The sequence below is a fragment of the Nicotiana tabacum genome, chromosome 1, assembly GCF_000715075.1.
Source record: "Nicotiana tabacum cultivar K326 chromosome 1, ASM71507v2, whole genome shotgun sequence".
Taxonomy (NCBI): domain Eukaryota; kingdom Viridiplantae; phylum Streptophyta; class Magnoliopsida; order Solanales; family Solanaceae; genus Nicotiana; species Nicotiana tabacum.
The window spans coordinates 175,204,251-175,276,339 of NC_134080.1; the positions used below are offsets into that span (position 1 = coordinate 175,204,251).

Sequence of the window (72,089 nt, forward strand, 5' to 3'; positions counted from 1 at the left end):
TGTACTGAAAATAGCAGGCGAAGGCTTGGGCCAAGTCGTCCCATGTGTACCACCTGTTGTGATCTTGTCTGGTGTACTATTCCAAGGCCTATCCACTTAAACTTTGGCTGAAATATGCCATCAGCAATTCATCTCTTCCACCTGCTCCTCTCATTTTGCTACAAAATCCTCTTAAGTGTGCCACTGGGTCACCATGCCCATCGTATAGATCAAACTTGGGCATTTTGAACCCTGCTGGCAACTGAACATCTGAGAACAGACATAAATCCTTATAGGCCACACTCACTTGACCTCCCAACCCCCTCATATCTCGGAACGATTGCTCTAAGCTTTTGAACTTTCTGATCATTTCTTCATGCTCGGGATTTTTGGGCGGTTTCTCGGTCTCTGCAAGGATATCAAGATGAGGGGTGTAAGGATATGGTTCTGAAACTTTGAAGGTGGGTTCAGGGGGATAGTACTGGTTGTCGTGAGTTTGGAACAGGGGTTCACTGGAATATCGGTGTAATGTAGCAGGTGGAGGTGCCACAAAAACAGGTGTAATTGGTGGGGGAGGGTATGGGACTTGTTTGGGTGGTGGAGCTTGAGAAGTATGGGAAGTGGCGCCATGACATTGTTGGTAGAGGGGAAAGGCTGGAGATGAGTTCACAGTGGGAGGCTCCGGAGGTTGGGCTGATGGTGGGATATAAGCAGGGTTGGCGGGATAAGCTGGTGGTGGATGCCCTTTCGCCCAGGCTTGGTACATTTCAGCCATCTGCTGCTTCAGCTTATACATTTCTTCCCTCAACGCATTAACGTCTATTTCTTCCGCCTCTTTCGATGGGTCGACAATGCTTGTTTCTAGTTCCTGGTTGGCCATATTCAGCCTGTCTTTCGATCGGGTGTTGTAGGAGTGAGTTTCCAGAATGCCGATCAACTAACCACCTGCCTGGACTCAATACATCAAACAACAATATTGTTAGCGGTTAAGCTTAACAGATTAGAAACCGCACATTGGGCATGAATGCACCTAAGCAGCTAATCGTCTCCATTATGTATTTGATCGGTTGCATGCGTCATCCCGGCCTTTTCTTTCTTTCGATTGCAAACTTCCCCTTTTCTTTCTTTTCTTTTCTTTCCTTTCACTTCATTTTTTCCTCTGTTCTCTCTTTGTTTTTATTCTCTCTTGATTTCTTATTTTCTCTCTTTTCTCTTTCGCTTTTCCCGCTCTTTCCTTTTCTTTACTCTTTTGTTTTTCCTCTTATTTTCTCCCTCTTCTCTCTTTTTTTTATTTGTTTATTTTGTTACGGTCGAATCCTATGGAGATTGCCTACGTATCATGACCCCGCATGAATCAGACCAAGCGTAGTTCTTGTAGATAAGTGCGAAATAAAACATTTTTGGGATTTTCAGTTTTCATAAAATTAAATAAAAAACAACAAATGCTTCCATTACAAACTCAAAATTAATAAATTCCAAAAGACTAACAGATTTCGATGCAAAGATGAAATACAGACTCCGAAAATAGACATCATACTCCAACAGAAGAAAATACAGACTCGAAAACAACTTGCCAGACTCTAGCAGAAAGAAGATACAAACTCAACATGACTGACAGACGCTAACAAAGGGGAAATGCAAACTCAAGCGAAAAAATCATGAATAAATCAATGCTCCTGGTGCCCGCGGGACATCATTCAGTCTCACCGCGGGCCTATATGCAAGCTCCCTTTGAAGTCGATCCAAGTCGCTCATTATCTGTTTAACAAATGTCATTACTGCTACGAAGAAGGTAGTGCGGGTCATATCCTCACAGATCTGGCACTTCATAACGATGTAGTCAGCAATGTTTCTAATTCTCTCTCTTATGACGCCTTTTTCTTGTAACAAATGCCCAATCTGTTGGGCCCTGACTTCCAAAGTTTGCTCAGCCGTATGATTTTGCTCCCGAAGTTATTGCAAATTTATTTCTAATTGCGCCAATGCTATATAATAATGTTCCCTTTCAACTTTGAAGTCTTTTGCCTGTTTGATCATTTTGTTTTCCGTGGCGATGACCCTTTTCTTTAACCCTACGACCTCATCGTCGTATCGTTCTCTCAATTGCTTAACCAGGCGTACTCGTTCCTCTGCGTTTTTAGCCAATTGCTTTCGAACCTTGGCTAGTTCACTTTTTGCTTTGTTCAAATCAAAACTATAGTCATTTACTTTCTGCCTCAGGTTAGCTATGAGTTTTTCGTCTCTGTTGCTTCGGGCTGGATTTTCTACCGCTACTTTCATTTTTTGAATTTGAGCTCGAAAGACCTCATTTTCTTTGGCTAGCTTTTTCTTTTCTCCTTCATCCGCCGCGACTTGCAAGCTATTCTCGAATTGAAGTTCTCTGACTTGCTTTTCCAATTTGCTTATGGTAGCCCTGTACTCGTTTTCTTTGGTCAGCCAGTCCCATTGCACTTGTGCTCCGTCAGTGAATTGTTGGACATGGGGTCTCTTTGCGGGCCTGTTAGGTTCATGTTGAACTCGGGATCTTTTACCATACCAGGCAGTATAACTAGGCTCCACCTTGCCTTTGGATAGGTCTCATACTTGAGTATTAGGACCTAAGAATCTGCACTGATGCCAAATCCGCGCACTTTCTCTTCTGGGAAGGCAACTTTTGGATCTAACTCAATGACTTGCCGACTCAAATCTTCATTGTGTGGGATGGTCTGGTATTGGCCTAACTGATGTAAGACTCTGTGTGGAGCATAAGGCTGGATACTCCGAAGACCCATCAACAGTAAGAAACACACCTCAGCTGACATATAGATTGCTTCGTTGACCGAGAGCCACCCGAATGTCCATTCGATCTTATTTGCGGTCAAAGATCTCAAATGGGCATTCCATGCTTTCGTACCATCCGGAAACTCATAACCCTCTACTCATTTTTCATGTTTTTTAATGCACTCAATGCCGGTCATACCGCAATTCAAGTAGCTAGGATGGTGGCAAAGGTGTTCCTCCATCCATATTTGTAATAGCATATTGCACCCTTCAAAGAATTTCGCTCCTTCTCGACGGAGAGTGAGAGCTCGGTAAATTTCTGCCAAGATCAGCGGCACTATAGTCCCATTTGCCTTTTTCATCATAAAGTTGGCTATCCCTACTAGCCCCATCTCTATGTTCCCGTCTTTTCTCGGGCAAACCAAGATACCCAAGAACGCCACTATGAAAGCTAATCCTCTCCGAGCTTCCCACTTGTCTTGATTTCCAGCGTGAGTAAGATCGGTATCTGGCATTTCGAAGCCACGAGTATTCCCGTAATCTCGATACAGAAAGTAGAAGGTACAAAATTCTTTGGCCAGATTTCCGTCTTGGATGTCCCGACTAATGCTTAACAAGTCCAAAATTTTGTGGGGGGTCACCGTCCTTGGTGCTACCGGGTATTGACTTCTGAGATTCCCTTCGAAACCGGCATAGCCTGCTATCTCTTCTAGCGTAGGAGTTAATTCGAATCCGCAAAGTGGAACACATTGTGTGCTGGGTCCCAAAACGGTATCAAGGCCTCAATCACGTCTTTTCTGGGCTTGACCTTCAAAAGCCCAATAAGACCGCCCAATGCTTTTGTCACAACTTTCCTATTGTCACCCTCCAAATCATGCCACCACATATGTAGCTCCAAAGGGATCTCTTCACGGACTGAGAAAGGTTCATTTTGATTTGTGCTCATCCTGCACATTTATTAAGGTGATTTTAATTAAAAGAAAACCATGCCACGTTTTGACTTAAGAGAAATGACCATTTTTCAAAATTTCCACAAAACATCCGGCCTTGCCAACACGGCCTTTCAGTACTTCAAAAACGAAGATTTTAAGGCTGTGTCAGCTAACCAGCCAAAACTTTGAAAAGTGACAAAAGTGGCTGTTCTTGCAAAAATAGCATTTCGCCGCCCTTTTAGGGACATTCGACTATTTCTGACAAGAATGGCATCACCCTAATTATTTTCAAATTAAAGTAAATTTTTTGTTCTTTTGGCTACTTTCGCAAAAAGGAAGTTGGACCCGATGGGGGTTGCCTACATATCTCACACCCTGTGAGAATCAAACTAGCGTAGTTCGGACAAATAAAACAAACTATTTGAACACAAGACAGTTTTTTTTCATTTCATTGGCAAATAAAACTAATTTTGAAAACACCAACCTTTTTTTTCCTTTTTTTTTGTTTTGTTTTCTCAAAAATTCGGTAGGGTTTCGACACTATTTGGACATTGGTTTTTTAGAAGAGGCGATTAACTCTCTTCAACCCTCATACTGCTATTTCTCTTTCCTCAACTTTTCCCCAATATTCATAAGCCGGTCAGCATGCAAGTCCAAAGCAAATAAATGCACAAGTAGCAAGTAGGATGCATCAGGATGGTCTTTTGTTTCGGGTGCACCTGTCCTAGACGGACCCAACCACTGTGTTGAGTCCCCAAAGTCAAATGCACGTGATGCAAGCAAACGTTCCTACTAGGGATCCGGCATGAGGTCTTGTTATACTAGGTTCAAAACCTGGGTTTATTGTTCTAGACCTGGCTTACCCGAGCGGACAGCTCGAGCCGAGGGGGGGCAGTGTACCGGGAATACAGAAGCTTCACCGGCTTTGCAACTTGTCTGAACCTCGTTCTAAATTTGGTATATGACTCTAATAGAAAAGAAGTCACATGAAGTGCACACTTCTTCATGATTTAGAAGACTCAGAGAGAAGAGGGATTTCGCAACAGTTTATATACAGTTCACGGAATATCAAAGCGGTAAAAGCAATCAATTAGTACATTAGGCCCAAATCATGTAACACAAGCAAATAATGGATAAAACCAACTATAACAATTATTCTAAGCTCGAATTCTTGAACCCTGGACCGGAGATTCTGGGTTCGGTCCCCAGCAGAGTCGTGAGAGCTGTCACACCTCCTTTTTTACTACACCCTCGGAAGAGGGTATAAAGGGAGTTTTTCCAATTAAAGGACAATCGAAACGGGATTTATTTATTTAAAGATTCAGAGTCGCCACTTAGGATAATTTATGGTGTCCCAAGTCATCGGTTCAAATCCCGAATCGAGGAAACGATTGACTCTATTTAACAGTCCGCGCACCAGAAATCCGAGTAAGGAATTCTGTTAACCCGGGAGAAGGTGTTAGGCATTCCCGAGTTCCGTGGTTCCAGCACGGTCGCTTAATTGTTATATCTGGCTTAATTATCTGATTTTAGAAACACTTTTTAACCTATGATGCCATTTTAAACCTTTAACCGCTTTTAATCAATTTTAAAAGAAGATTGAACGTCGTTTAAAACACGTCTTCGAATCGCGCCACATGAAATGCACCCGCAATCCTAAACATATTTTATTCAACGTTTTAAGATTTGATTTGGGTCACATGAAATGCACACCCGAGTTTAGGAAGGTAATATTATTAAAATATGCGCCTAAAGCAACTAACACATTTGCAGCTTTGCGAGGGCCATGGAAAATTCGCTAAATGGCGCCCCTCGAATTCTAAGTATTTTAAGGAAAAATAATTAAACGAGGGCCAAGCATTTGAGATTTTTATTTGGATTGGCACGCCTTAATTCTAGATTCGAAAAGAAGGCTGATCTAATTAACTAGAAGACCTAAAGAGGTTCGCATCTTTTATTCTGAAGCTAAGGTTCAATGAGCTTAATACTTAGTGGGTTGATATTAAAAACTTATACCTTGACTATTTGATAAGACTAAGGCCAACAGCAAGCCTTATAGCCTCAAACAGGCCAGGCCCGACTAGATACACAATACGTGAAGGGCCCAGAAATATGCCAAAGAAACGACAATGTAGCATAATAGGCCCATCTCGATGTACTGCCTATTGCATTCCCATGCTAACCCCAAACTGATGACAGGGAAAATATGGCGTCAACCAAAAATATCCAAGACCATCATGATTTAACAGCCTGCTGCAGTTAAACAAAACAATAAACTGAATTTGAAATTCTCAATTAAAGGTACCAAAACCTCATACTAACAGGATACTATGGGAAAGCACAACTAGAACAAACTAACTTATGTAAGTTCAACAATCAATCACAAACTGATTTTAAAAGAACAATTCCGCAGGTGAAAAGACATACTATTACACTATCGATTATGGTATAATTGACAATCTATTACAGTGATCCCATGGCACACGTTGTCCAATTAATCATACATACACAACATTAAATGTGCAAGTGATAGCTTAGATAACATCTAAAACTACATATCTACTACATAAGATTAAAGCAGTAGGAGGAACAGGGGAAGTTAAGTTCAAATGCAGTCTGCGTTCAATCAGTATTCCACCCGATTCACATGTTCAACAATCACTCATTATTCATGGGCTAAGGAGGTACCTGGGAAGCAAAAGAAATAAGAGATTGAGAGATCGGCAACAAGCAATAGCAGTCAGCCCAGAACCAACAACACCAATGAAATAGTAAATCTTCCACAATCAACCAAAAAGCTTTTTCAATGGACCAGTAAAGGAAGTCCAAAATCAACTCTAAACCAAAAGCTCAAGCCATTTTTTAACCAAAAATGCAGCTAGAGCAAATTTTTAAGTATTCTGCAGAAATTTAATGGGCTTTTTAACAATGAAATGCAGGGACTTCAACACCTAAAAGTATTCCGCCCTTTTAGCTTTTCTCAAGGGGTATCTTTCTCTGAAATCTAACTTGAATAGCAAGTCTTGATGCCTTTATAGGCAAGACATTAGGGCAGCCTCAAAGAATTCAAATTTTGCAATTAGACCCTTTTTACATTTGCAATATAGCTTAGATATCCCTAGGCAACTATGAAATTTTCGGTTAAGTCCTAATGACAGCTTCTGGGAAGCTTCCTATTTCAGTTATAGAGAGATTCTTTACCTAGATTTCCCAATTTACCCTTTTAAACCCTGTTAATTACCTTGCTATCCAAACAAACTTGGGCTCAAATTCTGGCCCAAAAGGCCCCAACAATACGAGTAAACAATTTGACTCTGCGCTGACTATTACCTTGACAATTATGAATTAAAAGTAACAAGATCATTAATAACAAGTTTGACACAGCAAAATCAACCCTAAGCGAGTTTGGAATAATTAAACAAAGATACTAACAAAGTCGTGCTTAATGTATCAAAAGCAGTTAAAGAAATCAATTTGGGAAAACAAAACTTAACTGAGAGCACAAGAACACAACCAACTCTCAAATATCACAATTAACAGAGTTTAATTGAATCGACCAGAAAAGGGAGGAGAGGTGGACCAAGAAATGAAGGACGGACTCACCAACTGAAACTCGAACCTGGGGCTTGGGACTCTTACATGACGTCCAGTACTTATTTTTTTATCAAAGAACAACTCTGCATGTACGGGTTTGGGTTTGTCTTTAAAAGATCGGGCTTCAGATTCAACATTCGACGAGTTCCAAACAGATTTGAGGGGAGCTGGTCACAAACTTGGGAAGAGGAGGTCAAGGAGGCACTAGGGTGTTGATTTGGTGGGGAAAGGTGGGGGCGCCGCCAGGTTAAGGCGGTGGGATTAGGGGTGGTGGGTAGGGTTTTTGTGAGAGAGATGAGAGAGGTAAACGGAGAGGGGGGGGCCTATTCGAACTGAACTGTCTCTATAGGTTTTAGGACAATTTTAAACGAAAATGATGAAATGCTCTGGGCCGTTGGATGCAACGAGACGAACGACCATGATTTGTTAAGGTTTAATGAACTCGAAACGACGTAGTTTTACGCCTGTACTACGTCGTTTCTTGAGTCTTAGGGACAGAAGGGCTGTGGGCCGGGTATGGACATGGTTTGGATGGGTTCTTTGTTTGGGCTTGGGGAATTAGATGGGTTTTAGCCCAGAGTTGGATTTCTTTCATTTCTTTCTTCTCATTTTCAATTTCAAAATTCCTTTCTTTCCCAAAATTAAAATAAATCTCAAATTAATTAATAATAATTTTAAAATAAATTAACCTACCAAATTAGATTAATCACTCATCATGGTATTTACAATAACTAATTAAATCCTAAATTTAAAGAAAAATTATACAATTCAAAATTTAAAAGTAAAAATGCAAAATAAATTATTTTTGTGATTTTCATTTGTTATAAAAACAAACTAATTTGCTAATTAATCTAAAAATATAAAATTAAATTCTAAATGCAGATGCAACATATTTTTTGTATTTTTCATGAATTAAATAAAATAAACGTGCACAGACAAATGCAAATGATTAACAGAAAATGCCACGAAATCCAACAAAATTGCAAACACTGAAAGAAATTATTTATTTTGAATTTGTTGGAGTAATACATATAGGGCAAAAATCACGTGCTCACACATACTACAATGCACAAAGCATGTGGATTATCGTCGCGGTCAATAAGTGCAAGTAGCAGGATATCTGGAGGAAGAAGCTCATGGGTCCAGATGAAAACTGAAAGGTTTCCACATGCTTTTAGCATAAGATCCTGAGGAGTGAAAAGAGGAAGACATTAGAAAAAAGCAACGCAAGGAGGATTAATACTCCGTGAAAACTTGATAGGTCCAGAGAGTCAATAAGAAAGGAGTATGACAAAACCTGCAAGGGATGTCCACGCTGTAGTTCCAAGTGAATATGATGAAGCAAAACATCTACCATTGTATAAATATTTGTAGTCACCTCTTCAGGAGAAAACTCCCTCAAGACACGTCCCTGTATCCAATTATTAGCAGGAACGTCGTCACACGAGAGAGATATGTTTTAGTAGGGACATCTCCATATGAGAAAGAAGTCGATGAGATGATCACTACACAAAAGCTTCCAATAACTTCAGGAATAAAAGGTCGAGTCTTACAAGGTTTGTGCAGTTATATTCTCTGGATGTCCATGCATTAGTATCCATGCACCAGCACAAATATACTGGCGGTGTTGAGGAAAACTGTGGTTAATATGAGTCATAACATATGTGGGATCAGCCGATGGAGAAAGAAGTTGTGTGCATTGATTGATAACAGTTGTTTCTGCCTGCAGATAAAACATCTTGAAGTCAATTGTAAGCTCTCCAGAAAAAACAACATGAGCAAACTTATACAGGAAACATCTTGCCAGTGGTTTGCAAAATACCTCAAATTCACGAATATTGTCTCTTATTTTTCCCTGAACCATATACTGTTTAATGACAACAAATAAACCTATAGTCTTAAATCATAATCTTTTCCTTTCTTTATACTTGTTTACTTCCGGAGATCACTCATTAGCAATTTGACTCCTCACAAAGCAGCTGGGAATAAATTCAATCATTAAGATTACAGCATTTAAAACTGGCAACTGCATGAGATGCACAGGTAATTCTGACAGAAATAAATTTTAATAAACTTGAGTAAAATAAGTACTTTCGCCTTTTCCAATCATGTGGTGGCGTTTGACTAGGCACCGAATTTAAGAAAGAAAAAAAAAGACTTTTAAAACTTGTGGTCTTAAACATGACATAGCATATATGTGTCTAAGAAGCATGCCATTAAGGGTAAATTTGGGAAATTTAAAGTTAAATTGTCTCCATTTCATATACCTGCTGCCATGCATGGATTGCCAAGCCCCTTTTATCCATTCGCCCACTCAAAGCATCGCGTAAAATTGAAGGAAAGTAGCGCAAAGTTTTCTCAGACCAGGTATGCTGGCTAGTTGCTAGAATCTGTTCTAGCATTGTCTGAAGATACAGTAACTGATCAAACTCCCCGATTCCACAAGTTTTGATTATGATTGCAAGAGTAACAATTGTTATTCTATTTAAAGTCTCAGTAAACTCAGTTGGACCCTGCATAAAAAAGTTATAATTTGAGTTACAGAGCATTCACAAAAGTTCAGCTGGAGAAATATTCCTACCTTCCTTTCCCTCTTCACAGAGAAAAAATCTCTCAACGACAAAATCAGATTCATACATAAATTCTCAGCCAATCTGAAAATGCGATGATCTCCACGTTTCCCCTACAGCGTAGAAATCATTTTGGTGACATCATACATCAAGGTCTTGCTCTTCCCTTGATACCTAGAAAAGGGAAGAAGTTTATTGACTTTATTTTTTATCAGTTATTTAGAGAATCAAGTTACAGAATCCTAACAATTGAGGAGGTGCAAAAAGAAAGTAATGCTATCTAAATGTAGAAATGTGAATGTACTATTCTTTAGTAAAAGCAACATTGATCATCCGTCACAGACATAAGTAGAGAATAGATAATAGAGAAGAAACTGATGAATTCCCAAGATGAGTAACTTCACTCACCTGTAGAGTGAAAGGAAACGGTAGTTAAGAATTTCAAACACCAAGATTGTGTTTCCAGGCTTGGTCAATGTGGTGGGATTCCTCGATGTCAGATGCTGCAATAGAAGTTTGCATCAAGAGCAAAACGTAATGAACTCCAGTAGAAAAGTGTGCAAGCAAAAACACAAGTTAGACTAACCAAGTTTCCTACCAAGAAAATGAAACTGCCTAGAAAGAAATTCCAGCAACAGTCCATAATGGGAAGCCACAATTCGTCCGAAATAGCAAGAAACTAGAGGAAATTCACTAACATATTACACTGATTTCCCATCAAAAGATGAACAACCCTGATGTTCTAAACGTCAATACCACACAAGGGGGGATGATTTGTGTGATACCCAATTTTTCGATCTAGAAGAATCTGGTTCTTCTAGGTGTTCTAAAAGTACAGAAAATAAAGAACACAGAGATTTTTACGTGGAAAACACCTGGCTCAAAAGGTGAAAAAACTACGACCTACTACTCAGTAGGATTTTCCCAAACATCCACTAAAATCACTGAGTCAAAACAGCATTTACAAAACTCTTTGTAAACCTAAGGATTAACTCTAATCCCTGTGTAGCACACAGCCTCAACTGTTGCGACACCTTCAAGTTAGCCTATAACTTGAACACTCAAAGTACCTATTACAAATGCTTCTATGAAAGCTGAAAAGGTACAACTTTAAACCACCTACTACAATTGAACTAGAATAAGAATAAACACAACGGAACTGGTTCTTCTATCTCGTTCAAGTAGCTTCAGGTGTGCACACTTAAATCTCACATAAATTGCTCGCAAAATTGCCTTGCTCGTTTGCTCTCAATTTAGTTTAACTTCTACGTATGTGCAACACTTGTAAAAGAGAACAATCACTATTATTTAATGAGTTAGTAATCAGAGTTTGATTGAGACTCAATTGTTGATCTTCCATCGAAGTTGAGTCCTTGTACAATACAAACTCCAACCCTATCCTTTATCCGGATTGTGTCCTCTTCCCATAAAGAGACTTTCTCTCCTCATCCAATATGCAACATTTTCGACCAGTTCAGGAGATATTGCTGCTTGATCACTGAGACTTATCTCCTTCACGTGTATCTCACATGTCTAGGTTGATAAATATTGTGCCTCACATGATGGACCTGGTCCATGACTGAGTTCATTTGTCATTCTTCAAAACTTCACCTGAACTTGGGCCAACAAATTCCCCCTTTTTGATGATGACAAACTCTGTGCTTTTACTAATCAAAGAATCTGTAGGAACTCAGCTTGACCATCAACACATTAACTTAGAATTTTAACTTATCATCAAGGACCAGGTTTAGTTAGGTTATAAATATCACATTATTCAGAATAAAGAGTAAAGAACAATATCTCTTCCCCCTTTTGGCATCATCGAAAAGTTGCATACATTGTGAATCCCAGATTTTAGAAATTACTCATGGCCACTAGGGCAACTGCAAGTGAAAACATGGATGAAATCATCAATAATCAACAAATTTACTCAAACTATTCAGATCAGAATCTTCATAGAACAAGAGAAATAGCAGTTGTCATTGATAAGATATGTTTCCACCAACAAACCACAAAAAGAAAGAAAAACTTCCAAAACATGAGCAAAAAAACAGAAAAAGTCCCTAATCTGGGTCATTGGGGGTACTAGACTGGTTCAGAAGACAACAACTGGACATCCTAAGGCTTGGAGGAACTAGAGGGCTGGGTTTGGAGAAGGTTGAGCATATTCTGAAGCATCCCATCACTCTTCTCCTTTTCTTTTGCTAGCTCAGTTCTAAGGCCATCTCTTTCAGTTTCTAGTTCAGCTACACGAGCCTAGAGCCTAGCAATTTCAGCATCCTTAGATCCACACTCTCGAACCAAAGCCTTAACCTTGCTGTTCATAGGTATCTTAAGAGATGAACCAGGTTCAACTGGGGTGGCATTGACAGGATAGTCATAAGCCAAAAGAGTCTTGACGCCAAAGTATCCCTTGCTTGATGCCATCTCCCATTTCTGCAAAGGCACATTCAGCCTGTCCAGAACAGTAGTCAATATGAACCCATATGGGGTGACATGAGCCTTGGAGCCATTTATGACCCTGTCTAGTAATTTGACAATAAAGGCAGGCCAACTAATCTGCATTCCTCTCACAAGGCACTCCATAAGAACCAGGTCCATGTAGTTGGCAGTGTGCCTCCTCTCATGTCTGGGCAGCAGGCACTTGTTAACAAATTCAAACAGGACCTTGTGCTCAGGCCTCATCTCACTTTTCTGTACAAACCTGGCTTCAGGCACATCTTCAGCAGTTGCGGCATCACAAAAATTCCTAGTGATTTGAAGAGCAGTAGGGAGAGAATCTAGACATGGACACCTTTGCCTTGTATAATCATCATACTCCTCACTAGGTATGTCTAGAATCTTACCCAATTTGAGTGCATCAAACTGCACCCTTACTCCTTTCACCAGACTGGTGACTACCCCATTCTTTACTGTGGCATTGGCCATAAACTCAATCAATTCTTTCCTAGCCAGCCTCCTATCCATTTCAAGGACCATGTCCTTCCAACCTTGTGCAGCTAGGGCATCCACCAGTCTTCTCATTCCTGGCTCATCCAGGTCTCTCAGCAGTCTTCCTTTCAAAATATTTCTTCTGTCAAAGATGGCAAACCTATCTTGTTCCTTCTCATATTCCTCTTCTTCTTCTTCTCCACTCCATTCTTCTTCTCCCTCAGTAATTTTTACCTGCTTACCTTTTACTACAGATCTGGTTCTTTTTGGCTAAAGAAGGTTCTAGAAGGATATTTCTAGAACTTGGGGGCCTTTAATATTTCTCAGCTTCATTACTGTAACCATGCGCTTCATAGAACTTTGTAGTTCAAACAACGACACGCAAGGTGATCTCTATAAGAAGGAGTAATGTTCTTTGAATCTTAACTTTGAATAGTAAGATTAATACCAATGTTATTGTAAATCAGATACCCAAATTAGTTACTGTAATTGCAGGTTAATCATTATAGTACTGAATTCATAAATGTTTGGTATTCTTTTAGTGTCGTAAATTCTGCGGTTCACTTCTCACTTTTCATTTAAAAGTCCTAGATATCTCGTCAATTTTTTGTGCTTTTTGCTTTTAAAAACACTGCTAGCCATCACCTTTCATAATGGTAAATACCATCAAGGAATGCTTTGTGCCTATCCAATCATGGTATTTTATGCCTTGATGAATTTAATATATCCAACTAGTTGAAGGCCTAAAATACAAAGAATCATTGTGTTAGGGCCATGCTACTCATCTGAGATTTTGCTTCAGGCTTTCAATGGAGACACAGTGAGAGGAGCAAGCAACAGATTGTTCATAAATACTTGTTCTCAACCTAGAGTGTGATGTCTGAAATCAGAGGACTCTATCCAATTCATAAGTTATATTTGGTGGAGTAACTCAACAATAACATTTGCCTTTTAGACTGTTATGAAGCAAAATAGTATTGAACCATGATAAAAGTAACTTATGCAGATATTATAGCAAATTTGGCACATAACCAAAAGTGACATTCTCAGGAGGTTTCTTTTGCTTACTGGTTTAAAGCAATGAATGTAGTTCCGGAGAAAATGTAGTGACATGCTAGAGAATTAAATACCAAAGAAGGAATATTAGGAGGGAAAAGAGGAGAAGTTACAATTAAGAGTGAGCGAAACAACGAATGGGGAGAAATGAGCATCAACCTACAGTATGTTTCAACCACAGCAATGCTAGGCACAACCTGCAATGAAATGATAGCATGATATTAAGCATTCACAACTGGTACAATGAACCTTCAAAAGAAAAAGGGAACGAGGAAATACTAGCTTGCTCCCAGTCAGAGTGGAGATAGTATGATAATAAAGCTGCAGTAAATGTGAATGGATAATAACCCTTCCAAATGACATGATCAAAGCAAATAAAACCACAAGAAAGAGTGGACAAGGGAGACCTACAAATCCATTCATAAAATCTCATAGTATTACTCATGAGTACTAAACTTTTTATACATATAGAAGGCATGTAGATGAATTGATCAGTGATTTTGAGATTCTCTTGAGAAATTTTTTCTTTTCTTTTTACTTTTGGAAAAGACCAACAGGAGGAAACCATAGTAAGTACTTGTCCAGAAAACATTTATTCTTCCATCTGATAAGCCAGTTTCAAGCACAAATTTGTGGAAAATCCTGATAACAATGATATTGGCAGCGGACTAACTTCACGCATCACCACTAACCTCTCGTTGGACTGCAAATTTGGTCCAGGTAAAAACTCAGTAACCCCAGCAGAGGTTAACCAGTGCATCACAGTTTCACAAGCAGGCTAGGCCATTGTGAAGGATACAACCCAAAACATCCCAACTGATTTATCATCCAAATTCATATAATCCATCATGCGTTCTCCTGATTTTATGGAAATGAAAAAAAGATGATAATCAAAAGCCATCTCAAAGGAGGAGGGTTTGGATAGGCGAAGTAATACTCGATAGCTAGAAACCGAAGAGATGCCCAGTTCCATCCAAACCTAGTATAAACATAAAGACCTCTCTATCTTCACTAGAATTGGCTGCATGAAAGCACAACAGAGAAGAGAGAAGACCCATCTCTGACTCACATAGATGGAAAAAGGTTTGAGCAATATTAAAATTTAAGAACACAAGCTCACCAGCCACACGAATAGACTAGGACCCATTGAGAGAGCTGCATACCCATTCAACCCAAGTAGGTTCTGCTCAGTTTCTCATGAGTTACCAAACTAAAGCCTACCCAGAGCTCGACTAGACATGGAAAGTATCTTTAGATTGGGTTCAGCAGCTTGATTGTTGCTTGCCCTTGAAAAAGAGGTACTCCAACATTGCACGAGAAAAATATTACTCTTGGTCTCCTCTATGTGACGACACTTGACTAGACACTAAGCTTAAGATATTAGTTGGGCTTATATATTGAGTACAAGCGAAGAAAATATCAAATGATGGTTGAAAAGTTAATTTGATTAACATAATAGAAAAGGGCCAACTATACCCCCTGTATTATTGAAAAATGTTTGAATATATCCTTTGTTGCACTATGTGGTTACTTCGCAGCTTACCATTATACTATGGTACACATATACCCTTATTTTGGACTAAGTGTCACATGGCTGTACTAGATTAAAAAGACCTATCCCCATTTTTTAACCCGATTCACTCAAACATTATCCATTACCTGACCCAAAGTCCCCCAAACTTAAGAAAAGCCTCTGAACGAAAAAGAACCTATATATCAATTGATAAGGAATAAGAGCATGATCATGATTGCGCCAACCAGTTTCTTCCGATAAATCAAATGAGACGGGTGACTTGACCATCGGCGTCCTTTTTCCTAAACTGGAATCTTGTGGCATTGTTGTAATAACACATATGGACTACTTCAGCTGCAACATCAGCAGCTTTACTGGTAATTTAGGAAAGTTGATTTAGCCCCATGTCGCTCACCATTGTTCTGTTAAAATTAGAATGTAAAGAGAAGTTAAATCAAATAGTTTTGCCTACTTTCCATGATGTTGATCCTTCTCAAGTACGAAAGCAAACTGGGTGCTTTGGTGAAGCTTTGGCTATACACAAGGAACAATTTGGGGTTTAAAGCATTGAGAAATGGATAGCTACAAGGTAGGTATAACGGTGAAGTAAGAAGGAAGAAAAGGGAGAAGATTTCAAAATCTAAATAAAAAAAGGAATTTGAGATTCCAACAGTAATTTGATATTTTTTTAGGTCTTCATTTTTTTGCGTAATTTGACAAAGGGGGAGAGGTGAAATAAGGGTTCTTTTTCTTTCAGGGGCTTTTTATAAGTGATTTGGGTTCAGGCGGGTTTGGTGGGGGGAGGAGGCATTGGGCCAGGTAATGGATAATGTTTAAGTGAACTAGGTTAAAAAAGTGAGGATGTGTCCTTTTAATCACGTGCAGCCATATGGCAGTCCCTCCAAAATAAGGGTATATTTGTACCATAGTATAACGGTAGGGTCCAAAAATAACCACATAGTAAAACAGATGGTATATTTAAACCATTTTCAATAGTATAAGGTATATGTAGCCAGGTGCCCTAAATTTCCCCTTGTCCCCAAGGTACTGGAAAGGACAGATTAAAATGGTCCTATCGTAAACAGTCTTACCTTACTTTTCTGCAAGGGGTTATTACTACATTTGAACTCATCTCCTAGTCACATAGCGACAACTCTTACCATTACGCTTAGACTCCCTTCTTAGTTTGACTAGCATAAATTAACAAAACGAACATCTTCATCGAAATACAAGTTTAATTAGTCTGAATTTGAATACATGAAACAAGCCAGAATTATAAATAATATTTTTAAAAAAATGGTGTCCAATTTTTTGGATGTTCCATAATAAAAAAGAGTTATAGAAATTGAGGTAGATACTTTAAAAAAACTTCACATTGCATGCAATAACTCCCAAACAATTTTATGTTTATTGCATATCCATGAATAAAACTCATTGTAAGAATATAAGATTCTTAATTTAAGAACAAAGTTGCATATTACCAATTAAAAGCTTGGATTCAATTGCAATAAAGACCGAAGAGGCATGTAAGATTAACAAGGGAAGATTTGATACTAACAAGGAAAAGGAACTCCTAAGAATTTCTTGTACGAATGCGTGCCTTTAAACTAGTATTGCGGCAAAATTCACTTTGTAGAAGTCGAATTTCAATTATTCAAGCATGACTTTTTTTTTAAAATTCAATAACTTTTTTCAGAAAAGAAGAAATTTTTCATAAAGAAGTCATTAATTTTACATATATAACTAAAAGAGCACCAAGAAAGTTCAATGTATGAACAGGGGATAGACTAAGAGAGTACTATAGGGCGTTAATCTACACATTGTTATCAAGTTTTCAAATGTCAAATTTCACACTAAGAGATCATCATTTCATAGTTTGATGATAGATGGCCTCATAATAATTAGGCTAGAATATTATCAACTCAGATCTCCAACACCAGCACTGTGCTTAGCCTCGAGTCGTAGAATCAGCCGCTGATTCTTGGGTCTGGATAGACTGCCTATGTCACACTCCTTGGGTTGCAGCTCTTCCCCCATCCTACGAGAATATGAGATGCTTCGTGCATCGAGCTGCCCTTTTTATTCTTTTTTTTTTTGAGAATTTCCTCTAAGATGGTTTCAATTTGCTCAAGCTTAAAAGAAAAGGGGATGACTATAAGGAACACAGAATTTCTCCAATTAGCCTACTGGAGTGCGTTTGTGATTGAATCGTCTATTTATTTACCGTCTTGATTACCTATGTAATTTTTATTGTCTTATTGATTTAGCCGATAAACCACCTGATAACCACCCGATAACCGTTAATTCGATACAGATTTGCCCAATATCTTATCGGATGGCTAGCGAATTAGTATATTTACAAGCTGATAAACGATAAGTCGGACCATTAAGTATAAATATTTGTTGATCCTCCTGATAAGCAGCCTTAGCTGTTACACAAATGGAGTGAAATGTATAGTGATAAATCATGCAGCCGACCTCAATTAGCTTGGGGTTGAGGTGTAGTTGTATTGTTATTAACCAGTGTTTTTAAAAGTGAAAAACGCAACAATGTCCATGGGGCATGAAATGAAAAGCGAGAAGTGAAACGCACAATTTACCAAAAATTAAAAATTATAAAATATTATGAGCTTAGTATTATAATACTTCTTGTCCCAGTTTTTAGCCTTGTCCCTTCACATTAGATGAACCATCCGTAAATAAGGTCCAAATTCCTAGATTAGATCCGTTGAACACCTGTAATTCTTTTTCTGCTTCTAATTGCATTCCTTGGCTAAAATCAACCACAAAATCTGCTAATACCTGATATTTTATCGCGTTTCTAGGCTGGTATGTGATGCTATATTCACTTAATTCTATAGTCATTTGGCTAACCTACCTAACAACTCATGCTTGTGTAAAATATTACGTAATGGATAAGCAGTTACTACAGCAATAGGGTGACATTGAAAATAAGGCCTTAGTTTTCTAGATGCCATGATTAGTGCAAGTGCAAGCTTTTCTAATTGAGGATATCGCGTCTCCGCATCTAATAATGATTTGCTGACATAATAAATTGGAGATTGTTTACCTTGGCCTTCACGAACTAACACAACACTTACCGCTACTTCGGAGACAGCAAGATAGATGAGTAATCTTTCCCCAACCTTGGGTTTTGCGAGCAATGGCGGATTTGATAGGTATGTCTTCAAATTTTTGAGTGCTTGTTGACATTCCTTAGTCTATTCGAACTGATCATGCTTTTTAAGAGCTGAAAAGAATTTAAAGCACTTTTCTGATGATTTGGAAATAAATCTCCACAAGGCTGCAATTCTTCTTATCAACCTCTACACTTCTTTTTTACTTGTAAGTATGTTAGGAATTTCTTCAATGGCTTTAATCTGTGGGGGATTTACTTCAATACCATGGTTAGAAACAAAAAAATCCAAAAACTTACCTGATGCAACACCAAATGCACATTTCTTAGGATTTAATTTCATATTGAATTTTCGCAAGATCTGAAACGTATCAGACAAGTGTGATATAAGATCCTCTGAATGTTGAGTTTTAACGAGCATATCGTCTATATAGACCTCCATAGTTTTTCCCAAATGTTCTTGATACATTTTGGTCACTAGTCTTTGATATGTTGCACCAGCATTTTTTAGACCAAAATGCATTACTTTATAATAGTAAGTCCCCCTGTCTATTATAAATGAAGTTTTTTCTTCATCTATAGGATCCATTTTGATCTGGTTATATCCTGAATACACATCTAAAAAGCTTAACAACTCATGACCTGCAGTAGTATCAATTAGTTGATCTATATGTGGTAATAGAAAAGAATCTTTAGGACAAGCTTTGTTAAGGTCTGTGTAATCTACACAAACTCGCCATTTACCATTCTTTTTCGGTACCACAACAGTATTGACTAACCAATTAAGATACTTTCCCTCGCGGATAGACCCAATTTTCAGTAATTTTTGGACCTCATCTTGAATCACCTGATTTTTGAAAGTTCCTTGCTTTCTCTTCTGTTGTTTGACAGGTGGATATGATGGGTATTCATTTAATTTGTGAGTCATTACCTCCGGTGGTATTCCTGTCATATCAGAATGGGACCAAGCAAAACAATCCACGTTAGTTTTCAAAAATTCAATCAACTTACCTTTTATGTCTTAGCTTAGATTGACCCCTACGTAGACTTTCCTTTCAGGCCATTGTGTAAATAACTCTACAACCTCCAGTTCTTCAATCGTTGTTTTGATATTTTCATTTTCCTCTGGTTCTTGAATGAAATCGGGCCTTGAGTCCACATCTGTTCGCCCTTGTTCAGTTGAGGCTTGTGTTGTGGTATCCTCAACCGGATTCTGTAACTGCTATTTTTCTTCGTTTTTCGTACTTGAATCTGCTACGGAGTTGATGCTCCTGGATGTTTGTTGATCCCCACGGATTTGACATATTCCCCATGGTGATGGAAATTTAATAACTTGATGTAAGGTAGACGGAACGATATCCATCTTGTGGATCCATGGTCTCCCGAGAATCATATTGAAAGTCATCTCCATCTCTACCACCTGAAACTTTGTATCTTTGACAACTCCTTCTGCGAATGTAGTAAGTATTACCTCTCCTTTCGTCACAACGCTGGAATTGTCGAATCCAGACAAAGTATGCGCCTTTGGTACTAATTTATCTTCAGCTTGCATCTCATGTAGTACTCTTAGCAAAATAATGTTCACGGAACTACCTGGATCAATCAAAACTCGTCTCACATTAGTATCATGTACAAGTAGAGATATTACCATTGCATCGTTATGTAGAGTTAATACGCCATCCGTATCTGCATCATCAAACATAATACTTTTTTCCTCTAAGACATGTCGAACCCGCTTCCCGTTGGTAATTGTGACCTTTGAAACTTTATTGGCTGTTGTGTACGTCACACCATTGATTTCTTCACCTTCGCTTATAACATTAACGGTTCTTTTGGGAGAAGGTGGTTTAAGGGGCTCCTGCCTATTCTTTATGTATGCTTGCTTACCTTTCTCACTGAATAATTTGGTGAGATACCCTTGCTTTAATAGATGATCAACTTCACCTTGTAGCAACCTACAGTCTGTCGTTTTATGACCATGATCATTGTGAAATTCGCACCAGTGATCAGGATTGCGCCTGTTTAGATTCGATCTCATTTCTTTTGGCCACCGCACCTTATCACCCATGATTCTTAAAACAGCTACGAGCTCGAAAGTGCTTACATTAAAATTATAACCGCCAAATATTGCCTTCAAGTTTCTATCATCATCCCGTTACTCTCGCCTGTTTCGATCATTCCCAAATCTTGATGATGAGCCCGACTCTCTATTCCTCGATCTATGATCGTACCTTGAATTATCCTGTGTTGATCTTGAATCTTTTCCCACTGGGCCCATATATGGTTCGTATCTATTTTCGGATCTTTTTTTGGTTTTCGCCCGTCTCGAACTCACCTTTTTCTCTTTTTGAGACCATGAGATAATATATTCTTCTATCCTTAGCTTCGTGTTATACCTGTTGTAAACGTCATTCCACGTTGTTGCTGGGAATTCACGAAGACTTTCCTTGAGTCTCCTCGTGGCTTCTGAGCTTTTTTCATTCAAATTACTAGTGAAGACTATAGCTGCCCAATTGTTTGGTACACACGGTAACGTCATTCTTTCACACTGGAACCTATACACGAACTCTCTAAGCAACTCTGATTCCCCTTGCTTGATTTTGAAAATATCTTCCATTCTTTTTTCGACTTTTTGAGCTCCCGAATGTGCTTTGATAAATGAATCTACAAGCTCAGCAAAATAATTTATGAAATTTTTGGGTAAAGGAGAATACCATGTTAATGCTCCCTTAGTGAGTGTTTCACCGATTCTTTTGACCAATACTGATTCAATTTCTTGTTTGGTCAAGTCGTTGCCTTTTACGCCTGTTGTGAATGCGGTCACGTGGTCTCGTGGATCAGTTGTTCCATCGTATTTTGGAATATCGAGCATTTTGAATTTCTTTGGAATTGGGAGGGGAGCAGCACTTGGCTTCCAAGGTTGTTGTGAATATTTATCCATATCTATCCCTTTGATTACGGGCGGTACTCCAGGTATTTGCTCTATGCGGTCACTTTGCTCCTTGAGCTGTTTCTGTAATGTTAACACTAAATTTTGTAAATCAGAATTGACTAAGTTACCTGGTTCTCCATCTCGTGACTCGCTAGGGATTCCGCCACTACCTGAATTAGCAAGCCCAGAACGAGGGTTCTCCAAAGTGTTGTTATTTGGAATTGGTGTTGGTGGTGCAACAAGTAACTGGCTGACAAAGGCCTCAAGAGCTTTATTGACCTGTTGAGCGATTAGCTTTTGCAAAGCTTCATTGATAGCTTCATCGTTTTCAAATTGAGCATTTGCATTTGAATGAGATCCATCAGGAGTGCCTTCTCGAGACTGTCGAGGGGAGCTTTGTGGAGAAGGGATTGGGGTGCGATTATCTTGTGGATTCCCCTGGAGTTGATGGTTTCCCTGGTTTCCTTGGGTGTTGTCATTAATGTTTGACATGGTTGGTGCAACAAAAAAGGTTAGGCTAAGAAAGAATAGATTATCAGATTCCCGGTAACAGAACCAATTTGTTTAACCAAAAAGTGGAATTTTGGTCAAAGCTTTATTTTAGAAGAACTCGGGTTACTAATAATCAAATAATGAATAAAGGAAATTGATTTTGCTAACATTAAGATGAACAGAAGAAAACAAAGTAAATCAGTATATTTCGATGATATTTCGTGTGTTTACAAATGATCAGTCTTCTCCTTTTTATAGTTATTTCTAAGATATATGTTTTGCCTTTGTCATAATAACAATTAAAGACATTTAATGCTACGTTACAATGGTAATCATTGTAATTCAATACAGATTCTCTAACGTTTTCAGTATTTAATGCTTATTAAATACTGTATCTGTACTCTCTTGTGTTGTTAAATTCATTCTCCTTAAGTTTTGGATTTAAATAGGTACGAGCGTCGAGTCTTTTGAATATCTGCTCGTGCCTCTGCTCGTATCTGTTGCGACTCGTACCTCTTTGCTAATCATCATTCTTTAACCAGCCTTCGTGTCATGACACGTCATCTTTCAATCACTTCAATATATATAAATTCAATTTTTCCCAATACGAGAAAAGGGATCCAAAGTTTGAAGCGTCACTGTAGTTCATCAGAATATTTCAGGCGTAGTAAAGAATTTGGAGTGCATTTTCGAGGATGCGAGAAACAAGCCTTAGAGTTATTCATAAAGACGGATCAGAAGAGGCAAGCAAACAAAGAACCTTCAGACATGCAGATGACAACAACTCCAAAAAGAAAACTTTCTAAAGATGAAGGGGAAGTATTATTATTCATGATCAATGAAGGTGAATATTGTCTCATGGAATGTGAGCTGGCTAAATCGTTGCCGGAAAAGATGGTTGATCAAGAGTTTGATTCTTCCAAGAATTCAAGGTTGAAGGGGATATTAGGGAAATTATTAAAGAACTGCTTTTGGTTTAAGAGCCCGTTTGGATTGGCTTGTTTTAAGTGCTTTTAAGCCAAAATCGCTTTTAAGCCATTTTGTAGTGTTTGGATAAAGTAAAAAAGTGTTTTTAAGCACTTGTTTTTAAGCTAAAATGACAAAAACAAGCCAAAAGCAAAAAGTTAGAATTCCTAGCTTATGACTTAAAAGCTATTTAGGCTTAAAAGTAACTTAAAACAAGCCCATCCAAATGGGCTCTAAAGTTATTTATGCTTAAAAGCCACTTTTTTTAAGCCAATCCAAACATGCTCATAACCCCTTTAGCAAAATGATTCCAGCCACACTAACTCCAAAAGTCTAACACCTTAACTGGTCAAAACGATACCTTGGATACAAGAGAAGTGGCATTATTTTTTTGGATAGTTACATGTGCACAGTCCATTTTCATTGTTTTGGTAGAATTGGTAAGATTAGAAGACAAAACATGAAATTTAAGAGAAGAAATAATGACATTAATTTGTTGAATCTAAAATCTATTGTGAAATGAATGAACATATATTAAACTAGTACAGTCAGATGAAAGGATTATCTTTATTTACCTGTCTCCGCCATTCATCAATTTGCTTTCCCTTTTGTAGCTGCTCATTATTCAAATATTCTCTTGTTGCAATATTTAGTGTCCAAATGCACAAGTTTTGACAACTGCTAAAGAAATCAAGTAGGATACTTTGATGATTACTGGGATCAGAGCTTTTCTCCTCTTTATGGAATGAAAGAATTTTTCTGGTTGTCTCCACCTAACAGCAAATTGTGAGAGTCATCAAAAAGATACTACAATCGGCTCAAAAATCAAAAACTTACTGTAATTACTAAAAATTATATCTTAATTAATAGCGGGAAAAGAAAATCAAAAATAAAAAGATACAAGAAGATTGAGATGCTAATGCTTTTAGACACGAAAAGAGTTGTCACTCATGGATTTCTGGTTCTGCATCCGAAGGAGGAATTTTCTTTTTAAATTATGGTACACCTCAACCCCCAAACCCTCCCCCCCCCCCCCCCACAAAACTTCCCAAGGAGCCAACATCGGCTTTTCCAACTTGCTCCCTTGGTACCACCACCCCATGGTGGAGGGCCATCTCCACTACGCGATCATTCCCTAGGAAATCTTGAAAACCAGAGACAGATAAATATGAAAAAAAAAGCAATCAACTAGCACCAAAAATATCAAGGTCGCTACAAAACGATTGTAATAAAGTATAATCAATTTATATCCTGTTTATCTTAAAAAAAGTATTAGTATATAGTTAAGATGAAAAACCTTTCTTGAGTCTGTATTTAAAGCATTCATCACTAGTTCAACCCGAATAATTTGTGCAAGTAACCACGTAACATGGTTCGTCCTAAGTATTTGTTGATCACCCTCTTGAAGTCGCAATACTAACTTGTCCAAAAACTCCACAAAATCAACGCATCCACTTTTCACGAGAAAAAAGAATATATCTGAGAAGATAAGTCACTCCTGCCAGCAATTGATTGCTGCAGAAGTAAGAAGAACAAATAAAAGCTATCAAACTAAGTCCATTACAAATGGGGAAAGCAACTTACTAGGAAGCAGAGTAAATCATTAAAGTTAACAGTATACTAATTAAACACACATTATCTAAGAGCGGACATATTATGTGACCAAATATGCAAGAGGACCTTTCCTTAGAGGCACACATCCAAGAGAACAGTTCTCACTTCTCACTCATAGCAAACACCAAGCACCACATTTTATTGTCAAAGTTAGTAGATTAGAAGACAAAACATGAAATTTAAGAGAAGAAATAATGACATTAATTTGTTGAATCTAAAATCTATTGTGAAATGAATGAACATGTATTAAACTAGTACAGTCAGATGAAAGGATTACCTTTATTTACCTGTCTCCGCCATTCATCAATTTGCTTTCCCTTTTGTAGCTGCTCATTATTCAAATATTCTCTTGTTGCTGTATTTAGTGTCCAAATGCACAAGTTCTGACAACTGCTAAAGAAATCAAGTAGGATACTTTGATGATTATTGGGATCAGAGCTTTTCTCCTCTTTATAGAACGAAAGAATTTTACTGGTTGTCTCCACCTAACAACAAATTGTGAGAGTCACCAAAAAGATACTACAATCGGCTCAAAAATCAAAAACTTACTTTAATTACTAAAAATTATATCTTAATTAATAGCGGAAAAAGAAAATCAAAAATAAAAAGGTACAAGAAGATTGAGATGCTAATGCTTTTAGACACGAAAAGAGTTGTCACTCACGGATTTCTGGTTCTGCATCCGAAGGAGGAATTTTCTTTTTAAATTATGGTACACCTCAATCCCCAAACCCTTCCCCCCCCCCCCCCACAAAACTTCCCAAGGAGCCAACATCGGCTTTTCCAACTTGCTCCCTTGGTACCCACCACCCCATGGTGGAGGGCCATCTCCACTAAGCGATCATTCCCTAGGAAATCTTGAAAACCAGAGACAGATAAATATGAAAAAAAAAAAGCAATCAACTAGCACCAAAAATATCAAGGTCGCTACAAAACGATTGTATTAAAGTACAATCAGTTTATATCCTCTTTATCTTAAAAAAAGTATCAGTATATAGTTAAGATGGAAAACCTTTCTTGAGTCTGTATTTAAAGCATTCATCACTAGTTCAACCCGAATAATTTGTGCAAGTAACCACGTAACATGGTTCGTCCTAAGTATTTGTTGATCACCCTCTTGAAGTCGCAATACTAACTTGTCCACAAACTCCACAAAATCAATGCATCCACTTTTCACGAGAAAAAAGAATATATCTGAGAAGATAAGCCACTCCTGCCAGCAATTGATTTCTGCAGAAGTAAGAAGAACAAATAAAAGCTATCAAACTATGTCCATTACAAAGGGGGAAAGCAACTTACTAGGAAGCAGAGTAAATCATTAAAATTAACAGTATACTAATTAAACACACATTATCTAAGAGCGGACATATTATGTGACCAAATATGCAAGAGGACCTTTCCTTAGAGGCACACATCCAAGAGAACAGTTCTCACTTCTCACTCACAGCAAACACCAAGCAGCACATTTTATTGTCAAAGTTAGACAAGATAAACCCATATAGCGCAACAATTTTGAAAAACACTTTCAGGTCTTCTTGTACTTTTCTTTCAAGCACTTTGCTTTATGCCATGCCCTTAGATTTAGACCTTTCTGAATCAACTGTCGAAAGCAGTACTTTTTGTTCTCTATCAGAAACATAATTTACTTGCACAAGACAATAAATATTACAACTCTTTTAATCAGGATATAGAAGGTAAGCATCCTGTTGGAGATACTCTAGCCAACTAGTAATACTGATAATAACATCATAAGAAAGAGAAGGGGAAAAACAGTAATGTACAAATTGGCAATTTCTAACACAATCTCAGGCAGAGTTTGAAGTTTGAAATGATGTCTGAATTAGTAACCTTCAATAATTCAACAATTCTTTCAATCGCTGCTTCGCAAACCATTTCTGATGTAAAAACGGCACCCGGAGTTGGAGCCTGGGCATGAAGCCTGTGACAGGGAGCCACGAGAAGCACACGCCTCCACCAGCCTGGTGATGGACTGTTACGAAGAGCATGCTTTAGAATACGCAAAGCTCGCTCCCAATCCAGACTCCCTTTTTGAATGGATGCTGCAAGATCCTATTTTTCCAAATAAATGCAAGTAAGTTTGCACATCACAAAAATTCTTTAACTATACAAGAGAGGCATTATAGATCAGTTTTTGCACAAGTGTCAGAATATCCTCAAGATATAACCACTGGTCGATGTAAGATACATAAAGGTCTGGCGGCATACAGATAAACATTTTTTTTAAAAGGTAACAAATTCCAAAATATTTACACAAACAAATAGAGAAAACTGATACAGGCATTATATGCTATAGTTGTTTCATGCAGATTGAAACTGGCCTTGGAGAGTTACATATTTCATTTCTTGGTCAAACATCATTTCCGATGCAGCACTTGTTGTTCCTCTGTACTTGTAAATAATGATTCTGGAAATTAGAACGTTAGCTTATAAACGTAAATATAAATAAAAAACAGAAATTAATTCGAGCCCACTGATTTCACAGTGTTTCCTTAAGGAATTTAATCCCCTCCTAGTACCCAATTTTATAGATTATTTTCTCCCAGGATAGAACGAATTACACACTGGTGTAGCGGTACTTCAAACCCAGTATTTCAGCGAACACAAAGTTCGGCAGCAAATCACACTTATGGATGCTTTGTTTGTAGTTAAAAACAATGCAGAATAAGGAGGACAACTCAGAAGTCGAATGGAAATTCTGAGAGGAAGGAATGCAAAGTATAGCCAATGTTGAATTCTTACTGAAGAGAATATCAGATTGCAATTCGTTTTTCCAGTGTATACGCAGTGTATACAGAGTGTATATCCAGTATATGCAGAGTGTATATCCAGTGTATACAAAGTGTATATTAAGTGTATACAGAGTGTATATTAAGTGTATACAAAGTGTTTCAAGTGTTATTTCCGATGTGTTCTTCTTTCTCTCCAACTTATGCGCTATTTATAGCAGTTATTTGAGAGAAATCCGCCCCTCCATGGTGCAACAAGCACTAGGCTATCATGGAGGAAGCACTTACATGGTGGAATGTACACTTGCTTTGTGGGAGGTGCACTTGCACCATTGTGGGAGGTGCACTAGGCTGCTTATTGTATTGTGTTGCAACACAATACACGGATTGAAAAACATCCGTTACAAACACGGATTATATCACGTTAATATTCACTATTAACAAATAAATTTGGTCCAAAAAATTAATCAATCGATCGATCATTTGACCAAATCCGAATCCAAATCCCATTTCCCATTCACTCTAATTTTAAGACTATTTCATCTTAAACAAAAATTCAACAATCCCCTACATGAATGGGGAATGGCTATATCACGGAAGAATGCATGAAAAAACTTGTGTGATTTGCAAACAAGGATTAATTGCATCTGGATGAGTAGGTTTCCCTTTGAACTTTCCGTAGTGAACTTATGTCGGATATACTCGGTCAATCGGTAGATTTGATATCTTTGAACCGTCGAACTTTAGTGTATACCTAGACAACCATAAGTCACACAATCAACCCTTAACCGTCTTTGGTTCTCATTGTTGTGTTCGTTTCAGCCATGAACACTGCCTGGTTTCATAAGTGCGTAGAGAATTGGCCTTGCAAAAATTCTCCTTGAAGCGGCTAACACTTCACACTTACATAGGTGATTCCTAAACGTGTCATCCCGTAGATACACTATTTGATATACCCTGTATCAAATTTAGAAATCATTAAAAAGCATTAATGCTTTATCCTTGGTACTGAACATTGTCTCATCACGAGAATGGACTAAAATAAATTTTGTTGACAATGTTGAACCGTCATTAATGACTTTGTTTGATCTCCTTGAACCTAGATCTTGGGATCTCCAGTCTTCTAGGTAGAGTTACCGCCACAATGACTTGTTCTCGGCCATAGTCCCATTCCCTCGATGATTTCTCAACTACCTCTCTAGTTAGGCCTTTTGTAAGTGGATCTGACACATTATCACTTGACTTTACATAGTCAATCGTGATAATTCCTCTAGAGAGAAGTTGTCTAACGGTTTTATGTCTTCGTCGTATATGACGAGATTTACCGTTATACATAACGCTCCCAGCCCTTCCAATTGCCGCTTGGCTATCACAGTGTATGCATATTGGTGCCAACGGTTTGGGCCAAAATGGAATATCTTCCAAGAAATTTCGGAGCCATTTAGCTTCTTCACCGGCTTTATCTAAGGCTAAGAACTCAGCCTCCATTGTAGAGCGGGCAATACATGTTTGTTTGGATGACTTCCAAGATACCACTCCTCCACCAATAGTGAATACATATCCACTTGCGGACTTCGAATCAGTGGAACCGGTGATCCAATTTGCATCACAATATCCTTCAATCACCGCAGGATATTTACTGTAGTGCAAATCAAAGTTTTGGGTATGTTCTAAGTATCCCAAAACTCGTTTCATTGCCATCCAATGAGATTGACCTGGATTGCTCGTGTATCGACTTAGTTTACTTATAGCACAAGCTATATCTGGTCGTGTACAATTCATGATGTACATTAAGCATCCCAACACACGAGCATAATCCAATTGTGATATGCTTTGGCCTTTATTCTTTGCTAGTGCAAGATTCATGTCAATTGGAGTCTTTCCAACTTTAAAGCCCAAGTGCTTGAAGTTTTCAAGTACTGTCTTAATATAATGAGATTGTGACAATGCCAGACCTTGAGGAGTCTTTTGGATCTTAATCCCTAGAATTGAATCCGCAATTCCCAAGTCCTTCATATCAAACTTGCTAGTTAGCATACGCGTAGTAGCATTTATATTGGCAATGTTATTACTCATTATCAGCATATCATCCACATATAGTCAAACAATGACTATGTGATTTGGAACATTTTTAATGTACACACATTTATCACATTCATTTATCTTAAAACCATTTGACAACATTGTTTGGTCAAATTTCGCATGCCATTGTTTGGGTGCTTGTTTTAGTCCGTAAAGGGACTTAACAAGTCTACATACCTTATTTTCTTTACCTGGAACCACAAATCCTTCAGGTTGTTCCATGTAAATTTCTTCCTCCAACTCTCCATTTAAGAAGGCCGTTTTAACATCCATTTGATGAATTTCAAGACCATACACTGCAGCTAATGCTACTAACATTCGTATGGACGTAATCCTTGTAACGGGGGAGTATGTATCAAAGTAGTCAAGACCTTCTCGTTGTCTATACCCTTTGACAACAAGTCTTGCCTTGAATTTATCAATAGTGCCATCATCTTTCATTTTTCTCTTAAAAATCCATTTAGAACCCAAAGGTTTATTTCCAGGAGGAAGATCAACCAATTCCCATGTATGGGTGTTCAATATGGATTCTATTTCATTATTGACTGCCTCTTTCCAGAACAATAATTCCGAAGAAGACATAGCTTCTTTAAATGTTCGAGGCTCATTTTCCAATAAGAAAGTCACAAAATCTGGTCCAAACGAAGTTGACGTTCTTTGACGTTTACTACGTCTTGGATCCCTCTGATTAAATGTACTTTCTTTTGTTTCTTCCCGAGGTCGTTTAGATCCTTCACCAATCGACTCGCATTCCTTTTTATACGGATATATATTTTTAAAGAACTCAGCATTATCTGATTCTATAACCGTATTATTATGAATGTCGGGATTTTCTGATTTATGAACCAGAAATCGATATGTTTTACTATTAGTTGCATATCCTATGAAAACACAATCAACTATTTTCGGTCCTATTTTTACCCTTTTGGGTTTAGGAACTTGCACATTTTCCAAACAACCCCACACTTTAAAATAATTCAAGTTGGGCTTCCTTCCTTTCCATTTTTCTTATGGAATGGATTGTGTTTTACTATGGGGTACTCGATTTAGTATTCGGCTGGCCGTAAGAACGACTTCCCCCACAAGTTCTGTGGCAAACCAGAACTTATCAACAATGCATTCATCATCTCCTTTAATGAACGATTCTTTCTTTCCGCAATCCCATTGGATTGGGGCGTGTAAGGGGCTGTTGTTTGATGAATAATTCCATATTCTAAACATATTTGTTCAAAAGGAGATTCATATTCACCACCCCTATCACTTCTTATCATTTTGATTTTCTTGTTAAGTTGCGTTTCAACTTCATTTTTGTATTGCTTGAATGCGTCTATTGCTTCATCTTTACTATTAAGTAAGTAAACATAGCAATATCGAGTACTATCGTCAATAAAAGTTATGAAATACTTCTTTCCACCGCGAGATGGTATTGACTTCATATCACAAATATCTGTGTGAATTAAGTCTAAAGGATTTGAATTCCTTTCAACCGACTTATAAGGATGTTTAACATACTTAGATTCCACACATATTTGACATTTTGATTTTTCGCATTCAAACTTAGGCAATACTTCCAAGTTTATCATTTTTCGCAAGGTTTTATAATTGACATGACCTAAACGTACATGCCATAAATCATTTGACTCAAGTAAGTAAGAAGAAGCTGAAGTTTTATTATTAGTTTCAACAACTATTACATTCAGCTTGAAAAGGCCCTCAGTAAGGTAACCTTTTCCTACAAACATTTTATTCTTACTAATCACTACCTTGTCAGATACAAAAACGCACTTGAAACCGTGCTTTATAAAAAGTCCAGTAGAGACTAAGTTCTTCCTAATCTCGGGAACATGAAGGACGTTGTTCAAAGTCATGACCTTGCCAGAAGTCATCTTGAGAAATATCTTACCGTATCCTTCAATTTTTGCTGTAGCAGCATTTCCCATAAAGAGCGTCTCTTCGGGTCCAGCAGAAGCATATGTAGAAAATGCTTCCCTCGCAGCACAAACATGGCGAGTGGCTCCAGAATCAATCCACCACTCCTTTGGGTTTCCTACCAGGTTGTATTCAGAAAGCATGGCGCACAAGTCATCAACATCATCATGCTTTTCTACCATGTTTGCTTGAACCCTTTGCTTGTCTTTCTTCCGAGCACGACACTCCGTAGATTTGTGTCCGGTTTTCCCACAGTTGTAGCAGTTTCCACTGAACCGCTTCTTGCTTGGGTTGTATTTCGGACCAGAAGCCTTCTTTCTCTTTTTGTTATCTTCAACAATATTTGCTCCCATTATTGTTGAATTTCCACGGCCTCTTCTCTCAGCAGCTTTATTGTCCTCTTCGATTCTCAATCAAACAATGAGATCTTCAAGGGACATCTCCTTTCGTTTGTGTTTCAAATAATTTTTGAAGTCCTTCCACAATGGAGGCAACTTCTCAATTATTGCTGCTACTTGGAATGCTTCATTGATGACAAGACCTTCAATGAAAATTCCGTTAGTAAAATTACTAAAAAATTTACTTTCAATATCAGTATTTATTTGAAACATACCTTCAGCAAGTAGATCATGAATAATCACTTGCAATTCCTGGACTGGGTAATAACAGACTTGCTATCTACCATTTTGTAGTCCAAAAATTTTGCGGCGACGAATTTCTTCATCCCGGCATCTTCAGTTTTGTACTTCTTTTCAAGTGCATTCCACAATTCTTTTGACGTCTCCACGCCACTGTATACATTATACAGATTATCCTCCAGTCCGCTAAAAATATAATTCCTGCACAAGAAGTCAGAATGCTTCCACGCCCCAATCACGAGAAAGCTATCATTCTCTGGAGTTTCATCTGGAAGATCAGGAACATCTTCCTTGATGAACTTCTGTAGACATAACGTATTCAAGTAGAAGAACATCTTTTGCTGCTAGCGCTTGAAATCCATCCCGGAAAATTTTCCGAGTTTCTCTGTCGGTGCCAACGCCGGAGTTCGACTTGTCGATGCGTTGGCAGTCATCATCGGAACAGCTTGATTTCCGTCATTCGCCATTTTTACTGTAAAAATGACACAATCAAACGTTTAATAAACGTTTAAAACTGGAGTGAAAAATCACGTAGATTTTAATCTCCAACAAAATGCCACGAAGGCTTTAAAACTGGAGTAAAAATCACGTAGATTTTAATCTCCAACAAACCGCCACGAAGGCTTTACTCTCCAAACGGGAGTACACAAAAAACCACAAAGGTTATAGTTTCCAGAATAATAAAAGTAACACAAATACAGAAATTAAATTATTAAATTCCTTAAGATTGTTGTTCCTCTGTACTTGTAAATAATGATTCTGGAAATTAGAACGTTAGCTTATAAACGTAAATATAAATAAAAAACAGAAATTAATTCGAGCCCACTGATTTCACAGTGTTTCCTTAAGGAATTTAATCCCCTCCTAGTACCCAATTTTATAGATTATTTTCTCCCAGGATAGAACGAATTACACACTGGTGTAGCGGTACTTCAAACCCAGTATTTCAGCGAACACAAAGTTCGGCAGCAAATCACACTTATGGATGCTTTGTTTGTAGTTAAAAACAATGCAGAATAAGGAGGACAACTCAGAAGTCGAATGGAAATTCTGAGAGGAAGGAATGCAAAGTATAGCCAATGTTGAATTCTTACTGAAGAGAATATCAGATTGCAATTCGTTTTTCCAGTGTATACGCAGTGTATACAGAGTGTATATCCAGTATATGCAGAGTGTATATCCAGTGTATACAAAGTGTATATTAAGTGTATACAGAGTGTATATTAAGTGTATACAAAGTGTTTCAAGTGTTATTTCCGATATGTTCTTCTTTCTCTCCAACTTATGCGCTATTTATAGCAGTTATTTGAGAGAAATCCGCCCCTCCATGGTGCAACAAGCACTAGGCTATCATGGAGGAAGCACTTACATGGTGGAATGTACACTTGCTTTGTGGGAGGTGCACTTGCACCATTGTGGGAGGTGCACTAGGCTGCTTATTGTATTGTGTTGCAACACAATACACGGATTGGAAAACATCCGTTACAAACACGAATTATATCACGTTAATATTCACTATTAACAAATAAATTTGGTCCAAAAAATTAATCAATCGATCGATCATTTGACCAAATCCGAATCTAAATCCCATTTCCCATTCACTCTAATTTTAAGACTATTTCATCTTAAACAAAAACTCAACAGCACTTCTGACTGAGATAAGTAGCTCAGCATACATGAATATGCCTCCAGTATGATTTAACAATCTGATTCGATTAAGTGTATAAGATAAAGAGTTGTACTTGATTTTTGTGTATCACTATCACCTAGAACCCCCGTCCTAAAGATTATGAGGAAAATGTAAATGTGATTTGCAAGGACTTGAATGGGTGACAATAGCTATAGCATACAGTTCACTTGGTTGCTGCCTGTACTATATTTCCATTACCCTAAGCCACAGATAATCTGACTCCAAAAGGCACCAAGGGTGTGGCCTAGTGGTCAATAAAGTGAAATGAGAAAAAAATGGGAGATCACGATTCGAATCATAAACAGTTGGTGATTTCTTCCCGTCTGCCTAAGCCTTGGTGGAAAAAGTTACCCTTCACCTCTGCATGTGGGGAGATAGCAGGTACCACCAGATGAAAAAATGGAAGTGCGTCCAAGTTATGTGTACTTATAAATAGGGTTCATTGTATTACAATTAACATCAATTAATAATATTTTCTCCCGTACATTCTCACAGTTGGACACCACCGGTATCAAGAAAAAGTAATAGTAGTAATAATAATAATAATAATAATAATAATAATAATAATAATAATAATAATAATAATAATAATAATAATAATAATAATAATAATACTCCCAAAGCCAACAGTACAACCAGTTCCCACACAATGAGTGTGTTTTCAGAATTTTTGATTCATAGGGACTCAAATCCTCCCCACCCCAACAAAAAAAAAACCATGTCCCTTCTTTAGATTTGCAAGCAAAACCTTTTAGTTTGCAATATGGTGTCCTGTACCTCATCCATGCCTTGCAAAAGAGAATCCCTCATGCAACACCAACAACTCTTATGAACTAAAGGATTAATAGTAGATAACTTGAGATGGACAACAAAAGTAACTAACAAAACAAGGCCCCTTTTTGTGAAAATCTTATCATCTAAACACTTCCTGACACGTACAACAATAGTATCGCCAGAAGTACCAAAGCAAGGATTGCTCAAAGAATTCTAATAGCCTGTTTGGCCAAGCTTCTCAAGACAAAAAAAGTGCTTTTTTTTTTTCTCAAAAGCACTTTTTTTTTTCCTAATTTGAGGTGTTTGGCCAGGCTTATTTGGGAAAAAAAGTGCTTTTGGGAAGAAGCAGAAGCAGTTTTAGAGAAGCAGAAAAAAGTAGTTTCTTTCCAAAAGCAGAAGCAGAAGCAGAAGCAGTTTTGACTTTTCTTCTTACCTAAAATACCCTTAACAAAATATAGTATATACCAAAATAACCCTTAAACATAATACTTAGGATATTAATTTATAAATATTTCTTCTTATTTTTAGGAAACTTTCTAATATATAGTGTCTTTAGGGGTGAATGCTTTTATATTTGTTGAAGAAATTTTAATATATTTAACTTATATTAAAAGAATTAAGTACTTTTTAATTTTATTTTCATATTTTACTTAAATAAAATGATTTTTTTAATTAATGCATGTAATAACAAAATTTTGATATTATTTATTTACTTATAATATTAATTATTAAGTAAATTTATTCATGTTCTTATTCGTAATTTGACACTTAAAAGCACTTTCTAAAAAGCTTGGCCAAACACAAATTATTTTTCAAAAGTGCTTTTCAAACTAATTAGCCAAACACAATTCTGTCCAAAAGTACTTTTTTCAAAAGCACTTTTTTCAAAAGTACTTCTCAAAATAAGTTGATTTCTCCGGCTTGGCCAAACAGGCTATAAATTGGTCAGGAAGGTATACCACCAGGAATATGAAACAAGGTTAAATAGTAGAAAGCATTAACAGAGAAACAAAGACCGAGTTATTTAGGGCAGATCTCTGTATGCATCTAAAAGCTTCTCAAATATTCAACAAGATACCATCAGCTACCGAATAAGGAATTGTCCTTAGAACTTCTAAGTTGGCAATCGTCAGGCCATGAATACTATAACCGACTAGCCAATCTATCTAGAACTAGAATAGCTCCGTCTACATTTATAACTATACCAAATGAATTGATCGTGTTAATTTTCATCCAAAAAAAACTTAAAACTTGTAGTGAGTATCAAATTCGTGAAAGAATCATCAAAAAATGGGAGCACTAACTAAGGCATCCAGGAGCTGAAGATAGGACGATTAGATCTCCTTTGACTGCTTGGTTAGAGCCACCATTCATCACGTTTAATAGGAGTTAGTAAGGGCCAAATTCAGTAAATTTATCAGGTTTAATAGGAGTTAGTAAGGTTGAGAAACAATAAATTACAGGAAGTAATCACATGAAGTTCTATAATAAAGAACCACTGAACTAGGTAAGGAGAGACTCCACCCAATCAACTAAAGAGGACTAGGTAACGAGAGACTCCACTTAATCAACTAAAGAATCAGAAATGGCCAGTGAATGTGGTAATATTTATCTCACCCATAGCCAACCACATAAAACAGGCATTAGACATAGGCCACTATAGAACAGATCAGCTACGCCAGCCTAACCTCCATGGTCTCAAGCACTAGTCACTCACTATGGTCTCAGCACGTATCGCCCTTGAACACCGCCACTCACTATGGTCTCCCACTAGTCACTAGAAATCATATCCTATATTCCAAACTGCCCAAGTCTTGCTGGAAAAAACAATTAAATGTCAAAAGTAATTGATCAAAGAGAAATCAAGTTTGACACCCTTCTGCCCTCCTCCATAACAGTTCCATCATTTTTTTTTTTAATCTTTTGATAAGTAACAGGTCCATGACTAATTTAACCAAAGCTCAGGTTGGAAGATGTACCAAGTTGGTGTACATGATAAGCTTCAGTAATAAAGCACTACAGTGATGTTCTAGAATTTCTTCTTTTTTCTTTTTGTAGTACGCGCGTGTTTCCCGTCTCAATGAGTATTTTTTTATAAGAAAATTATATTTTTTAAAATATTTCAAGCTTTAACAATACAGATTTAGGCTTGTGCTGTTTAGTATGATTAGATATGCTATTAAATGTTTTGGGCGCTTAATTGAACATGAATTAATTATTTTGTATGATTAAAATAAGAATTTTAAAAATATACATTTAGTTATTTTGAATTGAAACAATTTTAATTTAGACGTTGAAGGCACGTATAAACCGTCGCCATCTTGATTTTATGAGTGTGGCACAAAGGTTTTATCTTCAATTAGTATAATCTATATAAAGTAAAATGTTAATCGATTTTAAATTACTAAATATTAGGATTTCTTACCCAGTTTAATAATGAAAGATTTAAAATGTAAAAGTTTAATTAATACAAAGTCATAGATATTAGAAAAGCAACTTAAATTACAACTTTGTCCATTGTGAAAGTTATACCTCGTCTCAATGAGTAATTATTTACATAAAATTTATGTTTCAATTATTAAAAAATGTATAAGCTCCTGAAATTGATGAATGTTGATTTTATATAGCTAACTCCGTTCGAAGAAACTCTATCTCGTAAAATCTTCAATTATCATTAATATATTCACCTCAAAATTTGTTCCAACTTCATAATACTATCAATTCAGTTTCACAAATTAGTATACTTCCTTTTTAGTTTCAACATAATATACAACCTTGAAGTTTTAAGATTTTTCCCAATAGTCCTACGCAGTGTTATTAAAAGCGCTCGCTTCTCGCTTTAAGCGCTGAAGCGAGGCGAGGCGCAGGGCTATCGCTATTGTAGCAGAAAAGCGACTCACAACTAAAAAGCACTCGCTTCTTCCACTTTAGCGAGAACCACCTTGTTGGAAAAGCGATAAAAAAGCGTGCTTAAGCGAGCAGAAGGCATCTACTAAGGGTTTTTTTAAAAAAATTTGGCAAATAAGCCATCTGTTAACAAATAAACATACGCTCTTCAACGACTTCTTCTCCAGCGAACTCCAGCGACGACGAAGTCTCCAGTTCTCGGTAAGTTTCTTCAACGACTTCTTCTTCTTCTTATGTTCTCCTTCTCTTCTTCTTCTTCTTCTTCTTCTTCTTCTCTTCTTCTTTCAATTTTTTTCACTTTTTAAGCGCTGATTTTGTGCCCTAAACGACTTCTTCTTTTGTTCTACTTTGTGCTCTGTTTTATGCTTTATGCTCTGTTTTCTGCTTTATCATCTGCTTTATGCTCTGTTTTCTGGTTTGCGTGAATTAACTGTCATGTTTTTTTTTTGGTTGTTGATTGTAGTAAATTTAATTTGCTTAATATGTTATTTTTAATGAGTTCTTAGCCATTTATCTATGCCTATTTTTTTTATTTATGTGTTAAATTGCGCTTCACATGAAAAAAACACGCGCTTCGCTTCGCGCTTCTCGCTTCGGTGAAGCGAGGCCTCGTCGCTTTTTTGCGCTTAACGTTTTCCAAAACACTGGTCCTACGTTTTAAGTATAAGACATAAGAAAATACTTTGATAAAATTTGTCGCTAGATATATTAACTTTAATATTATTTAAAACTTCAAGAAAAAATTATAGTTGACGAACAAAGAAAATTAATTAGCGTATTTACTTTTGAGTTAGAACTTATGTGTGCCTATTTTTTAGTAGCTTTAAAGTAGTGCAAATATGACTAAAAAATGATGCAAATATGAGTTCTTAATTTTTAACGTTTTGATAATAAAAAAATCTTATAGTTTAATTCTACTTTAATACTAACTGGCTTTAAATAAGGACATTTATAAATGGTAAAATTTAATTGATTTTGAAGTCTAAATATTATGATTTCTTACAAAGTTTAAATAAGAAAAAAAGTTAATGTTCAAAATTTTAGCAGATTTAAAATTCTAAATATTAGAATAATAATTAAATAATAATTTTATCCAATGCGAAATCTGCTGACTTTATTATTAAAAAATTAAGATAAAATTATATTAATAATTCGATATTCCTTTTAATTTTGTCAAACATACTGAGTATTTTTACTTTTAAGTTATAGCTTATGTGTGCCTATCTTTTTGTAGCTTCAAAGCAGAGCAAATCTGATGGAAAAAGAATAGTGACATTTTGAACAATAAAAGAATCGTATAATTCAATTCAAACTTTAATATATACGGGATCTAAATAGGGAAATTTATATAAAGTAAAATTTTAGTTAATTTTAAAGTCTGAAATTAATATTATATTTTTCTACACAGTTTAAGTAAAAAAATATTTAATAACCAAATTTTTAGTTGATAGTACCTATAAGACATAAATATATTCCAAATAGCTAAAAGGTTGAACTCAGAGACCGATTTGAATGAGCAGCAAGGATTCACGTTACATAAATATTAGAGAGTCCTAAATATTGTATAATTTTTTCCACGAAATATAGGATAGTTAAGGTTATATATTATAATTATGATATATAATTCAACTAAGGAAAAAATATATAAGGTATGTTTAGTTGATTTTCAATTCCTAAATCTTAGGATTTCCTATAAACAAGGAAAGAAATTCTAGTTGTTTTTAAAGTCCTTAAGCAAATCTGATAGAAAAAGAATAGTGACATTTTGAACAATAAAATAATCTTATAATTCAATTCAAACTTTAATATTGACGGGATCTAAATAGGGAAATTTATATGAACTGAAATTTTAGTTAATTTTACAGTCTGAAATTAATATTATGTTTTTCTACATAGTTTTAAATAAAAAATATTTAATAACCAAATTTTTAGTTGATAGTGCCTATAAGACATAAATATATTCCAAATAACTAAGTTGAACTCAGAGTCCTATTTGAATGAGCCGCAAGGATTCACGTTACATTAAATATTAGAGAGTCCTAAGAATTGTATAATTTTATTCACGTAATATAGGATAGTTAAGATTGTATATTATAGTTATGATATATAATTCAACTAAGGGAAAAATATATAAGGTAAGTTTAGTTGATTTTCACGTCCTAAATATTAGGATTTTCTATAAACAAGGAAAGAAATTCTAGATGTTTTTAAAGTCCTTAATATAGGAAAAAATAATTAAATTACAATTTGTCAAGTGTAAAATTTATTTTTAAATTCATTTTTAAAGGGTAAGAAAGAAGAACGATATTTCGCTAAGGGGCTTCGTACTTTTAATATAGTATAAATATAGATAGAGACCAAAATAATTTAGTCAAAAATAATTGAAGCACATTACAACACTACTATCCTTCTTCGACTAAAGACGGGCAGAAAACAAAGTTGTATATGAATTTTCTGTCACAGATAGAACATATATTATTGTTGATGTTAAGGAGGACTGCTGAACATTGATGCTAAAATGTCTTTCAGCCTGGAAGATGTCTCAACTGCTCCTTCATTCTCAAGCAAACAGATTCCTTATTAACATTTCTTTTTTACTGTTTACATATTTTTATCAGTAAGGTTCTACACAATATTTTAACATGTTTCTAATAAGATATCACATATACACACCTCTCCATGCAGTGGTTCCCCAAGCACACTAGGATATGTAATTGGTGAATATCTCATGTTAGCAACTGCTTCACCGGACGAACTTGCAGTGGCTTGAGGCAGAAGTCGAGGGGTCCCAAATGTAGGGCAGTAAAGGTGTTGATCCAACATTTGCATATGCATAGCCATCATATCTCGCCTCCGATGGATCTCCAAAATGAGAGTGAACAGAGCTTCATCATCTGGTATGTTTTCTAAAAACTGCAACCCACTGCGGAGAAGTTCATAAAATGGTATGTGGCCTTTATCATTCTCTACCAGCAACCAAATAACATCTAAACAGCTGTGTAGCCACTCAATTAGGGCCTTATCTGGTTTCCAATATTTCGCACCATCAAATTCATCAACACCATGTAACTTTTGGTCCCAATTAATCAACCAGTTGCTGAATTTTCCAATTAGTCTGGGGGTATTCCTGTAATTTCATTAATTTACAGCTCAACCTTACAATTGCTGACTCTTTCTGCGGTCGCTGAACACGTGGACTCCCAATTCCTCAAAGGTAAAAACTCATTCAACGGAACTTGTTACAAGCATCCACTTCCAAGTTGAGCATCTATTGCCCCAAAATCCAGCAGACCTCACTTGCTAATTCAACGAATTTAGAGAAGTTAGCCTTTTTCGATTCACATATACCACAAAGAGCAGGTTTATTCCAATCACTCCAGCATTTCATTTTATTTATGCTTTCTGTTCTACTTTTTCTTCTTCTGCAAAAAGATCAGATCTTTGTGGTTTTGGCTTGATTAGCAATATTTTCTTCAGTTTGGTCTTAAGATCCGTTTTAGAAAGCTGAAAACAAACTGAGGTTGAGTTCTGATTTGTTCTTTGTTTTTATTAATTTGTTTTGGATTTTTTATGTGAATTCTAAGTTGTCTTCATTTTTTTCGTGATGTTCTACTTTCTTTAAATCTTTAAAAGTTTTTGGGACCATGGGAGTAAAATTAAAAATGGGACCCAAATAACTATTATAACAATAGAAATAATGAGATTGAATCCATGTCCGTTATAACGAGACCCAAAAAGAGGAAGGAGTGCAGTAGAAGAAGAGTAGCGGAAGTTGCCATTGCCATATCCTCGATCCCCACAGACCCCTTCTCTCAAATCACAGAGATAAGTACTATTTTTATAATTCTGCAGATTCAGATTCAGAAAAATAAATAAAGAAAATAAATAAACAAACGAATACAAAGCAAAGTCAAAGCGTCATTCAGATTCAGATGGTGTGATTTGAAGACCATTCAATAGTTCTCTTTCTTCAATCTTAGGTAATGAAAATCCTACAGTGTTTTTATAAAATAATTTTCTTAGTTTCTTTTATTTTGCATTACCGTTCTTTATTTATTATATTTAGATTTTACAGGTTTTTGGATTAGTGAAATTGAGTATAATGTTATGTAGATTTTGGTTATGTTAATTAGTATGACTGTCAATGTCAAATACTTAGCTGATCAGGTTTAAGCTATTTGGTGAGATTCATAGTTAATGCTTCTGTGTAACTGTGGGCTAATTAGTGACACCATTGTTTAGGTTATACATTTAGATGAATCTTTATTGTATTTAGATTTTACAGGTTTTTGGATTAGTGAAATTGAGTATAATGTTATGTAGATTTTGGTTATGTTAATTAGTATGACTGCCATTGTCAAATACTTAGCTGATCAAGTTTAAGCTATTTGGTGAGATTCATAGTTAATGTTTCTGTATAACCGTGGGCTAATTAATGACACCATTGTTTAGGTTATAGATTTAGATGAATTGGTGATTTAGGAAGAGAAGGGTGATACAGTAATTCTTTTTTTATTTATAAAAGGCTGGTCTTTAAAAGACTTAACCCGACGGGTTATTACATTCTATTATTTATTAGTAGAATGAACAATAAAATTTGTTACTTAGGGTTTGTTGATGCCTTTTTTGGTTTGAATGTTCTAAATGCAGTTCTTTTGCGGTACCAAGCTTGTGAAAAAAATGTATCCCGGGCGAAGAAACAAACGACCATATGAACTCTGACAAGAATGTCAGAAGACGTGATATTTATGGGCAAATATCGCCCGATAAAAAAAAGGCAATGTTACTACAACGCCGCACCAAAGAACTTAAGCGGCAAAAATGGAATAGTTCCATAAAATCAATAGTTGATCCAGATGAAAGAGTAATGTATCAATGTCACCCTATGATTCGAAAAGATAGTGTTGTTACCATACGAGAGACTTCTTTTGCTGATGACGAAGGTTAGACTGAACTATTGCGTTTTATTTACGTTATGTTAGTGTAGCAACAGACAGATAAATATTCATAATTTATTAAGTAACTATTTTATACACAGAGTAGGATATCACATGTTTACTTGCATATATTAAATGTAAAATGTGTTTCATATTTGTCGCAATTGGCAACAAGCATGATGTTAATACTTCCTCAAGTTCTTTGGATAAAGGAAAAAATATCGCTCATGCGTTTTCTGTATTTGAAAGAGGTAAAGCTAGAACGTCTATGAACATATTTTTTAGAACGTCACGGCTTAGGCGTACATCTAAATTGTGACAATTTGTGCCCCAGGATCAACATCACATATATCTAAGGGACAACAAAATGTCTTCCCTATTTCCACACGCAAAGGTTAGTATTTCTTTTACGCTAGAGTAACACTATTCATTAGTAGAATATTTTCCATCTCTTTATTTTTAACAATACTTATAACATACAGGTTGTACCTTGACCAAAGTAATCCATAAGAAAAATAATGACAAAGATACAGATTATGTACGATTAAAACCTGTTCCAAACTGTAAATTTTGCAATGCAAAAAGGTTTCAATATGAACCTCCTGGATTTTGTTGTGGCAGCGGGTCAGTTAAGTTAGTTTCATATGAACTGCCTAATGAATTATCAGATTTGTATAAAGGCAACACTGAAGAAGCTAAGCACTTTCGAACCTACATTAGAACATACAACAATATGTTTGCCTTTACGTCACTTGGTGTAACCAACGATAAAGTTTTGGCGAGGAGATATCATGGTATATATACCTTTCGAGTTCAAGGACAAATATATCATTTTACACCTGATTTACTTCCTTCTGATAAAAAAGGAAAGAATATGCAGTTATACTTTTATGATAATGAAAATGAACTGGTTAACAGAATAGCTTGTTCAAGAAATATCAACGAATCAATTGTAAAGAAACTTATGCATGTGCTATCAATTAATCCATATTCTATTTTTTTAAAATTCTTGACAAATGTCCCGAAACTGTCCGACTGCTATATCGCGCTTAAATGTGAACCAAAGTCAGATCAACGTGTATATAATCTACCAACTACAATAGAGGTGGCTGGAATATGGGTACATGATAATGCTGCCGATACTGTTTCTACCCCTCATATTTGTATATACACACATAGTGACAAGATTCAGTCAGTAAAGTATTATTATGGATGTTATGACCCATTACAATACCCGTTGTTATTTTCATACGGTCAAAACGGATGGCATTGTGGTATTAAAAAAATCACGCGAAGAGATTAACGTTATTGTAAACATGAAGAATTACCGAATGTAAAAAATATATGTTCCATTGATGGATTTCTTGATATGGAAGCTCAAATTATGGAAAAAGGAAAACGGAAAAGAGAGACAGTTTCTTGCCATGAGTATTATTGTTACAAATTTCAGATAAGAGAGGATGACAAAAATGAAGTCCTACATTGTGCAAGATTATTTCAACAATTCATAGTAGATGTGTTCATAAAGCTAGAAACACAAAGATTAGATTTTTATTTTTTTAATCAAGATTTGTTTTGAATAGATATGCTACAAGGACTTGTTGATTTTTTAAGACTTGGGGAAACAGAAGCTTCCAAGATTAGGAAGAAAACATTCCTCCCTGTTACTTTTATAGGAGGGTCAAGAGATATGCGTCGACGGTATATGGATGCTATTGCATTAGTGCAACATTTTGGGAAACCTGATATTTTTTTAACTATGACATGCAATCCGTCTTGGCCAGAAATAAACAACACTTGTTATCAATGGATGAAACTCAAAATAGACCTGATTTAGTATCACGAGTATTCAGAGCAAAAGTAGAAGAATTAAAGGCAGATATCTTAAAAAGAAAAATCTTTGGAAAAGTTGCTGCTTTTATGTATACTATAGAATTTCAAAAACGTGGTCTTCCACATACTCATTTTCTTATCATACTTAGTGATGAATACAAATTATTAACCCCTGAGTCTTATGATAAGTTTGTTTGCGCTGAGTTGCCTGATCGTAATACCAAAGAGCACCTTTATTCACGCGTGCTTTAGCATATGATGCACGGACCGTGTGGTGATTTAAATCCTACAAATTCATGTATGGTAAAAAGAGGGCTTTGTAAATTTGATTATCCAAAAGATTTTGCTGAGCAAACATCAAAAGGTAAGAATTCGTATCTAATTTATAGAAGACGAAACACAGGCGAACTTGTACATATAAGGGAACAATATCTGGACAATTCATGGGTTGTCCCATACAACCCTTACTTACTTTGTAAGTTTGATTGTCATATGAATATTGAAGTTTGTTCTGATATTAAAGTTGTAAAATATATTTACAAATACATTTGCAAAGGACATGATAAAATTGCCTTTTCTATACATAACAATGAAGAAATAGATGAAATAAAAGAATATCGATCTGCTAGATGGGTAACACCCCCTGAAGCGGCATGGCGTTTATTTGGTTTTCTTATTAATGAAATGACTCCGAGTGTTTATCATCTTCAATTACATTTAGAAGGGCAACAATTTGTTTCCTTTAAAAGTAGTGAAATTGTTAATAGAATTCTAAATAATCCGATGATTAGAAAAACAATGTTGACAGAATTTTTTGTTATGAATGCAACTGATGAACATGCTATAGCTATGCAATTACTGTATAAGGAATTCCCAGAACATTTTGTATGGTCTCCAGGATATAGAACGTGGACACGTCGCCAAAAACGTAACGTAATCGGACGTGTTGTAACATGTCACCCAACAGAAAGAGAGAGGTATTATCTCAGGTTATTATTGATGAACGTGAGAGGACCTAAATCATATGAAGATCTTCGCACCGTTAACGAGGTACCCTGTGGTACATTTAGAGAATCGGCAGAAAAAAAGAGGATTATTATACTGTAACAACAGTTTAATTGAATGTATGTCGGAGGCTGTAAGCTATCAAATGCCATATAGCTTGAGACGTTTATTTGCGACATTGTTAGTATATTGCAATCCTTCTAATCCAAAAATATTATGGTAAATGTTTGAAGATTCAATGTCCGAAAACTTTAAACATTTCTCTGTTTTTCAAGGAAAAACCGTTCGGCACAAGGTTTTAAGCCATATCAATGATATCTTATACTCTATGGGACACGACATAAATGAGTATAAGCTTATCCCAGAGAATATTAGACCTTCTGAAATTGCAAAGGATGCAAAGGATGTTCATTTTGAAAGAAATATTATTGTTAGTGAAAAAGACTTGCTCTTACCGAAGAGATTGAATGTTCAACAATTACATGCATATAATACAATAATTAATAGAGTATTTTCTGGAAAACAAGGAGCTTTTTTCATCGATGGTCCTGGAGTAACAGGTAAAACATTTTTGTACCGTGCATTATTGGCAACTATCTGGTTCCAAGGATTTATAGCTTTAGCAACTGCAACTTCTGGTGTAGCAGCTTCTATCCTTCCAGGAGGACGGACTGCTCACTCCCGGTTCGAAATGCCTATTGATATAGATGATAATTTTTGCTGCAACATTAGTAAACAAAGTTCCGTCGCACGTTTAATTAGAGATGCAAAATTAATTGTACGGGATGAGGCATCAATGGCAAAAAAGAATATGATTGAAGCTCTTGATGCAGTTCTAAGAGATATTATGAACGTCGATACAATGTTCGGTGGTAAAGTTGTTGTATTTGGAGGTGACTTTAGACAAACTCTACCAGTTGTTCGAAATGGGAAAAAAGAAGATTTTATTCACGAAAGCTTATTGTATTCTGAAATTTGGAATAAACTTGAAAAATTATGCTTATCTGAAAATATGCGCGCAAGAATAGATCCTTCTTTTTGTGAATATTTACTCTGAATTGGAAATGGAACAGAAATAACTATCTGTGAAGAAAAAATAGAGATTCTTGATTCCTTTGTTATTCCTTTTACGACCGAAGAAGAATTCTTAGATGCATTGTTTAGTGTAACATATCCTGATTTGCATGCATTTTTTCCTGATTCATCTATGATAGCATCTCGTGTTATTTTAACAACGAAGAATGACTTTGTCAACGAACTAAATAATATGTTAATCACTAAATTCCCAGAAATGTCTAAAACATTTGTTGCAGTAGATGAAACTATTGAACCGAGTGATCAAAGTCAGTTTGAAGATTTTCTACATAGTTTAGATCCTCCCGGTTTACCGCCTTATAAGTTAACTTTAAAGGAAAATTGTCTAGTTATATTATTACGAAATCTGAATCCTTGCAAAGGTTTATGCAACGGCACACGGTTGACATGCTGTCACTTTAAAACACATGTTATAAGTGCTAAAATTGAAAGTGGTGATTTAAAAAATACATATATATTTATTCCGAGAATACCATTGCTAACATCACAAGATGAAAAAATACCTGTTCAATTTAAGAGAACACAATTTCCCCTACGAATGTGCTTTGCTATGACCATAAACAAAGCTCAAGGTCAAACATTAGATTTTGTTGGAATTTACTTACGTGAACCTGTTTTTTCTCATGGTCAACTTTACGTTGCTTTATCAAGAGCCAAAAGTTCAAACTGTGTTAAAATACTGATTCGACCATCAACAACAGACAGTAATGATGATCATTCAACATATAATGTCGTTTACGACGAAATTATTTAGAAAGCTTTCTCGTAGGAAACCTAATGATCTTTAGCTCAACAATAAAAAAAACCAAGTTTTTAACTCTGCCTGTGTTTCAGTGACACTACTGCACCACAGCCGGTCCCAAGCCGGAAAAAGGAGGAGAGTTTACTGTCTATTTATGCTTTGCAATTCTAAAATGCAGGATGATTAGTGAAGCAACATACGTTGGATCTTCCAAAACCAATAAGGTATATCTGTTTCAAGGTTCTTCTGGCTTACTTTATTACAATTCTTTTCCCCATTCTATGAGCCTTTAGTCGCAGTTATTTCTTTTATGATGCTATGTTTAGCCAACAAAATTTTTGAGTTGAACCAAGTAGGTTGCACGTGAGGCATCTTCTCGCCAGCAAATCAATTATTTGGGCATGACGCATACATAACAACCACCAAACATGTTATAAGGTCGGCAGGCTCAACTATTATTTCCTGTTTCATATCTTGCATCAGAAATATTTAATGTGGATTATCTAGAGCTCAAATGCGATATTGGTTGTTTTGAGTATAATGAATCGTTTATGTTTCTCTTCAAAATTCAATCTTTGAATTTAAATCTACTAGATATGAACTTATGAAGGTATCAATTTCATGTTAAAACTTGCTCTATACTTCTAATCATTCCCTCACTGTTTTTATAAATTAACTAGCTTTTATTTTGCGCTAATAATTGTTTTTTTACCAAGTTTATTTTTTGCTATTTGAGGAATAATAATATAGTGAAAGTGAAGAGTAATTAAGCGCTTACCCTTTGTCATCGACTCTTTCCCTTTCTATTCCTGGTTACCACCTTTGTGATTCCTTATATTTGTTATTTTCTGCCATTCTCCACAACTCTTACTTTTAACCTTCACTGATCTTTCTGTTATTTTCCTTTGGGAAGTTTATTCCCATATTGTTTTGGGGGGGGGGGGGGGGATATTTTCTTCTTTCTATGTGCAAATGGAGGCTCTTCTAACTTAAAATCTTTTAATTGCCTTCTTTCTATACAATGAATCAGCAAAGCTCTTCAAGTCTTTTCAGTAATCTGGTCTTTACTGCACAACTGTAAATGTTGGACAATTTTGCTCCGCTAAAGTGTATTTCTGATAATACTTATCGAATTACATAGTTTTTAAAAAAGAAATTCTACAGGTTTAGTACTTCATCTACCAAGTTGTGATTCCTTATATTTGTTATTTTCTTCCATTCTCCACAACTCTTAATTTTGACCTTGACTGATCTTTCTGTTATGTTTCCTTTGGGAAGTTTGTTCCCATATTTTTTTTTGGGCGGGGGGATATTTTCTTCGTTCTATGTGCAAATGGAGGCTCTTCTAACTTAAAATCTTTAAATTGCCTTCTTTCTATACAATGAATCAGCAGAGCTCTTCATGTTTTTTCAGTAATCTGGTCTTTACTGCACAACTGTAAATGTTGGACAATTTTGCTCCGCTAAAGTGTATTTCTGATAATACTTATCGAATTATATAGTTTTTAAAAAAGAAAAGGTGCAGTGGCTATAACATTCACTTTAAGATTCAAAAGTTGGTTACACTTTCTGTATAACTGCACAACTTATGACATCAACGATGTCATCATGTAAAAGTCACTTTTCAAGTCATACTTGGCTCATTTTGGTTCAGATGAACAATGGGTAATACGTGATCACCAGAAAAACGATTTGCGTGTGAAAAATGGAGGGAGTTTGATAAAAATATGATTCTTTTCTTTTTGGTACTGATTTTAACAATATGTTTAATCTGAATTTGCCTACGCCAAACTTAAAATTTGTAGGGATTATTGGAGAAGATCATTTGAAGTCTCACAGGAGCAAAAGGGTGATCATCTTCGCTCAATTGCTCTTGGATTACCTCCTTCAACAAATGGTACTGTCCTCCTCCTGTGTAAAAGGAAAAGAAGCAACAACCCATTTACGTGACTAACAAGGTTAACGCAGACTACACTTTAGGGTTAAAACTAAAATTGTTTTTCTGACACAGTCACGGGAGATTTACCTGGGTTCGATTACATTAACGCAAATATCCTTGCGTCTTTTATGATGGGCATGAAGTTAGGTCCACTCCTTATTTGTCGACCCTTAAAACAAAGTAAAATCATTGTTCTTCAAAGTCCAAACTTCGTTAGGTCCCTACAGGAAGATAAGCCATACGAGGGAACTTCAAAAGGCAGACTAACAACATTACTTCTTTTGTCACTTTATTCTATGTTTGGTTGGGCAGAAATAGTAGCTTCAAGAATGAGGCAAGGCCAGCCCTAAGTCTGAGTTGAAGTTACATGGCTGGGAGGTGCTGTTTGCCACATTTCGAGAGGCAACTGAGAGAGAAGCCGAAGTAAAAGAGGAAGGGATGGCAAATCCTGCATGCCTACTTACTCATTCGTTCGAGTCGACTAGAAGTAAATTATGGATACTTCAACTATGAAAACCACTCATTTCTCGCTCGTTTTACTGTTACCTTTCATTTCCTGCAACAAAACATAATATTAACCAAATTTGCATTAAATCTGTTAAATTACATTAGACTGAAACCCGGATTCACATGTTTTAATGGTACTGTAATGAATTGTCATAATACGAAAGCCTTATATCTCCTAATGTTTTGTCTGGAATAAGTCAGTTTTTTGGTTCACTGCAACGTATGGATAACGTAGATGACTGAAAGATAACACAACTGATATGTGTTTTCTCATTTGATATGTGTAGTGGCTATTTATGCAGGTTCTTTTCACATACAACTATTTCCCATTCAATTGGGAACTACCAGTGATCCCTGCCAACGACAATTCTGCTATATCTTCAGCTAATGACAGCCAAAAATATAAGTGCCCAAGGCAAAACTTGAGTGTTGCCTACTTTGTCCGCAACTTCAATTGTAAACTGCAGTGTTCGTCTTCACAGATACAATCATGATTCATCACAATATATGACATTATCCGCATGTTATGCTATACATTGCGCGCATACTCATGATTTTGATACCATTACATATATATGTTTTACTTGAATGAAGTCGATTCCTCTCGTCATTGAATAAAATAAGACATGTTTAGGCTGCAATTTAGTAAAAGAGTAGTACTTACACAAAAAAGTAGCACTAATACAATTCTTCAGGCTACCGTCAGAATAGCTAGGAACACTCCGTATTACCAAACGATATAAATTTTTTAACGGTGTGCCCAGACAAAGACCAATTCATGTTATTTTGTACTTCTAACATTTCCTCTACAGTCACTTACGTTAACTTCTCTGTAAGGAAACAATTTTACCAGCCAAATGAAACTCTTACCGTAGTTCATATTTCACTGCTTTTACTGAACCTTTCTGTCTTACAGTAGTTCCTTCATACATATTTCCCTGCTTTCACTGTACACTTCTGTTTTCCACTCTGTTTTGTAACCAGCTAATTCTGATTTGTATCAACCTCTGTGTTAAAAGGCAGAATTGGGACTCGGTCGGGGCTCGCCCTGGGGTGACACACTCGTAAAATGCCCCTGGACTTATGTGTGGGACTTCGCACCGTGAGACTTAAACCTCGGCCATCAGAGGTTACGCCCCGAACACAGCCAATGCCCAGCGTACTAAGTTTGCCTAATAAAACTTTATATAGCTATATGTAACTAACCTTGTAAATCCTCAAATTTTCTTAATAAATCATTGACTATTCAAAATAACTTTTTCCTTGATCATAAATCATTAAGTTGAGAGTATTTTATGTCATAAGAAAAATAAAAGTTATTGTACGTTATTCACTAAAATTACTATGATAGTTAATTTTAAATAGATCTTTCATTTAAAAAGTATTTATTTATTAACTTTTATTATGTCTTTACTATATAATAGTCCGTAATTTTTTTTAAAATTATTTTTTAAAATATTCTTTTTCCCACTTGTACGAGATACAATACTTATTAATTTAATAGATTTATATTTAAATTGTGAATTATGTTTTCCTATAAATTCTCTTTCAAATAGAAAGCATATTAAATAAAAGGAGAATTTTAAGGCAAAATCAAATTATAATATCGAAATCCTTTCAAGATTCATTACTCCTTAAGAAATACATATAAGATTTTGTATCGAATACATTTCATACTTTTCGTATTATTCATAGTTGAATTATAATTTATAAATATTTTAAATAAATTATTTGTTATAATTTTGTGATTTTAATGTAATTTTTATAAATATTTTTTATTTTATACTATCTTAAAATTCTTGAAATTAATAAAATTTAAAAATACGTGGGACTTACGCCCCACGTCTCAGGGCTTACGCCTCTCTGATGGTAAAACGCCTTGCATCACGCCCCACCTTTTAAAACATACTATCAACAATCACCTATCTATATTAAATATGATGTAGTGCTACCATCAGATGATTTAATTGCTGAGAATGATTTCTTAATGCACTAACTACGGTGACACGTAAGTCATTTCCAAGATTAATTTTAGCTTACACCGGCAATTCATGACCAACACCTGTAAATTTTGTTGACACTTGTGCACAACATGGCGTAATTTTCTCTAACACTCACTATTCAAACCAACCCCAAAAATCGTCTCTCTAAATAATCTTCTGCTTCCCCTCTTCCTTCACTGTGTTTTAACTTTTCAGCTACACAGCAAGTTTTAACCAAAAAACCAAGGTAGTCCATTCATCTTATACTTTTTAATGTTGTTAAAGCTAAGTTTAATTCAAGTTACAATTTAAAATGTCTATAGATTTTAATAGAATGCAACAGATGGCATCCATGTTTATTCATGTTCTTTCCTTCTACAAGGTTGAACTTCATTTCACCCTCAATTTTACAACTTGAAATTATAGGATATAACTAAGAACATGGGGAAATCACAATTACCATAGTAACATAAAAAGCGAAAAACTAACTCCTTTTCAGCTTCCCAGAAGGACCCCGGGAGAAATGAAGAAACATTTGTTGCACCATCAAATTCATACCTGATAAACTGCAACACAAACAATCAATTACATTTGTGCGCAAACATCAGATTACCCAATATAACTTTGCGACAGAATAAACCATCCAAACTAAATGGACAAGCTATGATCTCAGCGGATCACATAATTATCCCCAGCGTTATGTCTAACATTCAATTGCTTTCTTTATATAATTCTTCACGCTCAACTACTTTGTTCTACAATTTCATTCCTCACAGGTTGCAAGATACTCGAAAGATGGAGCAGCGATATACCATCGAGGAAATCACGCCATTTATTAGAGATTGGACTTGTAAAATACAGGTTGTTGACAAAATCCACCCCCAAATTAGCAGAGATAACCGGGTGCACTTCCAAACAACCATTTTCCAAGATGAAAAAGTAAGTTCACAATCGTCTCAACTACATAGTAATAAGCTTCTATCATATCTGTAAGCACTTTCTCCATGTTACATGTTAACAAATTGCAGGAAGACCAAATCTGCATCATAACATATGGTCCTGAAGTGCCACATTATGATAACCTGTTCAAACATTTCCACACGTACCTCATCTCAGCAGCTAAACTTAGGGAACCGTCACGTTTTGCAATTCCCATGCACAGATTCGAATTGGTCGTCAATACCTTCAGTATTGTCGAAGAAGTTACAGAGAACAGTGAAGAAGAATCAATGTTACCGTTGCCTACAAAATTAAACATGGTGTGCTTTGCCGATATCGAGAAACAGATTCCAGGAGATGAATTCGGTAAACAAACATGACTTTATACTATTTTATTTTTGCTGTAAAAAAACATGCTTCTTTATTATCAAATTTAAATAGCGGCATTCTACTTTTATACTCACATGCTTTTCCAAAGCAGACTTGGTGGCAGTTGTGGCAAATTGCGGTACCATGAAATATCAGGGCAGCGAAAACAGAAGATTTCAAGAGGCCATTCTCATAGACGACAAGTAAGTAATGTTTACTTTAACTACCTCTAACAACAAAATATATATTTAACACTGCATCCTTAATATCATAGGAAAAAACCTTTTCTGTTAACTATATGAGGGGAATTAGCTGACAATGATGGAACTGAACTACTACAGCAGCTACATAGATATCCTGTCATTGTCGCAAAACGAATAGCTGTTTCTAACTTTAAACAAAGTATTCACAAGTTACTTTACATCACACAAGTACATCAATATTTAGATTTGTTAACTTCTTCATTAACAAGTACACTATATGATATGCAGAGGTTCGCCTGACAACAAGGTTCAATTCGTCAATCTTAATCGACCATTTGTACCCGCAGGCAACAAATTTAATGAATTGGTATGAAATGTGTTTTATTTGCCCGCCAATACATTCCATTTTTAGTACCATATGATTCCAAAAAATCCACAATATCTACTATTACATCGCAGGGCAAAGGAGAACAAGCATATGCTAATTGAATACACTCTCAAAAGTATATCAGTGTCGCGCCCCCTTTTTCTAAGGTGAAATCGGGTTCATGACATTTGGGAGGACAACTCGTTCCCTCTTGGGAATTGTTTTTTTTGGGTTGAAGAGTCGCCACCTAATGATTAAAGTGCATTAGGACACTAAAGAAGAGTTCGAGTTGGAAAACCAGAGTTCGGGTAAGGGCTAGAAATTATCTCGAGGGGAAGGTATTAGGCACCCCCCAAGATCCACTAGTGTGGTTTCCGACCATGTTACAATTGTGACTTTGAATAACAAGTAAGCAAATAGAAGTCTCAAGTAGAGGGGGGAAATGCAGAAACCTAGATACAGGATTTCTATATGCAGAAATGCAGAAACCTAGATACAGGATCTCTATATGCAGAAATACAGAACTTATAGGCATAATTTCTAAGATGCAAAAATTTATAAGTAACCTATAGGCATGCTGTTTATGTGAATGCAGGAATCAGAAAATCCTATAGGCAAGTTATCTACCCCTTTGCATACATTCATCCCATCCCTTTCCACTAGCCATCCCCAATAGTTATTACAAATTATTATAGACCTGAATGACTCAGAAAAAAAGGGTAAAAAATTACATCAGAAGTTCCAACTACAACCAAACAGCCTAATTCAGACTCAAAGTCCAACATATGAGATAAACCAACTTCCAGGATCGGATTTCCAAAAGCCTTTCTCATACTTGGGATGTGTCAAAGTTCCTAAGAGTCTCAAAGGGGCTCCGGGCAGTGCTTACACCCCAAACACATTGCAGAATTAAGATCATAGTGTAGTGTGGAAGGGCCAGCCCTCAAATGTCCAAGTTCAGAGGGAACTCAAGGTCCCAAAGAAAGGCTCATAAGAGGGGGCAGAACTTAGAATCTAAGAGTAAGTGTAAGTGCATATAGGGGATTTAGGGTGAGCCATGGCAGGCTGGTGGTCTGGCGATCATGCCCTGCAATTGTGAGTGCTGGCACACCCCTGACCAGCCTGTCAGCCAAAATTGGGAGTTAGGATCCATTGAGGATTAGGTTTGGACCTGGGCAGTAATTTGGATACTGCCAAGCCATGAACCTTAACTCAAACACATAGAAGGGAATATGGGTAGAGATTCATAATAGAAAACAGATGCAAGGAAAGAATACACATAGTTAACACTAATCATGTATAACAAAGTAAACAGGATTGCAGACTTTAAATAAACACATAGAGGTGAGGCAGGAAAGCTAAATTAGAACATACCAGTTTCAGGGAAAACAAACAAGTAAAAGTAGTCTTGAAAAGGCCAAGTTGCAAGCAAAAGTTCCAAAAGATCCCAGAAAAGAGCAGAATGTTGTAAGAGTATTGAACTCAAAGCAATAAAGTGTATAAGTAAGTTGAAAGTATTGATCTAAAAGTTCGAGGTATTGAACTCGAAGTGGTGTCAAGAGTGCAGAAGGGTAGTCCCTTTTATAGTGCAGAAAACGAGTAAGAAAAGGTAAGGAAATAACTTTGAAATCAGTCTCATATGATTTCCCTTCAGTTAAGAGATTTGATTTCAAATGGGTAGAATACAATTGAGGAAAGAAATTTGATTAAAATCTTTTCATAGTAGCATAAAAGGGTAAATACAAAGAGTTTATTTAAGGCAGAAGTCCATTGGTACTTTGTTTGTAAAGAAAAAGGAAATGGAATCAATCAGACAACCAATAAAATCAACATTACAGGCTTAGTTCGAATGAACAAAGTCAGGAATAGGTAAAGAGGGTTCAATCGAAGAAAAATCAGTGACAATTCGTCAGCCTTATTAAAAAGATTTCAGAATCAATCAATCAGTTGGTAAAAACCTTTTGAAAGAGAAATTTCACATATATAAAGCATACCAATCAAACAAAAGGAATCGTCAGGTTACTCAGAAAAAGAGTCTAACATTAAAAGCCTTAGAGTCACAAACAAAAGGGAATCGAGTTCAGTTACAGACTCATAGTGAGTCTGAAAGCCTAGGGTCCCAAAGTGGAACCCTAATATCACTTGCCAAAGAAACACCCAAATCCTAGGGTTTCGAATTGAGTCAGACATAGAGGTGAGAGAGCAGGTCATTTAAAGAGGCTCATAAGTCTCTTCCAAAGACTTTATGAGAAAAACATACATGATAGAAAGAACTGATTCAAGGTCATGAGAATATGTTTGAGAAAACTCGGAGTTTAAACAAGTTCAGAAGAAAGAGATGATCCGAGCTTAAACAAAAGCCGGTGAAATATGCTTAGCAAGAACACAAACAGAGCTAAATAAAGTGAACAAAATCAAAGAACTCAACCATAAACACGTATAGCAAAGAATAAGGATTAACAACATGGATTAACCTGTGAGTACAGGAATAACCACAAAAGTAGAAGAATCTTGTATAATAGAAAGGAAATAAGAGAGCAAACTCAAGCATAGTATAAAAGAAAGCATTCGAGTATAACATAGGTAAACACAGATGAAGAAAGAACAGAAAGAATTGGAAAGATATTTGAAGAAACCTTTTCAGAAACCCTAAAATTGAAATTGAGCGATTTTGAAAAAGAAATTTGGGGAAAACATTTTAAAATATAAAGTAAAGCCCAGACATATCACAGATCTAAGAAAAGATAGGCGAGTACAGAACCTCAGACGGCTTAGAGTTGCAGAGAAAACCCTAGAAATGAGAAAGGTCTTGAGGAAAGTCAGATCCTGAGTCGAAAAGACTCATATTGCTTGAACATGCCGGGGTAGTGGCCGGAGAAGCCATAGATCTACAGATCTGAGAAGGATCTGAAGAGAGCCATTGAAGTCGGGCTTCAAAACCTTGATTAGTTTAGGTTTGATGGTGAGAAAGGATGAGTACAGACCATCCATGGCCGGAGACGCCATGGATTCCGGTGGAAACATGGTGAGATAAGGTGGGGGACGATTAGGGTTTCGGAGAGGCTCGAGAGGAATTGAGAGATGAAGGGGTTCAAAGGCGGTGTCTCAGATGAAATGAATTAGGTCAAGGGGGGTTTGGGAAAAAAAAGAAAAGGGTGAATTACGGCCGTTGATCAAAATGATCAACGGCCTGGATCAAAATGATCAACGGCCTGGATCAAATGGGAGCCGGGTGGGTTTTTTTAATCGGGTCAGGGGTCGGGTAATTTGGGGATTGGGGTGGTTTAATTTGGGGGCAGAATTGGGTCAAATTGAGGGCCAAAATTGAAAGGTGAAAGGGCTGTAATTGAAATAGAAATGGGCTAAGTGTTAAATAGCCTATTTGTTGCACCATCAAATTCATACCTGATAAACTGCAACACAAACAATCAATTACATTTGTGCGCAAACATCAGATTACCCAATATAATTTTGCGACAGAATAAACCATCCAAACTAAATGGACAAGCTATGATCTCAGCGGAGCACATAATTATCCCCAGCGTTATGTCTAACATTCAATTGTTTTCTTTATATAATTCTTCACGCTCACCTACTTTGTTCTACAATTTCATTCCTCACAGGTTGCAAGATACTCGAAAGATGGAGCAGCGATAGACCATCGAGGAAATCACGCCATTTATTAGAGATTGGACTTGTAAAATACAGGTTGTTGACAAAATCCACCCCCAAATTAGCAGAGATAACCGGGTGCACTTCCAAACAACCATTGTCCAAGATGAAAAAGTAAGTTCACAATCGTCTCAACTACATAGTAATAAGCTTCTATCATATCTGTAAGCACTTTCTCCATGTTACATGTTAACAAATTGCAGGAAGACCAAATCTGCATCATAACATATGGTCCTGAAGTGCCACATTATGATAACCTGTTCAAACATTTCCACACGTACCTCATCTCAGCAGCTAAACTTAGGGAACCGTCACGTTTTGCAATTCCCATGCACAGATTCGAATTGGTCGTCGATACCTTCAGTATTGTCGAAGAAGTTACAGAGAACAGTGAAGAAGAATCAATGTTACCGTTGCCTACAAAATTAAACATGGTGTGCTTTGCCGATATTGAGAAACAGATTCCAGGAGATGAATTCGGTAAACAAACATGACTTTATACTATTTTATTTTTGCTGTAAAAAAACATGCTTCTTTATTATCAAATTTAAATAGCGACATTCTACTTTTATACTCACATGCTTTTCCAAAGCAGACTTGGTGGCAGTTGTGGCAAATTGCGGTACCATGAAATATCAGGGCAGCGAAAACATAAGATTTCAAGAGGCCATTCTCATAGACGACAAGTAAGTAATGTTTACTTTAACTACCTCTAACAACAAAATATATATTTAACACTGCATCCTTAATATCATAGGAAAAAACCTTTTCTGTTTACTATATGGGGGGAATTGGCTGACAATGATGGAACTGAACTACTACAGCAGCTACATAGATATCCTGTCATTGTCGCAAAACGAATAGCTGTTTCTAACTTTAAACAAGGTATTCACAAGTTACTTTACATCACACAAGTACATTAATATTTAGATTTGTTAACTTCTTCATTAACAAGTACACTATATGATATGCAGAGGTTCGCCTGACAACAAGGTTCAATTCGTCAATCTTAATCGACCATTTGTACCCGCAGGCAACAAATTTAATGAATTGGTATGAAATGTGTTTTATTTGCCCGCCAATACATTCCATTTTTTAGAACCATATGATTCCAAAAAACCCACAATATCTACTATTACATCGCAGGGCAAAGGAGAACAAGCATATGCTAATTGAATACACTCTCAAAAGTATATCAGTGTCGCGCCCCCTTTTTCTAAGGTGAAATCGGGTTCATGACATTTGGGAGGACAACTCGTTCCCTCTTGGGAATTGTTTTTTTTGGGTTGAAGAGTCGCCACCTAATGATTAAAGTGCATTAGGACACTAAAGAAGAGTTCGAGTTGGAAAACCAGAGTTCAGGTAAGGGCTAGAAATTATCTCGAGGGGAAGGTATTAGGCACACCCCAAGATCCACTAGTGTGGTTTCCGACCATGTTACAATTGTGACTTTGAATAACAAGTAAGCAAATAGAAGTCTCAAGTAGAGGGGGGAAATGCAGAAACCTAGATACAGGATTTCTATATGCAGAAATGCAGAAACCTAGATACAGGATCTCTATATGCAGAAATACAAAACTTATAGGCATAATTTCTAAGATGCAAAAATTTATAAGTAACCTATAGGCATGCTGTTTATGTGAATGCAGGAATCAGAAAATCCTATAGGCAAGTTATCTACCCCTTTGCATACATTCATCCCATCCCTTTCCACTAGCCATCCCCAATAGTTATTACAAATTATTATAGACCTGAATGACTCAGAAAAAAAGGGTAAAAAATTACATCAGAAGTTCCAACTACAACCAAACAGCCTAATTCAGACTCAAAGTCCAACAATATGAGATAAACCAACTTCCAGGATCGGATTTCCAAAAGCCTTTCTCATACTTGGGATGTGTCAAAGTTCCTAAGAGTCTCAAAGGGGCTCCGGGCAGTGCTTACACCCCAAACACATTGCAGAATTAAGATCATAGTGTAGTGTGGAAGGGCCAGCCCTCAAATGTCCAAGTTCAGAGGGAACTCAAGGTCCCAAAGAAAGGCTCATAAGAGGGGGCAGAACTTAGAATCTAAGAGTAAGTGTAAGTGCATATAGGGGATTTAGGGTGAGCCATGGCAGGCTGGCGATTATGCCCTGCAATTGTGAGTGCTGGCACACCCCTGACCAGCCTGTCAGCCAAAATTGGGAGTTAGGATCCATTGAGGATCAGGTTTGGACCTGGGCAATAATTTGGATACTGCCAAGCCATGAACCTTAACTCAAACACATAGAAGGGAATATGGGTAGAGATTCATAACAGAAAACAGATGCAAGGAAAGAACACACATAGTTAACATTAATCATGTATAACAAAGTAAACAGGATTGCAGACTTTAAATAAACACATAGAGGTGAGGCAGGAAAGCTAAATTAGAACATACCAGTTTCAGGGAAAACAAACAAGTAAAAGTAGTCTTGAAAAGGCCAAGTTGCAAGCAAAAGTTCCAAAAGACCCCAGAAAAGAGCAGAATGTTGTAAGAGTATTGAACTCAAAGCAATAAAGTGTATAAGTAAGTTGAAAGTATTGATCTAAAAGTTCGAGGTATTGAACTCGAAGTGGTGTCAAGAGTGCAGAAGGGTAGTCCCTTTTATAGTGCAGTAAACGAGTAAGAAAAGGTAAGGAAATAACTTTGAAATCAGTCTCATATGATCTCCCTTCAGTTAAGAGATTTGATTTCAAATGGGTAGAATACAATTGAGGAAAGAAATTTGATTAAAATCTTTTCATAGTAGCACAAAAGGGGTAAATACAAAGAGTTTATTTAAGGCAGAAGTCCATTGGTACTTTGTTTGTAAAGAAAAAGGAAATGGAATCAATCAGACAACCAATAAAATCAACATTATAGGCTTAGTTCGAATGAACCAAGTTAGGAATAGGTAAAGAGGGTTCAATCGAAGAAAAATCAGTGACAATTCGTCAGCCTTATTAAAAAGATTTCAGAATCAATCAATCAGTTGGTAAAAACCTTTTGAAAGAGAAATTTCACATATATAAAGCATACCAATCAAACAAAAGGAATCGTCAGGTTACTCAAAAAAAGAGTCTAACATTAAAAGCCTTAGAGTCACAAACAAAAGGGAATCAAGTTCAGTTACAGACTCATAGTGAGTCTGAAAGCCTAGGGTCCCAAAGTGGAACCCTAATATCACTTGCCAAAGAAACACCCAAATCCTAGGGTTTCGAATTGAGTCAGACATAGAGGTGAGAGAGCAGGTCATTTAAAGAGGCTCATAAGTCTCTTCCAAAGACTTTATGAGAAACAAACATACATGATAGAAAGAACTGATTCAAGGTCATGAGAATATGTTTGAGAAAACTCGGAGTTTAAACAAGTTCAGAAGAAAGAGATGATCCGAGCTTAAACAAAAGCCGGTGAAATATGCTTAGCAAGAACACAAACAGAGCTAAATAAAGTGAACAAAATCAAAGAACTCAACCATAAACACGTATAGCAAAGAATAAGGATTAACAACATGGATTAACCTGTGAGTACAGGAATAACCACAAAAGTAGAAGAATCTTGTATAATAGAAAGGAAACAAGAGAGCAAACTCAAACATAGTATAAAAGAAAGCATACGAGTATAACATAGGTAACACAGATGAAGAAAGAACAGAAAGAATTGGAAAGATATTTTAAGAAACCTTTTCAGAAACCCTAAAATTGAAATTGAGCGATTTTGAAAAAGAGATTTGGGGAAAACATTTTAAAATATAAAGTAAAGCCCAGACATATCACAGATCTAAGAAAAGATAGGCGAGTACAGAACCTCAGACGGCTTAGAGTTGCAGAGAAAACCCTAGAAATGAGAAAGGTCTTGAGGAAAGTCAGATCCTGAGTCGAAAAGACTCATATTGCTTGAACATGCCGGGGTAGTGGCCGGAGAAGCCATAGATCTACAGATCTGAGAAGGATCTGAAGAGAGCCATTGAAGTCGGGCTTCAAAACCTTGATTAGTTTAGGTTTGATGGTGAGAAAGGATGAGTACAGACCATCCATGGCCGGAGACGCCATGGATTCCGGTGGAAACATGGTGAGATAAGGTGGGGGACGATTAGGGTTTCGGAGAGGCTCGAGAGGATTTGAGAGATGAAGGGGTTCAAAGGCGGTGTCTCAGGTGAAATGAATTAGGTCAAGGGGGGTTTGGGAAAAAAAATAAAAGGGTGAATTACGGCCGTTGATCAAAATGATCAACGACCTGGATCAAAATGATCAACGGCCTGGATCAAAGGGGAGCCGGGTGGGTTTTTTTAATCGGGTCAGGGGTCGGGTAATTTGGGGATTGGGGTGGTTTAATTTGGGGGCAGAATTGGGTCAAATTGAGGGCCAAAATTGAAAGGTGAAAGGGCTGTAATTGAAATAGAAATGGGCTAAGTGTTAAATAGCCTATTTTCTCTTTTTATTTTATAAAAATAGTAATAATAATTTTAAAAGTAAATTAAAATTGCTGAGCCAACAAATACTATACAAATATTAATTTAAAAATACTGGAATTAATTTTATAATTATAAAATGCTATTAATCGTGAAATAGGCTATAATTACAATTACATGCAATTTAGCTTAAAAATACCAAATAAATTTGTAAAAAATATACAAAAATCACATTAATTATGTTTTGGTGTAAATATGAGAATAAAATAAGTTATTCACCAAAATGATAATCTTGGGAATAATTATTGAATTTTGTATTGTTAAAAATAAACAATAATTTGATTTTAAAATCTTAAAAATTAGGAAAAAATACCAAAACTATTGGGCATGCTTATATATGTATGTACATGCTATTTTGAAAGTATTTTGTATATAAAAATACATAGGGAAAAATTGGGTAATAACAGCTGCCTCTCTTTACTCGGGAAGGATGAAAGAGTTGTCGAGTAAAGATATGATGGCCAATTTTGACCGAATGAAACGATTTTGAAGAGTTTTGACCGAGCTCTGGTTTCTGAGCTACCTACATATCCCTGGTATTACAGGAATCAGGCTATATGTAGTTCGGGATTCATCGGTGGAGTATGCCGATGGAGATTTTCGAAAAGCGGACGCGATGTTCAAGTTGAGAAAGGATGGTCAGAGTCTGATAGGCTGTGGGAACTGGAGCGGGATCGCTCTTGCTGAGATGGCCGTTGCTAGCTGGTGTACCTGCGAATGAACAATACCAGCATATATATATATAGTGCATAAATTTAAACGTGATGTAAGTTCCCATTGGACCGTGAATGCTGTCTTTGGACGGTTAGGATGACGTCCTTGAACCATGATGTCCTGGACCATGAAGCGTATGATAAAGGATTCGCAGGCTATAAAATGATATTCTCAGGCTATGAGGATGATGCCTCCGAACCATGATACCTTTGAATAATGATATGTAAAAGATAAAATGGGGCCCTCAGGACATGGCATGGCGTTCTCGGGCTATGAAAATGGTGCCTCCGAACAATGACTCCTTTGGACAATTTGGCAATCTTTCAGCCCATGAAAATGTAGAAGGTGACGATCTTTCAGCCGATGCAAGACGTAAATAAAGAGTGGCAATATTTTATCCATGCAAGAGAAATAAGATTGCGGTATTTCAGCCATGCAGATGGAGGTAGAGCTTAACCTCGGAAGGCAGAAAGGTAGCCTTATGCAATGCAGGAGATGCAAATGGAGGTAGAGCTTAACCTAGGAAGGTAGAAAGGTAGCCTTATGCAATGTAGAAAATGCAGATGGAGATAGAGCTTAGTCTCGGAAGGCAGAAAGGTAGCCTTATGCAATGCAGAAGATGCAGATGGAGGTAGAGCTTAACCTCGGAAGGCAGAAAGGTAGCCTTATGCAATGCAGAAAATAAAAGGCGAATAGTAATGAAATCTCTTAGCTGATAGATGATAGCTGATAGCTGATTGGTATATTGTGGCTGCTGTGGATGTCGTGTACTGATATCAACTGTAAATAGGTGATGATTCCGAGAGTTGTATTCTCGGGAAGTATGAGTGTATAGATATATATGATGATTTTACAACTTGAGTGCCTGCATCCAAAGAAAAATCGTGAGTTTTGTAAAGGGGGAAGGTTATTTCGTTTCCCCATGAGCTTTGCTTTTCCTGCTTGGCGTTGTATATCGTTGGGGTAGCGTTGCTAAACAAAGCAATTTTGATACCAGACATGCATGATTTAGAAAAAATGTAACATAAATACATAATTTAAAATAGTTTTCTTTAGATGAACCGACAAATGCAACGAGGTTCAAGACATTGCAACCTCTCTCACTCCGAAATTTTGAGGGTCCTCCTTAAAATTCTGCCCCAGTTTACTGGGTTGGTGCTTCTAATGGCTGCGTGCGATAAATGGCTGAAATCAACTTCGGAATTTTGAGGGTCCTCCTCAAAATTCTGCCCCAATTTCCAATAGCGGGCGGAAATGAAAATTTTATTGAATTGTGACCGAACCCATAGGGCTGCCTACGTATCCCCTCTTAAACGGGAATTAGGTCAGGCATAGTTCAAATTACATCATACAGGAAATCATAAGAGTTACACATAGTATCGCTTCACTGCATCTGAATTGATTGTCTTCGGCCAAACTTCACCGTCCATTTCTGCAAGTATGAGGGCTCCTCCGATTAGAACCCGATGAACCATGTATGGACCCTGCCAGTTGGGAGAGAACTTCCCTTTGGCTTCATCTTGATACGGGAAAATCTTCTTTAATACCAGCTGCCCCGGTGTAAACTGTCTCGGCTTGACTCTTTTGTTGAAGGCTCTAGACATTCTGTTCTGATAAAGTTGACCATGGCAAACTGCATTCATTCTTTTCCCATCTATAAGAGCTAACTGCTCGTAGCCTTACCCATTCTGCATCGTCAAGTTCTGCTTCCTGTATGATTCTCAAGGAGGGAATTTCTACCTCGGCGGGAATGACTGCTTCTGTACCATAAACCAACATATAGGGTGTTGCCCCGGTTGATGTGCGAACTGTGGTGCGGTATCCCAATAAAGCAAATGATAACTTCTCATGCCACTGCTTATGCTTCTCTATCATCTTCCTTAGTATCTTCTTGATATTCTTATTGGCGACTTCTACAGCTCCGTTCACCTGAGGTCTATAAGCTGTAGAATTCTTGTGTTTGATCTTGAAGGTTTCACACATGGATTTCATCAGGTCGCTATTGAGATTGGAACCATTATCAGTGATGATTGACTCCGAAATTTCGAACCGACAAACAATACGGCCGCGGACAAAATCTGCTACCACTTTCTTAGTCACTGCTTTGTACGATACTGCTTCAACCCATTTGGTGAAATAATCAATTGCCACTAGAATGAACTTGTGCTTGTTTGATGCGGCAGGCTCGATAGGTCCGATAACATCCATTCCCCAAGCGGCGAACAACCATGGTGAGCTTGTTGCAGTAAGCTCGTTTAGAGGCACCTTTATGATGTCTGCATCTATCTGACAGCGATGGCATTTTCGGACATACTGGATGCAGTCCGTTTCTATAGTCATCCAAAAATAACCAGCTCGGAGTATTTTCTTGGCTAAGACAAAGCTGTTCATGTGTGGACCGCAGGTCCCTGCATGAATTTCCTCCAATAGTCTGAATGCTTCCTTTGCGTCGACACACCTTAGTAATCCCAAATCAGGAGCCCTCCTATTCAGGATTCCTCCGCTATGAAAGAAGTTGTTAGATAATCTCCGAAGCGTGCTCTTCTGAGTAGGATTTGCGAGTTCTGGATATTCTCCCTTCGTTAAATATTCCTTAATATCATGAAACCAAGGTTTTCCGTCTGCTTATTCTTCTACATGAGCACAGTAAGCTGTCTGATCATAGATATTTACCAGAATAAGATCAATGAAGTTCTTGTCTGGGCGCTGTATCATGGATGATAGGGTAGCCAATGCATCGACAAACTCATTCTGAACTCTGGGAACATGTTGGAACTCTGTCTTTGTGAACCTCTTCCTCAACTCCTATACATGATGCAGATAAGGGAGTATCTTGGAGTTCTTGGTTGCCCATTCTTCTCGGACCTGATGTATAAACGGGTCTGAATCTCCGATCACTAGCAATTCCTGAATGTTCATGTCAATGGCCAGCTTGAGCCTTAAGATGCAGGCTTCGTACTCGGCCATGTTGTTGGTACACGGGAACCTGAGGTTGGCAGACACCGGATAATGCTGGCCGGGTTTTGATACTAGGACCGCTCCTATGCCAACTCCTTTGAAGTTTGCTGCTCTGTCAAAAAATATTCTCCAACCATCATAGGATTCTGCAATATCTTCCCCTATGAAAGATACCTCTTCATCAAGAAAATACGTCTTTAGAGGCTCGTATTCTCCATCCACGGCATTTTTAGCAAGATGATCTGCCAGTGCTTGTCCTTTGATTGCCTTCTGAGTCACGTAAACAATGTCGAATTCACTCAGCAGGATTTGCCATTTGGCTAGCTTGCCAGTGGGCATGGGCTTCTGAAAGATGTACTTCAAAGGATCCATTCTTGATATGAGATAAGTAGTATAGGCACAGAAATAGTGCCTCAACTTCTGAGCTACCCAAGTTAGAGCATAACAGGTGCGTTCCAATAGAGAATACCGGGCCTCGTACGGGGTGAACTTCTTGCTGAGATAATAGATGGCTTGCTTCTTTCTTCCCATTTCATCATGCTGCCCCAGAACACAACCGAAAGCTCCATCCAATACTGCAAGGTAGAGTAATAGAGGTCTACCCGGCTCGGGCGGGACCAAAACTGGCGGCATTGATAGGTATTCCTTGATTCTGTCAAAGGCTTTCTGACAATCATCAGTCCATTTGGTAGCGGCGTCCTTCTTCAACATCTTAAAGATTAACTCACAGATGATAGTGGATTGAGCTATGAACCGGCTGATGTAGTTAAGTCTTCCCAAAAAACTCATAACCTCTTTCTTGTTCTTCGGTGGTGGCAATTCTTGGATGGCTTTGACCTTTGACGGATCCAGTTCTATTCCTCGGCGACTCACAATGAACCCAAGTAGTTTTCCGGCAGGAACCCCGAATGCACACTTGGTGGGATTCAACTTCAAGTTGTACCTTCTTAGTCTGTTGAAGAACTTCCTTAGATCTTCCATGCGGTTAGTCGCTCTCTTGGATTTGATGATGACGTCGTCTACATACACCTCGATCTCTTTGTGTATCATGCCATGAAAAATAGTAGTCATGGCACTCAGGTAGGTGGCCCCAACATTCTTTAACCCAAACGGCATCATCTTATAACAATACATCCCCCACGGCGTTATGAAAGACATTTTTTCCGCGTCTTCCTCATCCATCCATATCTGATGATACCCAGCAAAACAATCAACGAATGACTGCAGTTCATGCTTGGCGCAGTTGTCAATTAGAATGTGTATGTTCGGCAAGGGGAAGTCGTCTTTCAGACTGGCCCGGTTGAGATCCCAGTAGTCGACATAGACTCTAACCTTCCCGTCCTTCTTCGGCACTGGAACAATATTGGCTAACCATGTTGGGTACTCTACTACCCTGAGAACCTTGGCTTTGACTTACTTGGTGACTTCTTCCTTGATTTTCAAACTCATGTCAGGTTTGAACTTCCTGAGCTTTTGTTTTACTGGTGGACATGTCGGATCGATTGGCAGTTTGTGAGCTACAATAGATGTACTGAGACCAGTCATGTCATAAGACTAGGCGAATATGTCCTCATATTCCATTAGAAATTCCGTGTACTCTTTATTTTCTGATGGTGACAGATGAACACTGATGCGCATTTCTTTGACATTTTCTGCATCTCCCAGGTCGACAATCTCAGTTTCGTCCAGGTTAGACTTAGTTTTGTTCTCAAATTCCTCAACCTCTTCTGGTATATCATCTTCTTCTGAGTCTATATCCATTTGTTGTACTGTCTCGTTGCATGTCACAATCGTCGGTTCATCAAGATAAGTAATAGTAATGCTGTGTAAATAAAGTAAACGATAAAAAGTAATAAGAGCAAGATTTATAAGAAACTGAAATGCTTTGATAAATTTCATAATTGTTTTGAACATTGGAGCTCTTATTTCAATATTAAAAATGCGGAAAGAAAGTCAACTAGCAAAAAATAAAGATAACGCATGGTGCTTTGTTCAACCTTGCTACCCCAAAGCTTTCCAGACCCTGGTGGTTCTGATGGACCAACTGTTGAGGCGTGATCCTCGGCTCACAGCTTGTATAAAAGGGCCTTCCTCCCCCTCCTCCTCGACAATGACACAACAATCCATATTATCATCTTCCAAAAACAAATTCCTCATTGCCGCCAGTGCTTCCTCTTCTTCCGACCCATATATGACATCGGCTGGCTAGAAGGTCTACTCTAAGCGAGGTATCGGATGCTCCAGTGGGTAGTAGGGACTGCGCCATGGTGGCGACCAGTGGTTGAACTCCTCCCAAGTGTATTCATACCCCAAACCGAAAGTGGTACCGTGTTTCTTCAACTTGATAGGCTTAGCGATTCCTTGGAGATTCTTGCCAAGTCCCTTGCCAGGTTCGTATCCACACCAATTCAGTATACTTTCAATTTTGTTATCCCACCATTTATCCTTGTCCACGTCGTTGACTCGCTCAATTCGTAGGTTTCTTTTTTAAGTTCTGGATGTAGAACACATCTGGCGCATTCTCCGTGTTGAATCTGAATCTGTCCATGAAATCGGACACCATACTTACCCAATTCGACCACTTCTTCGGGTCTTGGCTAATGTACCATGATAGAGCATCCCCTTTCAGGCTTCTCATAAAGAGCTTCATGCGAATCTTTTTAGCCTTCCCTACTCCGACCAGCTTGTCACAGTAGGCCCTCAAATGGACTCTAGGATCCTCTGTGCCATCAAACATCTCAAACTTGGGAGGTTTGTACCCCTCGGGCAGGTCGACATCTGGCTGAATGCAAAGGCCTTCGTAATTCAATCCCTCGATCCCCTTGCTTCTTTCAACACCTTGAACTCGGCTAGTCAGCTTCTTGAGCTCTACGGTTAGATTCCTGATAAGAGAGTCTTTGTCATCAGACTCAAGTGTGCTTGAAATAGGTTGAGTATAGTATGTTATGGTTTCCACATAGATAGGGGTATTGTGGAGATGATCATTTGTGGAGTTTAGTGGTTTAGGGATGAGCAGTGGGGTGTTGTTTGAAGTGTGGCATGTGTTGAAGTGGTGATGGAGAGCGGGTTGGTTTTGTGGTTTCGGGATGTTTTGTGGAGGTGTGGGGTTTTGAGTGTTGGGAAAGTTAACATCTGGGGTGGTGCGGGAAAACGACAAGCTTGCCAAGTTCCGAACTTGGTCCAGTTCTTCCTAAAATTTCAACAACTTTTGCTCGAGCTCGGAGGCACTTTCCTAGGAAACCTGAATACCCTGAGGAACCTCTACCCTTTCAACTGAGTTCTCCTTTCTGATGTTGCTTAAATCTTCCATTTTCCCCTTGTTCTTGTTCTCGGAGGAGGAGCAGGCAGAGGGCCCTTAGATCTTGTGGAGTATGATGACGATGCCAGAGTGCACGAACTAACCTTTGGGGAGGGGAATAAAACAAAAAAATAAAATAAAAACAAAGGTAGCAAGTTAGTGCGGGTTATGAGAAGAAAACGTTGCAATATTTAAATACATAGAGCAAGAATATAAATCGTGTCCTAATTTGGGAGCCTCGTTGTGCCCGAGGTAGGCCTAGCAACAAGTTGATTTGGAGAACTTATAATGCTAAATGCCTTATTTTATTGATAAAAATAAGACGAATCCTAAAACGACACTAAAAATTGCAGAAAATAAAATGTCACTAATGGCCATTAGCCCTGATGACTCACTAGCCCTGATGACTCTCTCTTTCCATTCATTGATTTGGTTACTTGATGGGAGGTTCCTCCACCAGGTCAGCAAGAGTGAGGGTATGTTGACCATACCAAAGTCGGGAACTTTGTCATTCATTTGTGCAAAACAAAAAGGTGAGGCTATACTTCTGACAGACTCGGCTATTAAATATCAACAATTAGCATGAGCAACATTTAGTTCTCCAAATAAATGCACAGACATGGTAGCGTCCGTTTGGGTTTCAAGGAAACCCAGTGGACTTTGGACAAGGCTATCTTAAAGAGTCATTATGCGGACATCATAACTGACTCGACTAGGTTTGACAATGATGCATGCACAATTGAACAGAGTAAGGTTTCTATGGGGTATTAGACCGGTACCCTTGAGCGGACAACTCAAGAGGGAAAGGCACAGAACCGTCGACTGTACCGCTGATCGACTGGTTTTACCGCAAATACGCCTTTACCAAATTTAGGGGGTGATAATATTGAAAGGGCGCAACCACTCATTATAAGCGTTGCTATGGTATTTTGTTTGGAACGAGTGGAATATGATGTTGAATATGCAATTACAAGAATGACACAAGTTGTCACGCATTTGCACATTCATAAAGTAATGATTACAATAATTGCTCATAATTACAACGGCATTGAAGGAAAGCGGTAAAAGAAAGCATTAAAGAAAAAAAAACAAAGAGCCAAGTCAGTTTCATAGCAGAAAAGAGGTAAAGACATTAAATAAAGGTAATAAAGAAGCAGTGAAGTCACAAGTAACATGAGATAGTAAAAGCCTAAAGAAGTCCCCAGCAGAGTCGCCATGCTGTCGCGCCCCCTTTTTCTAAGGCGAAATCGGGTTCATGACATTTTGGAGGACAACTTGTTCCCTCTTGGGAATTGGGTTTTTTGGGTTGAAGAGTCGCCACCTAATGGTTAAAGTGCAATAGGACACTAAAGAAGAGTTTGAGTTGGAAAACCAGAGTTCGAGTAAGGGCTAGAAATTATCTCGAGGGGAAGGTGTTAGATACCCCCCAATATCCACTAGTGTGGTTCCCGACCATGTTACAATTGTGTGATGACCCAAAATGTCATCTTTAAATTAAATAATCATATAGGTGTTTTAACACCTTAAAAAGCGCTATCAATAATTCCTCAACTTGCGTGCACAGTCCGTATAATTTTCCGGAAGGTTTTTGTATGAAAATGGATTAAATTATGAATTAGAGATTTAAAACTCAACTTAGTTGACTTCGGACAACATTTTGAGTAAACGAACCCGGATATAAGTTTTGACCATTACGGTAGTTTCATATCGTGATTTGGGACTTGGTCATATGCCCGAAATCGAATTCGGAGGTCCATAGATCAAATTATCGCCATTTAACGGAATCTAGAAATCTAAGGATAAAGACTTCTTAAGTTTGAACGGAGATTTGACTTTTGAACAAACGACCCCGGAATGGAATTTTGATGATTCCAATAGTTTTGTATGATGATTTTGGTCTTAGGAGCATGTTCGTATTTGGATTTGGAAGTCCGTAGGACAATTCGACGCATTTTGGCGAAAGTTAGAAAATAGAAGATTTTTGGAAAAGTTTGACCGAGAGTTGACTTTTTGATATCGGGGTCGGAATCCGATTCTGAAAATTGGAAAAGCTCCATTATGTCATTTATGACTTGTGTGTAAAATTTGAAGTTATTCCGGATTGATTTGATATATTTCGGCACAAAAATATAGAAGTTGGAAGATTTGAAAACTCATAATTCAATTCGATGCGCGATTCGTAATTTCGGTGTTGTTTGACGTGGTTTGAAGCCTTGATTAAGTTTGTACTGTATTTTGGGACATGTTGATATAATTGGTTAAGGTCCCGAGGGCCTCGGGTGGATTTTGGAAGGTTAATGGAATGGAAATCGGACAAAAAGGGTTGCTGGAATTTCTGTTGCAGAAGCTATCTTGGACAGCAACTGTGCAATCGTGGAGCCTATTTCGGAAGCTTATATCTCAAAATACATAAGGAATATGTAAATTTACAAAACATGAAAGTTGTAGACCTTGCGTCCTAGTTTCAGGAAAGCTAAACCATTAATTATTTGGACAGTTGTACAAAATGTTATGATTGATTGAATAAGGGTTGGTAAAACTGTTTTGAAAATTTTCAGAAATGTTTGATGCGAGGAGGCTACTTTGGAAACTTATATCTCGAAATCTATAAAGAATCTGAAAATGGGCAAAACGTAAAAGTTGTAGCCCTTGCATTCTAGTTTTCAGAACATTAAACTGTTCGGCATTTGGAAATTTGTACAGAATGTTATGATCAATTGAATAAGGGCTGATAAAGCTGTTTCTAGAAGACTTTTAGTGACAGATGGGCAGAAACCTTTAACCACAAAAATCAGTCACTTTGCCATTTTGTTTTGGAATTTTTGGAGCTCGGTTCTTGGGCGATTTTTGGCGATTTTCACGTGAAAACATTGGCGGTAAGTGTTCTTTATCCTATATTGATTATATTTCATGATTCCATATGCATTTACATCATGAATCCATGAATTTATGGAAAGAAAAACCAGATTTTTAGCCAAATATTCCAAAAATAAAAATTAAGATTTGAAAGCTAATCCGATATCGGAATTTAGTAATTTTGGTATGGTTGGACTCGTGGCTGAATGGGTTGTCGGATTTTGTGAGTTTCGTCGGATTCCGAGATGTGGGCCCCACATGCGAATTTTAGTGCAATTTCGGATTTTTAATGGAAAATGTAGAATTTCATATGGAATTTAATTCCTATAATTTTTATTGACTGAATCGAATTGTTTATGACTAGATTTGAGAATTTCGGGCACGAATTCACGAGACAAAGGCTTGTTGGAATTTTGAATTGGTTGCAAAGCGAGGTAAGTGTTTGGTCTAACCTTAGCTTGAGGGATTAGGAGTTGTGTCTTATTTGCTGCATGTTAATTGTGGAGTACGACATATAGGCATGGTGACGAGTATCTATACGTTGGTGTCAAGCATGCCCGTGAGTCTTGTATTATAATTGTTATGACTCCGTTGTGGTTTATTGTGCTTCATATGTTATTATCACCATTGTTCCCTTGCCGGATGTTTGTTTGATATTATTGTTCCCTTGTCGGGATGTTTGTTTTGACAGTATTGTTCCCTTACCGGGATGTTGTTGAAATATCATTGTTCCCTTGTCGGGAAGTTGTTATATTGCTCTTGTTCCCTTGCCGGGATTCCTTGTGATTATTGTTGGCTTGTAACTGGGAGTGGGTGGTACGCCTACCACAAGATATAATGAAATGGGAGCGGGTGGTATGCCTACCACAAGATATAATGAAATAGGAGCGGGTGGTACGTCTACCACAAGATATAATGAAATAGGAGCGGGTGGTATGCCTACCACAAAATATAATG

At 37.1% G+C, this 72,089-nt stretch overlaps 2 protein-coding genes across 30 annotated transcripts; one reads left to right on the top strand and one right to left on the bottom strand.

Moving 5' to 3' along the window:
- Positions 1 to 8,245: 8,245 nt before the first annotated feature.
- On the bottom strand, positions 8,246 to 40,193 carry LOC107760611 (mediator of RNA polymerase II transcription subunit 23). Of its 6 annotated transcripts, XM_075254753.1 has the most exons (14): positions 39,916 to 40,156; positions 31,847 to 32,343; positions 31,208 to 31,774; positions 26,324 to 26,545; positions 25,488 to 25,705; positions 24,763 to 24,960; positions 23,437 to 23,634; positions 13,936 to 14,019; positions 10,244 to 10,338; positions 9,847 to 10,009; positions 9,533 to 9,778; positions 8,819 to 8,988; positions 8,563 to 8,676; positions 8,246 to 8,452 (listed from the first exon to the last, which is right to left on the bottom strand). In XM_075254753.1, exons 5-10 carry the CDS (start codon positions 25,515 to 25,517, stop codon positions 9,949 to 9,951), a joined length of 666 nt encoding a protein of 221 aa, XP_075110854.1. In that variant the 5' UTR covers positions 25,518 to 25,705; positions 26,324 to 26,545; positions 31,208 to 31,774; positions 31,847 to 32,343; positions 39,916 to 40,156; the 3' UTR covers positions 8,246 to 8,452; positions 8,563 to 8,676; positions 8,819 to 8,988; positions 9,533 to 9,778; positions 9,847 to 9,948. The 6 variants fall into 6 exon arrangements, with proteins under 6 accessions (XP_075110854.1, XP_075110858.1, XP_075110847.1 ...); XM_075254757.1 differs by lacking the exons at positions 31,208 to 31,774; positions 31,847 to 32,343 and having other exon boundaries at positions 9,903 to 10,009; positions 39,916 to 40,193; XM_075254746.1 differs by lacking the exons at positions 31,208 to 31,774; positions 31,847 to 32,343 and having other exon boundaries at positions 39,916 to 40,193.
- A 225-nt stretch (positions 40,194 to 40,418) lies between these two features.
- Positions 40,419 to 49,832, top strand: LOC107825708 (uncharacterized). 24 transcript variants are annotated; one of them, XR_012710339.1, is made up of 7 exons: positions 40,444 to 40,602; positions 41,893 to 42,573; positions 47,033 to 47,078; positions 47,211 to 47,292; positions 48,660 to 48,751; positions 49,106 to 49,280; positions 49,603 to 49,832. XR_012710339.1 is itself a non-coding variant. In XM_016652596.2 (3 exons), the coding sequence occupies exons 1-3, from the start codon at positions 41,954 to 41,956 to the stop codon at positions 43,480 to 43,482; spliced, it is 1,113 nt and encodes a 370-aa protein (XP_016508082.1). In that variant the 3' UTR covers positions 43,483 to 46,028. The 24 variants fall into 24 exon arrangements, 2 of the variants coding, with proteins under 2 accessions (XP_016508082.1, XP_016508085.1); XR_012710347.1 differs by having other exon boundaries at positions 40,443 to 40,602; positions 41,893 to 42,430; positions 42,514 to 42,573; positions 47,208 to 47,292; positions 48,660 to 49,832; XR_012710320.1 differs by having other exon boundaries at positions 40,445 to 40,602; positions 48,660 to 49,280.
- The last annotated feature ends 22,257 nt before the right edge of the window (positions 49,833 to 72,089 follow it).

Excerpts from the sequence above, each read along its gene's own strand:
- LOC107825708 (XM_016652596.2), top strand. The coding sequence starts at position 41,954 with ATGAACTCTGACAAGAATGTCAGAAGACGTGATATTTATGGGCAAATA. Across the intron at positions 42,186-42,513 it reads TTCTTTTGCTGATGACGAAG|GATCAACATCACATATATCT; the intron begins GTTAGACTGAAC and ends TTTGTGCCCCAG. Across the intron at positions 42,574-42,661 it reads CCCTATTTCCACACGCAAAG|GTTGTACCTTGACCAAAGTA; the intron begins GTTAGTATTTCT and ends TATAACATACAG.
- LOC107760611 (XM_075254766.1), bottom strand. The coding sequence starts at position 25,250 with ATGTTGGCTCCTTGGGAAGTTTTGTGGGGGGGGGGGGGGAAGGGTTTG. Across the intron at positions 24,961-25,139 it reads GGATGCAGAACCAGAAATCC|GTGGAGACAACCAGTAAAAT; the intron begins GTGAGTGACAAC and ends ATTTGTTGTTAG. Across the intron at positions 23,635-24,762 it reads TTGATGAATGGCGGAGACAG|GTGGAGACAACCAGAAAAAT; the intron begins GTAAATAAAGGT and ends ATTTGCTGTTAG.